Below are 72,089 nucleotides of genomic sequence, written 5' to 3' on the forward strand. Positions count from 1 at the left end.
TGAAATAGTGTACATGAAAGTACAAGGGGACAAAAGTAGGAAGAAGACGAAGAAAATAAGGAAGAACAACAAGAACGAATGGACGACAGTAAAAAAAAAAGCGAAGTGAAAGAAAGGGGAAGGAAAGGAAAGGGGCGGGAAAAAAGGGGAAGGGAAAGAAAGGGTAAAAGAAAGAAATCGAGAATAAAATTAACAAGATCGACAAGAAGTAGAAGAAGAAGTATGAGAAGAAGAAAAGATGAAAAAGAAGGAAATAAAATAGTATTTTCATTATGTGAGATGTGACCTTATGTTCGACAGCAATGGCAACCTCAATAACAGAATTGTCAAAGGCATAATAGATGACTCTTTTCATGGCGTTGGCGACATGAAATCCGCACGATCGACATCTCAGCCGTTCGTCAATTTAAAGTTTCATTTTCTTACAATTCGATTTATCTTTTTCATTTCCTTATCTCTGCTTTCATCTTCAAGAGGAAGAAGTTTTTGGAACAATATAAAAGTTTAAGGGTGGATGGACAGGTTAATAGATCCGATAGTCCATTCGACAACTCGACATTCATATAAATAAGTTAAAGCAAATCAAGTCATATGCCCACTTATACACACACACATATATATATGCATATATATATATATATATATATATATATATATATATACTTAAATTTATACGTGTCTATATGTGTTTATATATGCACATTGTATAGTTATACTAGAATTGGTTATTGGATTTTATTGCATTGATGTTGCATCAGTATAAATATATATATATATATATATATATATATATATATATATATATTTATATTATAAAGATAATGTGTTATCTGTTTGAAACGGAAACTATGTTATGGGTGTTTAAATTTCACATGAGGCAATGTTTTATCTTTAAATTTATAATCTTACTTATTTTAAAACTTCATTAAAGATATATATATATATATATATATATATACATACATACATACATACATATGTATATATATATATATATATATATATATATATATATATATGGGCATTTAATAAGGTTGTATGCAATCTTATAAAATATCGTAAATAACATCCAAAATTGTGGTAAATATTTTTTTAATTTCTGTAGAAAATCTCGTTTTGAAAGTTAAGAAAACAGACATTCATCCTATTTACACAGAATAAACGTCAGAAGATGACTGTCATTCGTGTTATTTTAAAATAAAAGGCTTTAGTCCACTGAAATTACTTTACTTCCCTTCATTTAAAAAAATCTGCAAATATATTAGAATTATCCGATCTTACTTATATTTTAAATGTACATTAATAAATTAATGTTAATATAAAGTATTAACTTAGTAAAAAAACATCGTCGCTGGAAAGATAGATTGTGGGATCCTTCTACCGCTCCAGAAGATATCTCACTACTGATGCAATTCTCTATCTGTATGAAAGCCAAGTACGTCCAAGGATGGAATACTGCTGCCATATCTGGGTAGAAGCTGCTAAGAACAGCCTATCCTGCCTTGACAGAGTACAAAATCGATTTCGTGGCTTGGTGGGGAATGCACTTTTATCTTCCCTACAGCCTCTCTCCCACACATGGACACAAAAACATGGACACAAAAAAACATGGACACGAAAAACATGAACACAAAAAAAGAAAAAAACAAAAAAACATGGACACCAAAAAACATAAACAAAAACAGAAAAAACATGGACACAAAAAAAGAAAAAAACATGGACACAAAAAACATGGACACAAAAAAACATGGACAAAAAAAAAATATGGACACAAAAAACATGGACACAAAAAACATGGACACAACAAAAAACATGGACACAAAAAACATGGACACAAAAAAGAAAAAACATGACACCAAAAAGAAAAAAAACATCCAAGACAAAGTGATTTGTACAATTGTCTATACATTCAAAATTCAGTGGTTTCTACAATTGTCTGCATATTCAAAATTAAGTGATTTGTAAAATTATCAGTATACTCAAAATTTAGTGGTTTGTAAAATTGCGTGTATTTCCAAGATAAAGTGATTTCTATAATTGTTTGTATGTTTAAAATTCACTTCTTTCCCCCTTTTGTATAATATTTTAAAATAGTTCTATGTATTCGCTTATTATGTGGTCTACTTTTTGTCTTGTTGTCTATATTGTCTAAATTTAATGCGTTATGACGTCATGTTTTCTTTTTATTGTGTGGTTTGTTCTAATTGCATTGATTAGTGTGGCTTTCAGTAGAAATTTAGCTGTTAATCTATCTTTCCATGCAGATATCAATTTTAGTGTATTTAATAATAATAAGAAGAAGAAGATGAAGAAGAAGAAGAACAACAACAACAACAAAATTAATGTTGTTTTACATACTGCTCAGAGTTTTCAGTAAAAAAGAACTAAAACAAATGCAGGAATGTAAAGATAGAAGAAAACTCGTCCAGAATGGGTGAAATTAATGATCCTAACAACATATTATCACGATTTTTATGCCTCTTTACTAGAATGAAAATCTATATATATATACAGACACGAAACTTGATTTTGTAGTATTTTTATTTCATTTAGAATCTGTTACATGATTTTGAATCTAGGAAGTGTGTGGAAATTATGTCTTAAGAAGAAATTTAAACTCGTTTTTAAATATTTCTGTACCTATATTATAGAAAAACTAAGAAAAAGTTATAATACACCAAGGAATATGGAATTTAGGGAATGTGTCTTATATATATTGTTAAAATCTTACAACAATGTGAATTTTAATGAAAAGCATATATTCTCTTTGCTCATGAATATAAATTAAACTAAATATAGCTCATATAACCATATATTTTTTTTGCTTTATGCCAACTGATGAAGATAACATTTATACCTTGATTTGTTAAATTTACACACAAAACGTACCAACGCCTATCGTGATTCTGTGTATTTTCTGATATTATAACACATCCAAGAATTATGTTAAATATCGTCTCATGCTATTTTACTGATCCTTTTTCATCTTCAACTCACTTTATTTTTTTCCAAGTCATTCGATATTTCGATGAATGTAGTTTGTACAAGGTTGTTTAATATTCTTTATTGAAACTCCAAGCATTCATCCTCCCTAGCGATAACAATTACTCATTTTAGAATCAGCTATCCGTAGCTTAACTTATAAGACTCAAATCTGATAGTGTCAAAAATCATTGGCATTCAATCACGTCGGACCCAAGATCATTCTATAATTTATATTTCTACTCTCTTCTAAAGAAGATACTTCTTGCTTAAATGTAGCCAGAAATCGAAATCTGCAGTTTCAGATTTCCACAATAGTTAGTGCGCTGATTTGGTTTCATTGTCTAAGTTTCGTATTTTGATCTAATTTCTTATCAGAGGATGTGTTCTAATATTTTCATTATGCGTTGTTAGAGATAAATTTATCTGCAAAACAAGACATTAGCAGGATCTTAAGATGTCCAGGTGTTATGATGTATTCTGTCATGAATATGGCGTATTCATAACAATTTCAATATTGGTCAAACGACTTGTTTCTCACAGCCAATCATCTGAATAACTTAGTAATGATCAAGTCAAATATTGAAACAACTTTGCTTTATCATTAATATTATTCTTTTTTCTTTTCATGTATTAAAACAATTAAAATAATAAACGCTTTTTGAAACTATTAAACTATTTTTTATAGTAAACTATATTTTATGTTTATTTTTCCACCCTAATAAAAATATGTAAACTTTTTATCAATTGATTTTTTAATCGCATATCTTTTCAAATAACTATGTTTATTTAAGTTAATATTTTATAGATTTTTGTCAAGCTGTTTAGATATTTTTAAAAATATATTTATTTACAGAAACATGAAAGAAAACAATAAATGAATTATATTTTACAGTTTTATTGGTTTCACACAGGTAAATGTCCAACAGAAAAGAGTTAAACAGTTTTAAAATGTGAATATTTCACATATGTTTTTACAAAACGTTAAATTCAAACAACATAATAAGTAGGAATCCTGTAGATGATATTGCCGAAACATTTATTTTTAAATTAGCGACTATCGTAATAGATTGCACGGATTTAAATAAAGTATATTCAAATAAAATATGTTTAAATATAGTACATTTAAAAAAAAACGTAACTATATTTGAAAAAAACAAAATAAAAACAAAACCAATATATGTTTGAAAAAATATATTAACAACACATATCTTAATATTTTGCCCAAAATATATAAGTAAGCAGTTTTACAGAATTACAGAATAAGCAGTTTTACAGAATTACAGAATAAGCAGTTTTACAGAATTGCGGGAGTATTTTCTCCATTTTGTGCTTCCATACCTCAATTGACAGACCTGGTTGAAAGTTAGGGTCCGGTTTTATGCACAATTATCGATTTTATACACTAATTACCTACGCTATAGTTTTAACGTAAACTTCATTACATAGGAAAACAATATTTGTTAGATAATTGTGTTTTCATCAATTTTGAATTTTTTGGAGTATTTTATTTTTTCCGGGATTGATCTTGAGATTGCGCACACGTTAACTTTGTTTGGGGGGGATTTGTTAATTAGGTCGATTAGGAGATATAAAGACCTGTATTATGCACTGTAATTCACTGGCTGCCAGGTTTGACGTACGCGCGATAAACAAATCTACTTCGCTCTTACTGACACTGCTACCCCCACTTATTTTTTAGCATTTGCGGGTGGGTATGCTGACAACGATTATCACGGTTAAATTTCAGGGAATTATTTTTCCACCATCACCCAAAAAAAGTTGTCCACTCCGAAATCCGTTCTTTATATGAGGATGTTGGGGGTGTCTATTCCGAACACCGTTCTTAACATGGAGAGGTTGATGGTGTCTATTCTGAAATCTGTTCTTAGCATGACAATACTCAAAAAAGTGAAATGAAAAAAGTCGTAATCGTTTTGTTTTACACGTTAAAAACTGTAATTGCACTTAATACTATTGGTTGAAGAGTTGAAAAGAAGAGAAAGACTTGAACAACAAACGGAAACAACTAGGACCTCTACCATTCTTTTCGATTACTCTAAACAGTTCATATATAGTGAGAATCCCTAACTTCTAAAATTCTCTTTATACTTTCCATTATTATTCTAGTTTCGTAATTTTATGAAATCATACTGATTTATCCATTCCCTTAATTGCTATTTTTAATTCAAACGGTACTTGCATGTTATCGTCCCAGACCAGCCCTTATTGCCAGTGAAAGCCATGGCAGTCAATGTTCGCAATTGTTCAGAGACGACAGCAACCGCAGTTTACTTTTTTGCGATGAGGTGGGGCAGGCTTCCACCGGGCAACGAGTCCTGCCAGTATATAATGTCCAATTTCGTATTTATGGTATAAAGAATGCACTGTATGGGCGACATTGGGGTCACACTTTTAAAAGAATTTGAACTTGTTGAGCATGAACCAAGTATTGCAGTGATATAGAGAATGGTGAATAAAAATAAAATATAATGAAATTTTCAAAATATAACTGATATAGAAAACTAATTAAATTTTGTTCGTTTGCTGAAATTATGATTCAATCATATATAAATAATCAAATACATAAGTGTTGTGGGGCACAAATCACCCCTATTTGAGAACTAAGTGGAATCATCCACCGCATGCTACGAACACGTTCCTCTCATACCACTTTAGTGGTTCCTGTATTCTTTATGATAAATACATATTATATTTATACACTTTACACTACTTGTGGTTTCTTTCATTTTTAACCCCAAGCACGGGTCTACAAAAACTGACTGACAGAGGTGATACAAGAAATTCCCGGATCAATCTTTTACAACAACTGGATGACGAATATTAGTGCAAAGACTCACTCTAAAAAGAATAGTCATTGGAAAACAACATTTGACGACCAAAATGATTCAAGAAAAAAGAATACACGTGGAAATTTGAAATATTTTTTCCATACGCTCGGGAGAAATTCGAAACTTCAAAGTATTTCTTTTCAAAGGTTTGGTGAAGAACGGGAAAACTACTTGCCAACGTTTGGGGAAAAAGCAGCACTCGATCATAAAAATCCATAAACACGGGATAAAAAAGCCTTCGAAAAAGAAGGACAACTATTTTTGCCGGAAAGGATTTTACAAAGACGTTGTCAAAAGCTTTATCTTGCTGTAAAAAAAAAAACTACAACAAGCGTAACTACGAGTTAAAACAGAACCCATAAAACAATTGCGCTGGGAATTATTACTACTGATACAAAGTTTTCAGTAAGTAAAAAAAAATTTTTTTCATCTCTATAAATACAAATAATGTTGAAAACAATTTGTCGTTCTAAAAGCGTGTCTCGCTAATACTTCTTATGGTTAAAATCATTAGCTTTGGAAAAAGAAAAATCTCACGCAAATACAGCAAGTAAATTATAGTATATTTTACAACAGAGAACATAAGGAAATATGTTACGGTGAGAATCAGAAATAGAGAAGTGAAACTGCAACTCGATTCAGGGTTGGATTTATCGATTATAAATTTTCACACGTGGAAGAGAATAGGAAACCCCACGATGACAAAGACGAATAATGTTGCAAGATCGGTAACTAGTGAAAAAATAAGTTTTGAGGGTGAGGTAGTTATTAATGTGTCACTAAAAAGAACAACAAAAAAGCTAAACGTGTTCGTTCTAAGGAACGCAGCGGATTTATTCGGGACTGATTGGATTCAGGAATTTGAATTATGGGACTCGCCAATGAGTGATTTTTGTCAGGAAGCCGACCAAATCAAAAAAGATCACAAAAAATATTTCTCAAGGGTTTTTTTCTTAAAAGCTTGGATGCTACGCATCAATAAAAGCGAGATTCGAATTGCTGGATGAAGCAAACCCAATATTCAGAAATCCACGAAACGTATCGTTCTTTAGCCTAGGGAAAAAGTGAAGAAAAATTAGAAAGACTAGCTATCACTGGGATTTTAACCCATATTAACTATAGTGAGTGGGCAGCCCCCATCGTATATGTGAAAAAATCTAAAGAGATTAGAGTATGCGCGGATTTCTCTACCAGATTAAATACAGCGCTCAAGGACCATCACTATCCGTTACCAAACCCAGATAAAGTATTCACCAAGTTAAATGGCGGAATTTTTTTCCAAAATAGACTTAAGCGAGGCGTACCTACAAATACCAGTCGATAAAGATTGCTCGAAACTTCTGTGTATCGCAACGCACAAATTTAAATTCAATAGATTAGTATTTGGTATAAAAGTAGCATCTGCAATTTTCAAACAGGTAATCGATACTTTGCTAAGCGGTTTGGTTTTCTCAATCAGCTATCTGGACGATATCTGTATGTGTAGTCAAAATGTTGAACAACACAGACATCCTGTATTTCAAGTGTTTTACAGAATAAAAGAATAAGACTTCCTCATTGAAGGAAGCAAAATGTGAATTTTTTTTAACAATTAAATACCTGGGTCATATATTATAAAAGATAAAGACGGTAGGATAGGTCCACAGATATGCCAGAGCCTAATTATGTAACTACATTGCTGTTTTTAGGGCTTGCGAATTATTATCAAACGTTCATTAAGAACATGCATGAATTGTGCCCGCCATTTAATATTCTATTAACAAAGGACAAAAAATGGGACTCGACGCCTGAGTGCTAGTCAACGTTTAAGAAATTAAAAGATGTAGTAACGTCAGATTTATCCCTGACTCACTTCAATCCGAAACAAGAAATTGTTGTCGTTACCAACTTATCATCCCCGGTCAAACTCGGATCGGGGCATGCATTCTACACAAAATGCCGGATGGGTTCACTATGCAGATCGCCCATGCGTCGAGAACTTTACTGCTTGCCGAGAAGAATTACTGCCAAATCCACCGATTTTTACACGGTCGTAAATTGAAATTGCAAACTGACCATTAGCCGCTTATAACCATCTTTGTCTCTAAAAAACGTTTGCCAACTTACACGGCCAACAGGCTGTAATGATGGGGGACCATTCTACTGAATTACGATTTCAGTATGGAATTTATTACATCTGTGAAGTTAAGTCAGGCAGACTGATTGTCGCAATTAATCCCGACATCAAGGGAACCGCTGGAAGACACAGTAATATCGTCACTACAAATTGAAAAGGACTATACACAAATACTATGTAATACGATCAAGGAACCCAGTCACTTTGGAAAATATAATAAGGGAGGCTTAAGAAAATAGCTTCATCAAAGAAACGAAACAAAAAAATCTAGTCAGATGAATCGGTGGCGGAAGTTTATTCTATGTGCAATGAGGTACTGTTGTACCGAGAAAGGGTAGTAAATCCAATTAAACTACAAAAGAAAATCCTAAAGGATTTCCATACCGGGATCCTTGGGACAACTCGAATGAAGAGCCTTATGAGGTCCTACGTTTACTGGAAGTTCATGGACACTGATATAGAAGGCACGGTAAAGTCGTGTAAGGAATGCGTATTGGCTGCAAAAGCGCCCCAATACAATTTAGTCCGTGGATTAAAGCGGACCACCCATGGTCAAGGATACATGTAGATTATGCAGGCCCACTGAATGGAAACTATTATTTTATAGTGGTAGACAATTTTTCAAAATGGCGTAAGGTATTCCGATGTAAAAGTCCAACGACGTATTTTACAATCAGTGCTCTTCATGAATTGTACACTAGGTTTGGTGTGGTCGATTATCTAGTGTCAGACAATGGCACACAATTCACTTCAGCAGATTTTTAAAGTTTCTGTAAGGATTTCCCGGTTAACCACATAGCGACGCCAACCTATCATCCCCGGTCAAACGGTCAGGCAGAGATATTTGTAGACACGCTGAAAAGAGCTCTGAAGAAGGCTAAAGGAACACCCTCAGAAAGTGGCTACAGCAGTTTTTACAAGTTAACCGAATTACATCATATGAAAGCGCTCCATCGAAGATGTCGCCGGCAGAGTTAATGTTCGGGAGAAAAACTGGGCCGGTCTTAAGAAACTTTTGCTAAAACAGTTGAAACCGCAGAATACAACAGTTTATAAATACAGGTACTTACCTGGTTAAAAGGTATTTTCCAGGTAACCAAAAATAATAGCACGATGTGGTTACTAGGAAAAGTCCAGAAAAGGATCGGGCGTTTACATTATCGAAGGTCCAAGATTTACTCACAAGAAACATTTGAACCAAATTCGGAAAAGTATCACAGATGACGAAAGACAACCTCCTGCTGAACAAGAAGAGGTAAGGGACCATATATACATATATATATATATATATATATATATATATATATATATATATATATATGACACGTTCGACCTGGATACACCACACACAGCAGGACAACGGTGGTTTCCAGAAAAAGGAAAATGATCGACCCGATAGAGATCAATCCCAGGAAAAGAGCTATACGATCATCCTAGGGGAATTAAAAGCTCGGAAGGGGGGTACCAATCACCCCTATGGAATCAACCAGTGCTAGGAATACCACTGATTTCAGAGACTAGATAGAGACATTCCTACCATGTTTAACCGCATGCTACGAACACGTTCCTCTCATACCACTTTAGTGGCTCCTGTATTCTTTATGATAAATACATATTATATTTTATACACTTTACACTACTTGTGGTTTCTTTCATTTGTGACCCCTAGCACGGGTTTACAACAATAAGTAAATATTCCCACATAATTCTGGCAGAACTTTGAAGAGACTTTACAAATAACAATTTTTGTCCTATCTTTAATTTAATTAATAATCGAAGAAATTTTAGTCGACTTTAACATTAGATGAAATAAAAACTGTTAAAAGAAACAAAACTGTTTAACCATCGTCTAATCGGTACAGGAACAATTTGAGAAAAGAATATTTTATTTAATGCGTATATCGAAGCTCTTCGTTTTTATTAGAACTGACTTTGTTATCTCCTATATATAGATGCACCATAAAATATCTCGCATTCATTGACTCAACATGTCGAAAGGGTCTTTAGTGTAATGTTACGTAGGTTAAGATATGGTATCACAAATATCGAATAGCGTGTCATATTTAATAACGTAAGGAATACAGACGACAAATCTATTTAATATTGGAATAGAATTCTTAATAGTTTGTCTTTTACTCGATGGAATCGAGGGTTATCTAATCAGTGATCTCAGTCATGTCTTACCAAACCAGGTTTTATTTCCTGATTGATAACGTTCCATGCTGTGTGTAAACAAGACATTATGTCCTGAGGTGGGAAACCTTTGTAAATGTTGGTGTCAAATTGAGTGTCCGTTTATGGAACTGAGTTTTCAATGCGTATATATTGATTGTTCTCGGTTTTAGTCAGCTTAGGTTGAAGCATAAAAACTGCGCTTATAAATTGAATTATTTTATTTGCGTTCTTGTTTTGAAATAAGTGTATATAATTTGTACACACATTCATTGATATCGTTTCCACAAACAGTAGAGAAAGTACATGTGCAGAAAAAATATACTCTCCTTTTGCGTGTGGTAAAAGTATAAGTTTATATGTGTACAAATTGTACATATTTATTTTAAAATGATCTTCTAATACGCAATGATCGTTCCATATATATGCAGCTATTAAGATTGTGCCCTCTATTTGTAGGCGTCTTTTTTTATTCGTGTGTTTCTCATAGGCGGCTTTACTCTTGAGCAGAAATTGATTTTGAGAATTTCTTTCTCGATAAATCTTCTTGGAGTTTACAAATTAGATCTATTGATCTTTCTAATTCTTGTAAAGTTGGCTTTCTTTGTTGAACTAAACACTTTCTCACACCAGGGGTTATTCTCTATCTCTACAAACCGAATATCAGAACATACATAGTGTATTGTCGACATATTTTAGTTGGTGAACTTTTGTCTTGAAAAAGTGCAGAAGCGTGTCTGTAATTCTATTATCTCATCCGCTATTTCTGCTTCTCTGCTTCCTCTTTTACACAGACATAATGCTTCTAGTCTCAGTCTTTTCAATAAATACAATTATGGTATATTTTTTCAGAACTGTATAATCTGTTCTCTGTTTCATTAGTTCAAGCTTTTTGATTTCCCCTAATTTGATGCATTGTTGCTTCATTGCACTACAGTTTCCTATTTCAGTTGTTTATTTGCAACAAATGCAGGTTTGTGGAACTCTTCCTATTGACAAATTTTTCAAACTCAAGATTAGGGCCAATAATCATGTCCTGTGTTTGCAATAATTATTTTTCGTTTTTGTTAGCTCCTTACATTAAATGGCTTCACGCCTTGTCTGAAGAGATTTCAGTAGAAGAAAATCTATTCTCCATGTTATCATATCAGTTTGGTTTTCCTTCGTTTCATTTCCATGCTGTAAGATGATAAATGCTCAATTAGTTGCATCAAACAGGCTAAATATGTTGCATCTTATAAATATTCCATAATCATTCAATCATTTAAAGCAATAGTCCCACTAAAAAAGAAATACAAGATGCTTAATCCATGACTGTATCTGGTTACATGTTGAGTTTCCAGATCGAAATAAAACGATCAGCGCAAATATCTCATGAAATCGAGCCACCAATATTGAAACTTTTACGAAATTTCCACGAATATTGCAAGCTTATAAACATATGACATTTAGTATAGAATTAAGTTTTAACTAAAATACTAAAAGTCACAAATGTCAAAATATAATTAATTTTGAAGTTTCTAGCTTCTCTAGTTACTTCATCTTGGTTGTTTCTTTAACCTGTTTCTTACAATAATATAAATATGAACCCACGAACATTAGAAATAATATTAGTGCTATAGACTGGTGCTAGGGATCACAAATGAAAGAAATCACAATCAGTGTAAAGTGTATAAAATATAATATGTATTTATCATAAAGAATACAGGAGCCACTAAAGTTGCATGAGAGGAATGTGTTCGTAGCATGCGGTTAAACATGGTATGAATGTATCCATTTAGTCTCTGAAACCAGTTGTATTCGTAGGATTGGTTGATTCCACTTATTTCTCAAATAGGGGTGATTTGTACCCCACAGCACCCCCTCTCGAGCTTTTCACCCCCTAGTATGATCGTATAGCTGTTTTTCCTGGGGTTGACCTCTATCGGGTCGGTCATTTTTCTTTTCCTGGAAGACAGGCGTTGTCCGGCTGCTTGTGGTGTTACCATGTCGAGCGTGTTATATATCTGGTCCGTTACTTCTTGTTCAGCAGGAGGTTATCTTTCGTCATCTGCTATACGTTGCCAAATTTGGTTCAAACGCTTCTTGTGCGTAAATCTTGGACCTTCGATAATGTAGATCATCCTCCGGATCCTTGTGCCCTGCTCGCTTGCATAGGACACATGTTATTTTCCTTTAGTACTGACATGCATTGTACCCCTGAAGTCCTCCACAGTTGCTACCAGAGGTCCTAGGATTTTGTCTATCCTCATAATTTTGTGAAGGGTTCTTTTTGCCTCCTCGTTGGTATGGCGGGTGGGTGTCCTTTATTTTTTAAGCGTATTTTTTTTTAATGTGAGCGATACCTGCTTCCTCTATGTTTCGGGAACCTTGCTTCATTGCAACGAACCGCTGACAATTTTCAGACAATTTCTGCTTATTAACTATAGACGCAAAAGTCGTATAGCCCTGACTCGCTTTACGTGTAAAATTCATGCATTTCGATCTTTTATGAAAAAAGCTTCTTTTTGGGCAGTATAACTCTATTAACCCTTTGACTGCCTCGTTGATGTTTCTTGGTAAAATATAGTACACGAATTTATTATGTTCGGATGTACCTAACTTCCGTAGCAATAAACGGCCCTTCTTTTCATCAGTCCATGCATTGCAATCAATTTTAAAAAGGTCTTCAAATCTTCTGAAATATTCCTCAAACGTTAGGTCTTCATCAGGAGCATAGTGAAATGTATCAATAGCTTACCAGATTGCATTTTTGGAAAAAGCCGTGTTGGTTTCTTTTCCGCTGTCCTTATTCACTAAAACTTGCGTTAATCAAATTCATTTATCTAACTGGTTTTGTTGCTCTAAATGTAATTTTTTCAATTCCAATATTCGTTCGTTCATTTCTTTCTTTTCTCTTTCCTGTTTTTCCTCGAAGTATTTAATTAAATTTAACTGCTTTTCCAATATTTGTTCGTTCATTTTTTCTTTTCTCTTCCTTGATTTTTTTTAGATATTTCATTAAATTTAACTGTTTCTCTTCCATATGTCTTTTATTGTCAGTTGCATTTCGTTGTTTTGTTTCTGCATTACTAATTGTTCTTCTCTGAACCTTTTTTAGGGTTATAATTGTTAACTTTGTTGGAATTGTTGTAGGGTGATCCAGGGAGTTCTTAAATCAGCCTCGTCAGCCAGTTGTTGTAGACCCGTGCTAGGGGTCACAAATGAAAGAAACCACAAGTAGTGTAAAGTGTATAAAACATAATATGTATTTATCATAAAGAATACAGGAGCCACTACAGTGGTATGAGAGGAACATGTTCGTAGCACGCGGTTAAACATGGTATGAATGTCTCCCTTTAGTCTCTGAAACCAGTCGTCTTTGTAGGACTGGTTGATTCCACTTAGTTCTCAAATCGGGGTGATTTTTACCCCACAACAATTAGTAACACCGATATCTCATCTCAGAAAAATCGTGTTAAGCGATCAATCTAAAAAGTCTCCGCTCTGTTTATGGACAATGCATGTCACTTGCAAACACATTTCCATGTGATTTTCCTCATTATATGGCTGCTACCTTTCGTAAATAATTTCATTAAGTGTTATTTCTTCCTATATCGATTTGTTCAGTCAATAAATCGCGATTAAATTTTATATAACTTCATATTATCCAATCAGTCGAGTTCGAATTTAAATAAACCTTATGCGAGTTGTATTAAAAAATGATAAGTACATCGATGCATCGAGAAATAAATAAAAGTCCATCTAATTGTATTGAGTTGGAAAGTATTTCAGTAGCATATAATGGTTCATACATGCGCAGTAAGACGGACGCGTGTGTGTGAAATACCAAATGTGTAAAGCATTTTTGATAATCTTGTCACGAATAGCACAATTACATAAAATCCTCAATAATTCCTATAAAAATGTTTAGATGCAAAGAAAACACAAACCTAAGATGAAGAAACTGTCAATATAATTTTTATTAATGAGATTTTCCTAATTAACTGATAATTAAACAAGGTTTTTAAATTAATGGGAATAGTGCTATCAAAAAATTTAATTTTTCCCGGAAATAAAGCAAGCCTCTAAGGTTTTCCTTGAGTTTAGGAAATAACCAAAAGTCACAGGTCTAGACTATAGGGAGGATGAGGGACTGTCTGGGTGACCATTTTGGTCAAATAGTCTGTGACAAGGATAGAGTTGTGGACTGGTGCCTTACCTTGATGGAAATGTCACTGATCCTATTTGAAGACTGCTGTCTCTTCCGACAGAATCTCTTTTTCTGAACTCCCTTAAACCCTAAACATATTATTTCTTGTTGCCTGTCTTCTCTGTGAAAACTCGGTGCATATAAATCATGCCCGTGCTGTAAAAAAAAGGGATCATTGTCAGTTACTAGGTGGATTTGCTTTGTTTGGCCTTCATGGATCTAAGAGAGTCAGCATGCTTCCACTGCCTCTTGGTCTCTGGGTCATAGTAGTAGATTCAGCTTTTATCGCAGGCCACCAGAGCATCAAGAACTGTGGGATCTAAATTAATTAGTTCGACCATCTCCCTACTCTCATGACAACATCTTTCTTTCTGAATTTTGTCACCTTTGAGACAAACTACCCGCAAATCTATCGCATCTTCAGTTACTCGCGAATAATTGTATGTGCAGTTCACACAGTGATATCAAACTGTGCACTTATGGTATTTATAAATATACGACTGTCCTTATTTATAAAATTCTTCATTTGGCCAATCAATCCTGGTATTCTGACTTCTTTACTGCTCCCAAACCTTCCATCATCCCTCACAGACTCCCTGCCGTCATTAAATCTCTTATGTTACTCATCAAAGATTAATGTTCGACGTATGCAAGATTAATGTTCGACTTATGCAAGATTAATGTTCGACTTATGCAAGATTAATGTTCGACTTATGCAAGATTAATGTTCGACTTATGCAAGATTAATGTTCGACTTATGCAAGATGGTCTAAAAGCAGTCTTAAGTATTCTGTACGTTTCTGTTGCATTTTTCTAAGTTTAAAACAGAATCTTATTGTATATAATTTTTCTAAAATGTTTTCATATCAAAATTGCATTTTTGAAATTCACCAGTTGTGAGAATCAGGTTTATTAGGGTGTATTTCAATCTCTACTGTAACTGCTCATTTGAACCTGAAATCATAAAAACATGAGCCGTCAGCTTATAACATGAATAGCAATAACATAAATGCCTGTACAAAAAGTCTGGAAACTTATTAAAGGCACCTCGTATACAGTCTTTGAATGTTATGATACACGTGATCGTCATGTAGCGTATATAAAAACACCAATGTGTGCCTCATTAAATGTATCAATCAGATATGTGCGTGAGCGTGTGTGGGTGTTTTACACATCCGTATATAATTTTACACATCCGTATATAATTTTACACATCGGTATATATAGTATAAAACGACGAATAACATGCGTCTGCGTAGCACGCAAATCAAGGAACATGTCTCTTTAAGATTTCTGGTTCCTTTTGTTCGCCGGCAGTTGACACTCGACCCGAAGGCTGCAATAAAGATCTGCCATGCGAATAAACTCTCTAACTAATCCGGATTATACTATAAACATAGCTTAATTTCTAGTTCCGTAAAGCTCGAAGTCGCAGTGCTACTTAAATATATTTTACATCTTGGCTGTAACGCCGTAAAGTCGACGGTGTATCGTCAAGTGTACCTCTCGGTAACTTAAACTCAACTCCTCTTTCATCTGTCGTTAACCTAGATATAACAAAACTATTGCTCTGCTTCCAGGACCTGATTACGTCAGCTATTGTGTTTGCAGAATGTCAACTTTTTTATTGTAACTTATTTTTATCGTTTAGTTTCCGTTATTTCTTTAAACTGTTTTACATGTGAAATATTTCACTTGTAGCTATCTGCCGCAGCCCTGCAAAGTGTATGAATAAACTTGATAACGTACTCGATCTTCCCGTCGCAGGTTCACAATCTGTTATCGAGGCTGTGGACATAAACATAGGTTTGGAAGAATCTGGCAAATAACCGATGCAATTGGCGTGAACCCTGTTCAAATAGCTTGAGACAAGAAGTACACGCTGATAGAAGTCGCCTCAGAGCTATGTGTACGACCTGGGATAGGACACACATGCGATCTATACAAAAGAGACAGATAATAGTACATCAGCATCTATAGTCATAGATGTCGATTCTCCAACCAAATTAACAACTGGAATGCAAATCATGGTCAACCCTTACAAATGTAAGTGTTGACTATGTAGATGTCCTGTAAGGGTTGACCATGTAGATGTCCTACAGAAAATTTGATGAGGGTTGACCATGTAGATGTCCTACCGAAAATTCAAATTTTTAGTACGCGGCATATTTACTATTAACATTATTAATTAAGTATTACACATAATAATATAATTGTTTGCCTATTACAGCGTTTTAATTAATGGAACAATAACAAATATCATTGTGGAAAAACATAATTAAAACAAAAAAACTGTGTGAAGAAGCGGAAATTTTATTCATGTTTATAATTTTCCCAATAAAAGTTGGCATGAATGGAAATACCTACAAAAAACAAATTTGTAGCTTGTGTTGATCCGTGTTTTCATTTGTATTTTCTTTGATCTTCGTTTCGTCTAATTTATTGATCTGAAGAAAGAAAGAAAAAAACATAAATAATAAACAAGCATCTTTTTCGTAGATGGTTTATGATATCAACGCTTTCTAACATGCGCGAGGGAAGAAACGGATGTACATAAACCCAAGACAATGGCAGAATCGTTAGAAAATGACCTCCAGACACTATCGAAGTAGGGTCGCAAATTGATGGTAACATTTAATGCTAGTAAGACTAAGCTGCTCTCGTTTAACAATTGCAAAACGCCTCTCCAACTACTGATACCTATGCCAAATAACACTCTACCAGAAATTTCTTCTTTCAAACTCATCGGTCTAACATTTGCGGGCACTATGAACTGGAACAAATGCATTGAGTACATTACGAAAACTGCTGCAAAGAAGGTGGGTTCTCTATATCGAGCTAGAAGACTACTCACACCTGAGAATATCTTGTACCCTTACAAGGCCACCATCCACCCATGCATGGAGTATTCTTGCCACATATGGGCTGTTGCGTCTACCACGTACTTCTCCCTTTTGGATAGGGTCCACAATGAGTCTCCAATGTAATAGGTCCCACTTTGTCAACTAAGCTCTAACACCTGTCCCATCGCAGCAATATTGCATCTCTGTGTTTGTGTTACAAATATTTTAATGGAATATGCCCTGCAGAATTTGTTGCACGTGCGCCCCCATTGATATATGTATCCCCGACAAACCCGCTTAGAAACAAAATCCCATCCCTTCACTGTTGAGGTCCCCAAATGCCAGAAAGCTTTTTACTCTAATATTTTAAGTCCTCGAACAGCTAGGCTTTGGAAGTCTCTTCCTGCTATCTGCTTCCCTGACTGTACTGATGTACAGAAGTTTAAATGCAAATATTCTCCTTCTATAGCTCCTCTTGATTAAAGATTGTAAACATCTTTTTTCTCCTTTCGAACTTTAATTTACCTTCATTATAATGGATTGTTTAAAACTTACTATATTCGATTTAGACAATTTTGACCTCAGATTTAATAATTAATTAAAGTACGGATGACGATTTTATAAACAAATTTTGAACGACTGCATAGAGTTCTTCTGCCACAAAATGTCTGTGAAATTGCTGATGTATAAAACAAAACTTATTACTACTTTTACATTCTGATATTTTAATTGTAATTCTCCTTTTTATCCTTTGATATATAATTTGGAAGTTTCTATCAGACATTTGATATAACAGTCATATTTTTGATGATTTCGAATTTCATACAGGAATATGTTTGATTTTATAATCTTTTCAAATTTAATAATTGAACTACAACATTTTTATTACCAAAAACTCGTTTCACCTCAAATTGTTTCTTAAAAATTTAGATTAAAAGGAAACTCATGAATGTAGACTTTGATTTTGTTTTGCTTTCAGAAAATATAATAAATTTGTAAATATGTAACTGTATGTTTGCCTGTTTTCTGTCTTACTATATTTTACCAGCCCACTTCGAAAATAATATTAGCACATCCTTCCTGATGATTTTTTGGAAAGACAAAAAGCACCACCGCAGCCAGCTTCCATTTACACATGGATCCTTCGATTTACACATTAAAAAGATCATCAGAAAAGTTGAAAAAATAAAAAGGGTCATATTAAACGGAAGCTCTTTGTTGATCCTCTAAATATAATTGTGATTCTTTTAAAATGAATTCAAACTATTTGCGAGAATATTTAAATGTATTTATATAACTAAATTATGTTTCAACTCTTGTCATTGCGTCGTTAAATTAGCCCACTCCTAAATAACAACAAGATTATTCATCGATCCTGTCTTGGACGTGTCTTTGGTTTTAACCACTATCGGTGTACATGAGTCAAATGTAACTTTAGAACCTCGACATAGAGAAATTGAAGAGCATGTCTTCGCCTCATCAAATGTGACAAAAGGAAATCGAAATATGAAATGCGACAAGTATGAATTACATTTGAACTAATCAATGTCATTTCTTATTTCACTAGTAAAATAATGTCAACGAAATGACTCGTTCGAACGCAAACTTGCTGGTTCATTATCAAGTGTAGCTCATGTTTAGTTGTTTGCTGCATTATCTGATGAGGTTCAGCTCTAACGAACTATTTCTTACTTTGACACAAAACCATCTCCGTAATCTAGTGAGGGTATTTTCTCTTCTCTTCATCTACTTTTAGAATTAAGAAATATTGGCTGGCTATCTTTACTGTGAAAATATAGTCATGGTAAGGGCTCGACTCAGTTCCAATTTCTCGTCTTATATAAAACATTCTTAGCAAAAATCTGCCCAACATCAACCACAGAAAAAATGTCCCATTCTCTCTTTCCATTCCAAAAGCCAAGTGGAACTTCCGATAAAAATGAATCATTCCTGGAGTGTCTATTTTGTGTAAAAAAAGAAAATTACGCTGCTGCTTCTCAACCGACTACAACATGATTTCTTTCAAGTTTCTTCACATGTCACCGTTGTTTTTAATCATCAGATGGTAACGGCAATCGTCTAACCGACGATCTTTGATCTTTTCTATTGAATTGTCTCTTCATCATTTAGTAAAATAAAAAATTCAAATGAATTATTTATTCAATAATTCAAATGAATTATTTTATTGAAAGGAGAAACATATATATATATATACATATATATATGCGTGTGTGTGTGTGTGTGTGTGTGTGTGTGTGTGTGTGTGTGTGTGTGTGTGTGTGTGTGTGTGTGTGTGTGTGGAAGAGAGAATATATATTACCTATTTGTTCTGGAAGATTTTGAGCGAATTCATTGGATGGAAATCTTTTGTTGTTGCTGCGACCAAACCTGAAATGAGACGGAGGTAAAAATGAAGTTCGTCAAATGAAAAGGGATGAGATTTTTTCCAATTTCTGTTCGCCATGAACCAAGCACATTGCTACTAAAGTGTAAATAGCTAGTGTGAAAGACTTCAGATTGATAAGAGATAATCTTGCTGGGCAGAAAAATGTTTCTTTACGTGACATTTCAATTTTTGCATATTGGTCATCGGAGAAAAATCTCATAAAATTACTTGCAAAACAAGCACAAAAATGTAACACTGTGGCGATGCGACAACGGCTAAAAGAAATAAAAATTTATGGAAATGGCAAGTGAAAACGTAAATGTACTTCCTGTTAGTTAAATAGAACGTGGCCTCCCTAACCTTAATAATTATGTCAGAACAGGTTAGCATAAGAAAAAGCGTCCTGTGTCATTATTTGGAAAAATGTACAAAATTTCGGATATGTTTCCCATAAATAAACCGATTAGGCTATATATATATATATATATATATATATATATATATATATATATATATATATATATATATATATATATATATATATATGCATGTAAAAGAGATTTCGAAGGCTGTCACAATGCGAGGGATGAATTATAGTCGTTGTTGGTAAGAGGAGACGAGAACAAGTGGCGATTTACAAATCAATAAGTACATGCATATATATATATATATATATATATTTATTTTTTTTATATATATATTTATTCAGTTGTATGGTAAAATGTCTTACTTGTAAGCCTCTGCGACGTATTCCATTATTAATTTCGGAAAAATTTTCCCTTTTCAAATGGTGTGCGTAACAAGTCGATATATATATATATATATATATATTATTTTTAAAACAGTAATCTACGTAAGGCTTGTTTCAAGGTAACTACCTCTCATCAGCGTAGCTTGACTGTTTCTAAGAATCGAACTCCAGACCATGTTTACCACAGTAAAGATACGCTGATGAGAGGTAGTTAGCTTGAAACACGCGTGTATGTAGATTACAGTTTAAAAATAAATAAATAAAAATGTTATATACGTCTAAATAAATTATAGACGACTTCCTAAGTAAATAAAAATGAGCTTCGAGGTGAGGCTAATATTTAACCGTATTTATCCTTAAAAAAAAAACAACGACAACCAATATATATATATATATATAGATAGATAGATAGATAGATAGATAGATAGATAGATAGATAGACAGATAGATAGATAAGACCTTTTAAAGAATATTTTCTGGGAAGTATAAGCTAAAAGGCAGTTAACTAGACACACTTCATATATGGACATGAAAAAAGTGGTAAAAATATATTATTATTATTATTATTATTATTATTATTATTATTACTACTACTACTACTACTACTACTACTACTGACATTTGAGGGATGTGCTGGCGTCCTACGAAAAATTAAGTTTCTAGGGTTTATAAAATCAATATGCGATCTCCCAGTTGTATATATTTCCCGGTCAGAAGAAATAACACAGCGATTCATATTCCCAAATCATCATTGACTGAATTAACGAGAACGAGTTTGTCAACGTGATTATATTGCACTTGGATTATTGAAATCATGAGAGAGTGATTAATGCAATGATGATGAAACACACACACATACACACACACATACACACACACATACACACATAAATAAATATATATGTGTGTGTGTGTGTGTGTGTGTGTGTGTGTGTGTGTGTGTGTGTGTGTAGTTTGTGCATGGACGTGTGGATATATACGTACGCACACACACACTATATATATATGTGTGTGTGCGTGTGTGTGTTTTGAAAAGAAATTGACGAATAGTTTGATCGCAAATGTGAGAGCTAAAATACAGATTATTTATAACTATGTTACGTATTTCAGAAATATGCATACGCCATTAAATAAGGAAAACCAACAACGTCCGTTGTTAACAATTAAATTATTTTTAAATAATAATTAGTTAGAATTAGAATTAATTCCTCAAAAGGGATACTCTGAGAGATTTCTCCAGAACATATTACCGGTGATCGTTGCAGTCCATTCTTCGGTTTGTTTTTATTTCGTGAGTCGCTGATGATTTTAATGGATTCAAACAATCTAATCAGTAAAAGGTTAACTCATGTCAATAAAACTATGGTACAATTTTAAAATATGTAAGGTATCGTTATAATTGTCATCAGAAGATTACATGTACTACTCTATCACAGTTCTTCAGTTTTGTCCACATTCGATTGTTTTACGGTGCCGTTTTGCCAAGTTAGAATATCAACAGGCGGCGACAGTACCTTGATATTTACACAATCAATATCAAAATATGTATAGATAGTATTCTAGAAGAGATATTGAAAATGAAATGTATAATCAGATTAATATTGGATAATTTTTTATTCCTAGTTGTTACGTTTTAGGCAGTCATTTTTGGAGTGGTGTTCAATGATGTACTAAACATTGGATGTGCCAGAGGTAGTTGCAGTTTAGTGGCAATTATTAGAATCAAGTTTCGCTATATTTGTACTATTTAATTTTCTCGAGTCAAACCTGGCGTTTTCCCAAAATTATGAAGGTACGTGTTCATTTCTACTCTTGTTTCTGAACCTCAGATTATTTTTTTACGATTACAAATAAAGTAATATAAAGTACAATCGTTCATTTTCTTTTTGCTTGTGAAAATCGGGCAAAACCCATAACTCGTCGACTTAGTATTAGTGCTTTCAGATATATTGATGGTTAAATATGGTTAAATTTGTACTCATCTTTTTGCATTAAATCATTAATTTTTATTAATCCAAAACACTGCATCAAACAAATATCATAATACTCAGTTCGCTTTAGCTTATTATAACAAAAGCCATTAAAAAAAATTTAGCGAACTCGCCGTAATAATTTCCAAGAAAAGTGGAACAGACAGAGAGACAAACAGAGACACGGACAGACAGACTAAACAATATATATATATATATATAAATATATATATATATATATATATATATATATAAACTGTGCCGATCGCTTAGTTTGAGATTAGTAAAAATATCAATATTTCACTAAATATACGTCACACAAAAATGAAAATTGCATCATAAATGATTGTTTCCTAAAATTTTATTCAAATCGATGCAATAATCACGAAGTTATGACACTTTATTTATTATCAAGTAATTTATACTGTCGATAGCTTTATTGCAGGTCTTTTATAATGCCAATAAAAGGGCGATTAACAGTTATCGAAAAGGAAAAGGATTGTTGCTCGACTCGCAGAAGGATTGTTCATCAATGATTTAGCTATGGAGCTGGAAAGGGATTCAAGAACTTTGGGTTCATTCGTGAACAACCCGAACACCAACTCCAGACAGGATAAGGGCACCAGGAGAAACTTTTCACATCGTGATATTCGGAAAAACTCGTAGGGAAGTCAACCAAAACCCAAACAGCACCAGTGCTTTCATCTTTGCAAGAGCTGAAATCGCTCCAAGATCCAGACAGGCCCGATGTAATGTGTTGAATTAGATGGCAATGAACATCAAAACTATTCCAAGGCCTCCATTGAGCAAACAACATAGGGAAAAACGAAAGGCTTGGGCACAGAACTACATGAAAATGGATTTCTAACGTGTCCTATTTACAGATGAAACCGGATGGATGGGCCAAAGTTTGGAACTCGAACGGAACGCCAACCCCTTACAGAGTTCATCGCCAACGAGGAGGTAAAGTCATCATGTTTTGGGCGGGAATCATTTGGTTGGACCATTCCAAGTTCCAGGGGGCGTAAAACTTACCAGCAATGCGTACACGGCCTTTTTGGATAAACATTTGCCACCATGGCTAGATGACCTACCATTGTCACGTAGCCTTCAGATGATTTTTATGCATCACTATGCACCATCCCATTCTGTTAAGGCGACTGCAGCCTTCCTTGAATCTATGGGCTTCTTTGGAGAAACTCTCATGTTCTCCAGACCTTAACCCCATTGAATATCTCTGGTCAATATTAAAAAGAGGAGTTTATGAGGGAGGACAGCAATTTACTTCAAAAGATGCTTTGTGGAGAACATAGTTGATATTGCTAGAGCCATAACTAAATTGACTTCCCCGGGAGACAAAGTTTGTTTTAAGTTATTTAAAAAATGGTGGATATGTCGATAAATAATTCATTTATTTGAGGCTTAATACCTAGGATGAGCTTTTTCTCATTATTCTGTGACAGGAAAATATAATAAAAATAAAGTTCGCATGATAAGACATTGTATTTTTGCTCTAAAACAACATTTGATAGTTTACTAATCTGCAATAAAGCGACTGACGCAGTTTATATATATATATATATGTATGTATGTATGTATGTATTATACATACACACACACACACACACACACACACACACATATATATATATATATATATATTCAGTCTTTGAAGTTTTTCAACCTTTAAAACTATGTTTTAAAATAAAAAAACAGGTAATCCAAAATACTTTGTGAGGAAACTATTTTGCTTGTAAGTCAATTAATCTCTGGCAATCAATTTTTTATTTATATTGGTTAAATTCATTAAATTCCACGACAAAGGCAAGATTCAGAGAGTTTTTATGATATTTCAAGCAATAATTCAGAGAGTTTTTATGATATTTCAAGCAATAATTACCTTGGACGGCTAAGCGCATCTTGGTATTCGTTAAGGGCTTTTAGATAGTTATTGAGAGCTCCCGGGTTTTTCAAATTTCCAGGTAAATTGGGTGGAGCCAACATACCGTTCTGTCCAGACACATTTGCAGCTAACATGAGAGCAACAAAGAAAGCGGTTGAAATCACAGAAGTCTGCATGGCGTCTAAAGTAGCGGACCTGCAAAAAAAAGAACAGACTTGTTTCATTGGAATGGTTCGATTTATTCACACCATTTTCGTTATTATTCTGAATAACATTTTTTTAATAATTATTTTATTATTGGTTTTATTACTATTTTGATAACAACAAAATATCACTCATATCTGTATAAATAAAAATGTATCTGTTCATGTGTTACTAATCAAAAAACTACTTTACTGATTGCTTTGAATTTTTTCAATAATATTTTAACTGCATACGAGCGTGTTTTTACATATTTTCGAAGTTGATTTTCCTCGAGTAAGTCGAACTGTAAGGAACGTGGCACACTTCCGTTTGACGTTCATGCTTTGTTTTTTTTTTCTTCTTTTTTATTCTAAATAGCTAAAAACTCCGATAGCTTTTAAATTTTGCTTCAGCATTTTAAGCGCATATAAGCGTGTTTTCTATATCTTTACTTTACAAAAATATTACATTATTTGTAATATTTTTGTTTTCTTCATTATGAACAAATTTTAGGGAAAAATCTGATAAAACTGAAGGTGGTGTATGCCGTCTTCGGTTCAAGAGTGATCAGCCAGCCATAAACACTAGCGACCAAATTTCAGTGTATCAATTCTGATAGGTACATCCACTAATATTTATTCATATCGTGTTGAAATAACAGTTCTCGTAATACCATCGAAGTTGAGCAATGTTGAACCTTTTTATAATTTTTATTGATGTCTGTTTAGTATTCAATAGCTGAGGTTTTGAATGGAAGGTGGTTGTAAAGTCAATTCCCATAATAACATCGGGAAAAGTATAAACATTTCTTTCTTCTTCCTAGTTATGGGTAAAGCATTAGCATAGACTACATAACAAAAACTTAGTTGTGCAATTATTTGAAGAAAAAGGAAACTCCAAAATAATACCAGTCTTTCTCCAGTAATCTTTTCATTGTTTCCGGTAGTCTTAGAATTTTCTGTCGTAGATCAGATGATTTACCGTAAAATATACGTAACTATTGCTTCATTATATTGTAACGTGGCCGTTAAACTTTACTTTAGTAATTCATAAAAATAAAAATAAATAAATAAAAAAACAGGTCGGCAGTTTTTCTTTTTTAACTTTATTGCCGTTAATCTCCCGTTTCGACATCACTGCCACATGTCCGTCTAGCCTGATGGGCGTTTTTTCTTCCTCCACCACATGCCGGCCACAACCGGCCCATATTTGTCCTCGACTTTACATGTATATCTTCTTCGACGAAGACTCTCTTCTCCCGACCACGCGGTGTATTTTTCTCTTTCTTTTCCTTTTCTTCACGCGCCAACTCACGCACACTTCCTTATTTGCATATGCACGTTTGCACTCGTGAGCAAAAAATGGGCCAAACAAATTTTATACATTTTATTGCACTAAAAGCTATATTGAACAAAGAAAAATTGAAAAAGAAACTTAAACGAGACAAATAACACAGAACAAGACATTTACTTTAATAAATCCTTCAGATGGAATCGCAATCCCTTTTGATTTCTTTAAAAGATCAATCCTTTTAGACATACTCCTAACCAAAGTGGAACACTGTGAAGAGGAGATGCTATTTCGTTCGCTTTGCTCAGCTTCCCACAGTTTGTCATTGTTCGAAAAATTTCTTCCATCTAATACACGAGATATTATGCACCATGTATTCCCGATTGGGTTTAAATCTGGGCTTTCACCTGGCCAAAATATAACATCAATTAAATTATCAGAAAACCATTTTTGTGACTTTAGCAGTGTGTGCAGGGGGGATATTATCATGTTAAAAAATAATGTTCTGGGATATTCCCAGCTTTTGAATACTTTGTAACAGTCCTGTTTCTAATATTCGAATGTATTCCTTTGCATTGAGTGACTTCTCACATCTAATAAGTTCCCCAACTCCTGCTGCAGTAAAAGTTTCCCATGCCATTATCCCTCCATTCCCGTGTTTAACTGTTATTTTTATGCCACTTGTCGAAAATCTTTCTCCAGTTCTTCGATTGCACCGTTCGGGAGCATCAGGAGCATCACTAACAAGACAAAATCTTAATTAATCTAACCAGAAAACATTCCTGAACCAGTCTGTATCGTTCTTGCCATAACACGAAAAAAATCTCTTTCTATCATTGATGTTCTTCTTAGATAAAATAGCTTCTTTGCACACTTTTTAGAAGAAAATCCTATTTCTTTCATTCGTCTAGATATTGTATATCTAAAAAGAGAATTTCCAGCCGCTGTTTTGAATTCTTTGCTATGTTCAACATAAGTTTTCTTTCGGTCCTTCAAAACAGTTAATTTAAGCATGTGGTAGTCCTTCAAAGTGAATGCTCTAGGGCGACCAGATCCAGATTTCCCTTTTACTAAGCGTTCGACTTCGAACATTTGACCAATTCGCTTCACTACAGAAAGAGATGTTTTCACATTTTCTTGTCTTAAAATATAAAAAAAATCTGCTTGTAAGTCATTTTGGACTGCCTTAATCCTACTATTCGTTTTTTACATCCTTGCCAAGATGCGGTCTTACCATTTTTAGGATTCATTTTTTCACTTATTATTATATGTTGTAATAATAATGATCTGCAAAATAGAAATTTTCAGTTAAAATCAACAAAAAATTATGGAAAAATATTGAAAAATGGATTTCTTCCTTCTTTCACTCTTGGCCCATTTTTTTTTTTTTGCTTATGAGGGTATGCATATTGGTTGAAGAAAAAGTTCGTTCGTTTTTTTAAAAGGGTGACCCAAACATCAACTTCAGAAACATAACTGAGTTTATGCAATTAATTTTCTACGATCGATTTAAATAGATGTCAGTTATGCATTGCTTATCTTATTGTTCAAGGCCAGAAAAAACTCATCTGCTCGGAGGCTTTATTACACACTGACATCAATACACTCGTTGCACTAAATAAGGGATTTGAAGGCATATAAACCGGTCTTTAGTTTGCCAGAAAGATGACATAAAAAAGAATAAACTTTTTGGCCAACTAATAAAATCGCATTCACTCGAAAAACAAACATTTGTTTTACAGAAAAAAAAAATTAATGTAATTAATATTTGTATGTAATGTTAATAATGCATATTTCGGCCGATGAAGTTTTTATGCGTCTTTGATGTGTGAATGCAGTTTGGTGTTTGACTTAGTACTGAGGTAACGATATAAAAATTAGGAAATCGATGTAAACCTACTTTTGTTGACAAATTCGTAACCATAAATCAATAAGTTGTTATTAAAACGTTATTAATTATTTGAATACATCACGTGGACTTGATTAGCATTTTAGAATAAACGATTTTAGTTTTGGAAAGTTTACAAAAAAGAGTCATCTCTTACAAAAAAAATCACTAGAAACACTATGAGTTAAGTTAGGGAAATTTTGAGATGAGAATTGATAATTTGCATTTCGTAGATTATTCGAATTACTATTCTCACTTTAGATGTTATTCTCGTTATATTTCGGTTAATCAACTTTCTTCAAGTACATATTGTCAAACTCATGAATCTTTCTTTCACATTGTAGCGTAACGGATATAAGTGCTAAGTGATAATCAGTTCTATGTGATACTTTTTGAACATTGAATCTTCAATATTCAGTGAGAGTGATATTAAAAAAAGCATTATGAATCACTCCATATCAGGCCAAGGCTGATAGAACAGGTGAAAGCTACCTTCATTGATTAAAGTGTTCCGTTTGAAATTTCATACAGATTCCCGACTTCGACAAGACGAATCTGAGTAAGGCATGGAGATTACTTTGGCAACAATGTTGTGGAAATTAATTTCAAGTTGAGAACAGTAGAAAGAACAATTCAATTAATCCAAATTTGTGTCGTTTCTACTTAAGTATGCTGCAGTCCACTTACCACTTGTTATTTTAACAAAACTGATTTGAATAAATCAGCTATATCGGTTCATCTGTTCTAGTATTAAATCCTACGAAATTAGATAACTAGACAACGCCGACAATTCTGCTAATTTTATCATCTATTACTATGGTAAATGTTGAGTTACTCGACGTTTGGAACGTTGAATAACTAAGGCTATTTTTCTATATGCATTAATAACACAAATTCATGCGAAAATATACTTCCGAGATTGACTTATGGTTAAAAATATTTTACTTGTTCTAATTAGTCAGGATTTATAATTAAATGAAAAAACACCCAATCTTCTCTTAGTCTTACTTACTTTTTAAAATTTACATTTTTATTAAATTAGGCTGTTTATGCATGATCAAAATTATAAGACTAGGGACAAAAATTCTATTAAATTGTACAACACATGTATAAAAAGTGTATGAAAATATTCAACAATCAAACTTAATAATGAGTTCTGCCTCCACTGCTTTTGATGACTTAAAAATTTTATGAGGAATGCTAGAAATAAGGGTCTCCATTAGGATGCGGGGGATCCTGCTCCAGTTTCTGAAGATGCCTTCACGAAGTTCATTTTTTGTTGTATATTGCTTGCAAGTTCGATAAACCTCTCTTGTCATCCATCTCCAAACATTTTCAATTGGGTTTAAGTTTGGTGAGCATGCAGGATGTCCCAAGAGATGGACTCCGTTTTCTTGTAGAAAGCCCAAGGTCCGTCTTGCAGTGTGGATTGCAGTATTATCCTGTCGGAATAACCATCCATCCCCACACAAACGAGGACCCTCCATCATCAAAGATGCTTTTTGTAGCATGTTAATATAACCAGCTGCTGTCTGATGACCCTGCACCACCTGGAGCTCCATCGTACCCCTGTAAGAAAAGGCACCCCATTACGGACCCTCCACCACTATGACGAATGGAAAAAATTTCAAGAGGCATGTTTTTGTCATGCCAATATCGCTGGACGCCATCAGGACCATCTAAATCGAATTTTTTCTCATCTAAAACAGGACTTTCTCCACTTCTCAACGCCTCAGCGGTCCACTGTGACGTGGAAGCAATCGAGAAATTTGTTTACACTTTTTATTTACCATGCCTTTTTGTTGTAAGTGTCGTCTGCAATCAGCATCTGTAGCCGCCTTAATTTGACTAGAAGAAAGTTCTCTGCCATTCATAACAACCCGTCTGATTCTCCTACTCAATGTAGGAAAAATTGGGGGGGGGGCTACTAAAGGATTTTGCTTTTCCATAATTCTCAGTGTTGCAAATAACAGTTTATCTGCGATGTACCTTAGCTGCTATCGCTCACTGTGACAAACCTTGCTTACGGAATCCCAGAATTTCAAGAGCAACTTCGGTTAGTTTTCTTGCTTTAGGCATGGTAACACCTTTACACAGTGATTGCTAATCTCTAACTGAACTAAAAACATTAGAATTACCATAAATCTAACAATTTATACCCTTGGTCTTATAATTTTGATCATGTGTAAAACGCCTAGTTTAATAAAAATGCAAATTTTTAAATAAAATGTTTGCAATGTAGCTTTTCGTTTTCATAAACTTTTAGATTGTAGTATTAGTAACCTTAAGTTGGAAGAGTTTAAAATCTATCCTTAAAAAAGGTTTCTTTTTAAAGTCTTTTAAGTGGTCTTAAATTTTGGAAAGCAGTGTAATTTACATGCGTGTTTCTCCACACACATCAAGCACGTATACAAATTAGATCTCAAAATAATATTTTTTAGTTTCATGTAGAACATTATTATTATTATTATTATTATTATTATTATTATTATTATTATTATTATTATTATATAGAATTCGTTGTTGTTGGAATCCTAATAATAATAATAATAATAATAATAATAATAATAATAATAATAATATGAAAACATGTAAGCAATACAACTGAAACTGCAAATATTGAGAATTAACCACCACTACCCATTATAAAATATTAGTGATAACCTTGACCTGCTCCGTATCAAATGATTGTGAAGGGTCCGCGAGGATTGAAGGACAGTGGAGGAGAAACACTAGAAGAGTGCTCAGAACACTGAGACCTTGGAGATGGCTTTTTGCCACCCAAATTCCAGGAATTATAAATGGCCATTGTCAGAGGGAAATCAATCGTAAGCGGCTGTTGCGATACGCAAAGTCATGTTCTGTAATTATTGAAAGAGTCAGAGCATACGAGAAATATGGAAAGATTTGTTTTTTTCTCAGACTCAAGGTTGCCAGGTAGCGATCGTGACTGTGATGTGTAAGAATTCCTAGCGAGCAAATGATGATATCATAGAAGCAAATGATGCTATCATAGAAGTAAATGATGATAGCTCATAAGATATATCATGTTTTATGAATTTTCGAATTAAATCAAAATAGTATAAATAACGTTATGTTTAGTTATTGTTGAAAAGTTTTATTTTACATTCATGCACTGTAGAAACAACTGCACTCCCAGACGATTTGTCGTATTATTTATTTGTTAATAATTCTTATTTTTAAAATGGCGCGTTTCAATTATGACAAGATTCTGGGATATGAGTCGAAAATTTTGAAGGTAATTTTATGTTATTTCTTTTTGTCTGCCACATGTTTCAAATAGCATCTTCGTTTGTTATTCACATTTTAATCTGAAATAGCATTTTTTTTCGTTTTCTTTTACTTAAGTTTTGAATGTCATTTATATCATTTATATCATTTTGTCACACTGAAATAAAATCCGGATGGGTTATCTAGTTTAAGTTTCAGAGAACATTTTCGTCAAGTTGTCATGTTCAAGTCATTGAGAGAATAGACAGATATTTGGAATATTAATTCTTGCTTAAGTTACAAATTTGTTTTGTTTTTAACCAATAAAAATTCGAAATTGAAAACTGAAATTCACTTACCTGTTTCGTCGCAACTTGGAGATTTCTGGTAAGATCTCACAGGAATGGTTTCCCTTAGAATAACACCTTCTGACGATGACTTGTCGATATTTATAAGCATCTAATAGTTTATTGTCAGCTGCCATAGACATGTTTATTTTTAAAGCACATATATCTGCAGGTAGGTGTAATTCGACGCCGACTGATCCCGAAGCCATTGTTCGGATCAAACGAGTTGTGCTGCGATTTACATTTTTATGCCGAGGACAATTTGGGATTGATTTGAATTTGTTTCCGCTGTATTCACCCCTCAAGGTGAACAGATTTGGTCAACGAAAAGCAAAACACAGTAAAATACTTTCGCACTCGGAAGAATGGGAAAATTGCAGTGACTGGAATAATTGTTGCGGAACTCGGAAGAAAGAAAAGTCCATTTAATTATTTTATGTAAAACTTTGACAAGCGTTTCTGAATTTTTTAGATGAAGATTTATAATTGGTATTATTTGAATCATCTGGATTACTATTTCCATCTTGGATGTTATCCTCGATAACGTCGATGCAACCCTGGCTTTCTTCATGTGCATTTTGTCGAACTCGGGAATTTTTATGTTCAACTAGTAAATATGTATGGAATTTGGAACAGGCCGCTCAATTTAATAAATGGGAACACCTTCCTTTCGTTTCATGAGACATAACCGATTATAAGTTAGTATCGCAATTACCGAGGATTGTATTTTTAACCCTCAGAAAACTTTCACTTGAAATTGATTATTATTCAATACGTGGACCAATGGATATAAAAGCTCAATATAAAAACTTGTTAAAATTAAAGAGACACTTATTAAAAAAAGTATTAATAATGAATTTCAAATATAACATTTTCGTATCTTTAAGGAAACTTTAAAATACAAGAACAGTCCGTAAATTATCTACTTCCTTTCTATGGAGGATCGAATTTTGTAAACAAAATATCGGTTTCTCTCGCCATTATATGTAATTTTAATAAAGAGAAAATACAATCACCAATCATCACAAATAGAAAAAAGAGTCGATTAAATTTAATTTGAAAAGTTTTGCATTTTTTATTAATTAGTTTGTATTACTGACACTAAATGCCAAATGGTGAGTTCTTTAAATAAAATAAGTTTTTTGTGAATAACATGAAATCATGCCCGAGCATCATCACTTCACATCACTTCACATCACTTCACATCACTTCACATATTTCTTTGGCTAGTTCTTCTTCATGCACTGCTTGTTGTTTTCCGTTATATTTTATTTTATTTCCTTTAATCTCGACAATCTGTATGTGCGTATTTTTATTACGTTTTGTTTCATAAAAAAGACCAGCTTGCAGTAAGGCAAGTTTGTATCCTGATTAGTATATTATTGGTTATTTCAGATTTCTTCGTCGAAACATTTGGAAGTAATAGTCCGGAGACAGAAGTTTACTCATGCCAAAACCTAATTAAATGACCTTTGATGTATTCTTGCTAAACATAATTATAATGTCCAAACCAGGGGTAAATAGAGTAATCAAGAGAAAGGAGTAGCGATCTCCCCCATATATTGGTGTAGTAACAAACAGAAAAGAGTTTTTCTTGATTGCTGTTGATTCATTTCATTTAATTTCTTTGAAATGTTCGACATTAATTTGCAACACGGCGTTTTTATTTGTTTTTTTATATTTTGGAAAACTTGAAAATTGATAGAAAGCAATTCTGAACTTTGAAGTAAAGACATATATACATAAATAACACGAAAATCGATACATGCCGTTGATCAGAATTCAAGCAAAATACAATCACAGTTAAATATACGTAGAAATGTATTAAAGAAAAAGTCGCAGGTAAAAATAAATTAGACAAATAATTTTAGCATTATTCTTTTGTTTTTATTAATAAAAATTTTAATACTAAAAAAAGTAAGAAACTTTTTGGGGTTAATTTCGATCAAAAATTTGAATTTGAATTCTTTTCATATTTTTTACTCTGATCAAATTATTGCCTTCAATTGCGTTGTTTTCGTTTGACTACCAAGTCTTTGCTCTGAACTAAAATTATAATATTGGTCAGGTGCTTTTTTCCGCAATCAAAATTCAAACAAACGTTTTGTATAATTTTCCTCTTGTAACTGTCTGAACGGTCATAGTTTATTCATATCCAAAAAAAAAAATGGAGGGTGTTTAAATAGCTTATGCTATTTATTTTTTTCAAAGGGGAGTTTAGACATAATGTTGTTTTTGGAATGTTTTTCTCAACCACTCTAGCAGTATGGATTAAGGAATTAAAGGAAAATAAAACTGAATATAAATTAAGATAATCAATAATTGATAAGGGGGAAAATATAAACCTAGCAAATCGAAAAGATGCAACCTATGTATATTAGAATCTTACCATATACTGATATCAAAAGAAAAAATATTAAACAAACGGCTAGATGTAATCCACGGGTGTTTGCACAAAAACAGATATTTAATTTCACGCACTAGAGCAGATTAGGAAAAAAATGTAAGGGAGGTAATCCTAGATATAAAAAATGATACCACGAGGGTGACCTCCCCTGTATCGGGTAATATAATACGAATTCAAACACCAAGTAAAAAAAACAATATTAAAATAAACACGCATAAATATAGCAATAAAATTATATAAAATTTAAAAAAAGTCTTTTGGGACGCTGATATTAAAACTAAAAGTCTTCTCAAATCAGTTTGCACTCTGGAGACGAATGCGTGTTCGAGATAAGTGTATTTTAATTTTTATGTTTAATTTCTAATATTAATAACTACATTCTATTTCAGTACTTAATTTATATTTTTATCTCCTGATTGTTTTATTTAATGATAGCGTTTTTTCGTCATAAATGTTTATTATATCTACCATGTTGATCTTAAGGATAGCATACTCAACCATTTTATATTTCTTTCAGATCCCCCCTCAATTTCTGTTTTTTTTTTTCATTTTATGTTGAATTTACTTATAACGGCACTAGTTGAATTTCAGAGGACCCCACCCCTCGCTGTTCTCTTATATCGCAATTTCTTAAACGTCACTTGCAAAAATTCAGAAAGCGATCACGTTTTTGTTTTAACGGTTAATTAAAAAAAAAAGTCTTTTGGGACGCTGATATTAAAGCTAAAAGTCTTCTCAAATCAGTTTGCACTCTGGAGACGAATGGGTGTTCGAGATAAGTGTATTTTAATTTTATGTTTAATTTCTAATATTAATAACTACATTCTATTTCAGTACTTAATTTATATTTTTATCTCCTAATTGTTTTATTTAATGATAGCGTTTTCTCGTCATAAATGTTTATTATATCTACCATGTTGATTGCATGAACAGATTAGGAAATTGTATTCATTGTTAATTCATGAGAGGTGAATCTATCACCATACGTTCCCTTTAAAAAAACACGCCAGTTTGACTTTTATTAAGTACAATACTTAATAGATTTTTTTTTAAAGGAGAGTAGATAACGTTTTGTGGAAGCGTTGTCGGCAGCTCCCATTACTCTCGCTTCTCTTTATTTGTCACTCAGTCCTCATTTTTTAATGAGTGATTTTTCTGACAAAGGGAGAAGAAAAAGCTGTATTCTAGGTTGGCAGTATTTTGCGTGAACAGTCGACAGAGATGGCGGAAATTTTCTGTTCCATGTCTATCCTTGTAGCCATGTCACTAGTAAGGGTGCTGGAGGTAAACGTTTTATCTGGGCTGACGTTATCCACTTGATAGTCAGGAACCCGAACCTTGGATTAACCACTAAGGAGGCTGTCCTATCAGCAGGCGCAAAGTACTGGGGCTGCTGTATTGCCATTTGGTGAATGGATTCTGGACCATGCAGTAGTCTCTGGTGGGGCCTCTCGATGCCATACTAGTGGGTAATTGTTACGGCTTTACCTTATCATGTGCTACAAAAAAAATTCTTCGTTACTTTTCTCTCTTTGTTTCCCCCTCTCTGTCCTGCTCTAAGCAAGTCTGACGACCTAGTCCACAAACTCCAAAATTCCATCATGACAAGTTTCAATAAAAAATACACGATTAAACCCGGATCTGAAACTTCCAACGTAGACCCCCACATCCATGTCTCCTTCTCCAACATCAGGGGTCTACGTTCTAACCTTCTAGAGGTTGAAGCCCAATTACAGGAGACTAAACCAGACCTTTTATTTTTAAGCGAAACTGGAATTGGACGTATTATTTCCCTAAATGAGTTCGTGATTAAAGGATACTTTAACCTAACTTCCAAATCTGACCCCCAAGATCGCCATGGGCATGGAATATGTGCTTATATAAAAGATGGCTTTCCATGTGGTAGGGACATCTCCAGAGAAGATCTTAACTTACCCTATATGTGCTTCCGAGTAGCACTAGCGCACACTAAGGCATTTATATTTACTCTCTATCGCCCCCATAACAGCGGAGTTACTATCTTTAAAAGCATATCTGAGAAAATTGACCAAGTTCTATCAGCATATCCTTCAGCTAACATTCACGTATGTGGAGACTTCAATGTTAACAATGTGGAATGGTTGACCCACTCAAACAAGACCGATGATGAGGGGAGATTCTGTCATGATTTCTCCATTGCTTATGACCTCACTCAGATTGTTCACGAACCCACCCGTGTGCCCGACAATGACGACCAGTATGCAAGTCTCCTAGACCTTTTTCTCACAACTTGCCCTGAACTATGTTCAGTTTCCGTTCTGTCTCCTCTTGGATCTTCCGACCACTCAGTTGTATCAATTAAGATAAAAATGAAATGTAATAAGTCCTCAGACGTACCTCTCCATCGTACAGTATATCGATACACTATGGCTGACTGGGATAGTTTCCGTACATTTATATCGGATCTTCCTCTGCGTTCCATGTTTAAAAAGGATGTGTCGTCTATAGTATCAGACCTGACGGAATGGTTAATTGTAGGTATAGACAATTTCATACCCTCGAAAAAGTTTCAGCAAAAACCTAACAGCCAGCCATGGTTTTCTCCAGAATGTGCTGCTGCTATTGCGCACAGAAATCACTTTTTCCACTGCTTCCAACGTAATAAATGTATGGAAACTAAAGCCGCTTTCATGACTGCCAGCAACCATTGTAAGAAAGTAATAAAGAACGCAAGAGAGTTGTATGCTCAGTCCGTCAAGTCCAAAGTAGCTGAGCAGCGGCTTGGTTCCCACCAGTTTTGGCAAATTGCAAACAGAATCCTGAACAGAAGTGGGTGCTCTATCCCAACGATCATCAATGGACATCTCGTCAGCATCAGACAAAGCTAAACTCTTTGCCAAGAACTTTGCAGCCAATTCTAGCCTTTGCGACCAAGGCTGCCAACCCCCAATATTTCCTCCTGTATCAGAAAACACACTATGTGATATGCAAATATCTGTATGTGATATTGCCAAGCTAATCAAAAATCTTGATTCCAGTAAAGCAACCGGTCCTGACGGTATTCCAATTATAGTACTCAAAAAACTTCAACCAGAACTAGCACCCATACTTACAAAACTGTTTAAACGGTGTCTTAAGGAGAATTGCTTCCCATCACCCTGGAAAATCTCATCAGTATGCCCTGTATTTAAGAATTCAGGTGATCGTTCATCCTCCTCTCAGTACAGGCCAATAAGTCTCCTGTGCGTCATGAGTAAGTTGCTGGAATCTGTGTTAAATAGAGAAGTAATCAACCATCTCAGCAAAAATAACCTTCTTAGTGACACACTATATGGTTTCCGTTCTACTAGATCTACAGCAGATGTGCTTACAGTTATATCTCATAGGATTAGCAAATCTCTCGACAGAGGCAACCTTTCTAGGGCAATTGCTCTTGACATATCAAAGGCCTTTGATAGGGTAGGGCATAAAGGTTTACTTCACAAGATCTCCAGCTATGGTATAGCTGGAAATGTCTTCTCAATTATTAAATCATTTCTCTCTGATAGGTTCATAAGAGTAGTAGTTGATGGGCAAAAATCAGAGGCTCACAGTATAAATGCTGGAGTCCCTCAGGGGCCCATCCTGGGCCCAACTCTTTTCCTGATCTACATTAATGATCTTCCAAATCACATCCTTACATCATTCGTAGACATTTTTGCTGACGACACTACTATCTATGGTAGCACATCTAAGACAGTAAACGACCAAGTTCTCTCCGATTCTCTCTCCTCTGATCTATATCACGTTGTACAATGGGGAAAGGAGTGGCTGGTTACTTTTAATGCATCTAAAATCAAGCTTCTCTCTTTACATCATCAACGTTCTGATCCCCATCTGGCATCAATTAAAATGAATGGCTCTCGTCTTAGGGAGGCCTCAAGTTTTGACAGGCTTCTGGGCTTGACCTTTACTCCTGATCTTAAATAGAATACGTACATCAAATCTGTTGCCAAGCCGCTGGAAAAATGGTCGGATCCTTCTATAGATCCAGTAGATATCTCACTGCTGATGCAATTCTCTATCTATATAAGAGCCAGATACGTCCAAGGATGGAATACTGTTGCCACATATGGGCAGGAGCTGCTAGAAAAGACTTGTCCTGCCTTGATAGGGTTCAAAATAGACTTCGTGGCCTGGTGGGAGATGTCCTTTTCTCTTCGCTTCAACCTCTATCTCACAGAAGAGATGTTGCGAGTTTGTCTCTGCTTTATCGTTATATTCATGGAAAGTGTTCGACTGAGCTTCAATCTATGGTCCCCCCTCGCCAAACTTTCACAAGAAACACTAGACTAGCTGAAAACATTATCAATAATTTTCCCTACTCTTTATCTGTGCCTAAACCTAAACATAGATTCCATGATCAAAGCTTCTTTCTTAGAACTGCACGCCTGTGGAATTGTCTTCCGTTTTCCTGCTTTCCAGCTGTCTATAATATGGTTGTCTTCAAGTCCAACGTGAACAAGTTTCTGATGAGCCGTTCCACTTAAGTTAACAAATTTACCGAACTTCCATTACTATTGATTACTATATTGTCCTTTTGACTACTCTACACTCTCTAACCCTTATCCTTGAGTGGCCCATCAGCCTTGATAAGTGGTGACGCCTATGTAAAAAAAAATGATAATTGGAAAAAACAAATAGGAAAAAAAGGAGAAATTAAAACAAAAATAAATAATTAATAAATAAAAAAATAAAAAATACGAAAGTACGGGTTAAAACGGAAACCTATCTTTACATAACACCAAAAGACGGAGGAAGTAAGGAAGCAGAGCTTTGGAAATCATTTTACTCGAATACGATGTCCAGCATGTTAAAAGTATACCTTTTGTTGCAAAAATCTAATGGATAAACATCTGAAGAAGTTGGTGGGGGCTGGATATTTTTATGGAAACATAAATCGTAAACTTGCCTACCCATTAATGAAACAGCTGTAATGTAAAAATCCAGGAAATAAACGAAGGTTATAAAAAGGAAAACGTGAGTCTTTGAATTTTCAACAAAATTTTACACTATATATGCTCTGTCTCTATTAAATAGACACATTGAGCTTAACTCAAAATTAACGGTGACTGGTTATAAAATAACAATCAAGACCCGTTAACGAAAACGGTATACATTGAAAGTAACGACATTTCAAAAACAAACTTTAAAAAATTGTATACACACACACATACACACACACACACACACATATATATATATATATATATATATATATATATATATATATATATATATATATATATAACGAGTGTAGGAGAGTAAGTTCAATTCTATAAGAGATTTATTGACATAATATAAAGCTCAAAAAGTTATAATGGAGCTTATATAGGAGGCAATAAGAGTGGAAAAAGAATTCACAAACACTATATATTGGAACATATAGAATGAATCATTTATTTAATAAGGATATACATAGTGTATATCCTTATTAGATAAATGACTCATTCTATATTTTCCAGTATATAGTGTTTGTGAATTCATTTTCCACTCCTATTGTCACATATACACATATATATGTGTGTGTGTGTGTATGTATGCATATAATTATTATTATTTAATGTATCCGCACATAATATTATAAGGAGACATAATATATTATGTATCGATGGTTAGTATTTATTCCAACAGTGCTCAATAAGTGAGTAGATGTAGTTAGTAAATTATGGAAATATATTCATGGTAATTAAGCTACACATAAGCGTCCACATTTTATCTCCGTAAGATTAAATTGTCATGCATAATGAAATATGAGATATTTCGATAGCAGAAGAATGTTATTGAAATAAGATAAATATTGGGGACAATAGCAGATTTTTTTTAAGTCGCAATAAAATATTATCGTATCAAATATTTTAAGCCAGATAAAGATTTGAAATTGAAGTCAGTAAAGCAGTAATAGTTACAAAACAATAAGAATGATTTGTAATTAAAAAAGACGTTACAATATATTTATGAAAAGCAAACGAGTAATTCAGTTAGAAAGTTGGTCAACGGATGAGGTACATTGGAGAATGGAGTTATTGGCTCGGAAGAGATTTTCTCTTTGCAGCCAATGGAAACATCCAGTGAATACAACTAGAAAATATAGAAACTAAAAGATTAACGTCTGCAAATCAGGAGGAAAGCGCAAACAAAATTATGTGTAAATTACTGCCTCATGAATTGTTCCCAGGAAAGTATCTTCAATTAAAGAAGATCACAACCAAAAAACAAAGAAAGAAAAACAACCGCCATATAAAAAGAACTACACAATAAGGTATGTCTGACTTGTTCGGTGGCAATCAGACAAAGATGTTTATTCGTCTCGTGGCGGAAGAACTAAGTTTAAAATCTATTGTCCTGTTTATGAACTTTGTAATTAAATATGTATATACACCCGTTATACATACAGTATTTGTTTATATGTTTTTAATTACAGCTGAATATTCACCCTCTTTCCTATATATATACATTACACGTTATTTAGATGCGAATAAAAATATACATGCGTATATAAAATATACACACAAGTATATAAAAATATACACACATAAGATATACGTTTAAGATTATACACGCATTACAGAGACACTATATATAAGTATATATATATATATATATATATATATATATATATATATACGTTTTATAAGTATATAAGATATACGTTTAAGATTATACACGCATTACAGAGACACTATATATATATATATATATATATATATATATATATATATATATATATATATATATATATATATATATATATACGTTTTATAGACAAATTTTATACGACAAATCGTTAAATTTAGATATTGCTATGTTACGCATAAACTGCGCTTCGAATTGTTTGCGCCTATTATCTAGATCTGGCCCCAGTGACTACTGGCTGTTTGTAAAACTTAAAATGATGCTGGAAGGAAAAAATATTTATATCGAAAACTGAGGTAAAAAAATAAACTGTTCTACAAAAGGTATCAAATTCTTATAATAGTGTTGATATTAGTCTATCACTTTCAATGGAAACGATGTTAAGAAATAAAATCGAGTTTTGTTTGAAAGCTGTTATTTTATTAGTTAGGTCCGAAACTTATTAAGTGATGTATCATTTATCTTCCTTTTTTTTTTATTCTATTGCATTTTTCTTGTTGGTCTCTTTTTCTATCTGTTTTAACGTTGTGATTGGTGCAATAATATTGTGTTTTCTTGACCCTTGGAGTAGATATAAGTTGACCAAGTCATCATATAAACTGAGTAAAATCTATTTCTCATCTTATAATGATTATGCGTGTGTGTGTGTGTGTTTGTGTGCATGTCTATGAGTGTATGTCTATGTGTGCACGTCTATGCGTGCATGTCTATCTGTGTATGTCTATGTGTGCATGTCTATGTGTGCATGTCTATGTGTGCATGTCTATGAGTGTATGTCTATGTGTGCATGTCTATGTGTGCATGTCTATGAGTGCATGTCTATGTGTGCATGTCTATGAGTGCATGTCTATGTGTGCATGTCTATGTGTGCATGTCTATGTGTGCATATCTATGTGTGCATGTCTATGAGTGCATGTCTATGAGTGTATGTCTATGTGTGCATGTCTATGAGTGTATGTCTATCTGTGTATGTCTATGAGTGTATGTCTATGAGTGTATGTCTATGAGTGCATGTCTATGAGTGTATGTCTATGTGTGCATGTCTATGAGTGTATGTCTATGTGTGCATGTCTATGAGTGTATGTCTATGTGTGTATGTCTATGTGTGCATGTCTATGAGTGCATGTCTATCTGTGTATGTCTATGTGTGCATGTCTATGAGTGTATGTCTATCTGTGTATGTCTATGTGTGTATGTCTATGAGTGTATGTCTATGAGTGCATGTCTATGAGTGTATGTCTATGTGTGCATGTCTATGAGTGTATGTCTATGTGTGCATGTCTATGAGTGTATGTCTATGTGTGCATGTCTATGTGTGCATGTCTATGTGTGCATGTCTATGTGTGTATGTCTACTATGTATTTGGTTGAAAGTTAACATTTGGACTAAAAGTTTTACTTGCTTATTTTTCATTTAAACTTATGCATTTTTATTATCACTAATTTGTAATAATAATTACGTACACGTTTTTTTTTTTTTTAGATAAGTGTGTAAACGATGGCCATCAAATGGTGTTTGAGATAGTGAATGATAATAATTACCGATTGGATTTAAGGTGGATGTTAAGACTGCCAGAACAGAAGTTAAAAAATATATACCTAAATCCTTACACAAGAGCACCAAGACGTTTGCTTATGCAGGTTATGAAGGTCAGGGAATTTGAAAGATTCGAAAAGTACTTATTTATTATAAAATAAACAGAACTTTATTGCTTACAATTTTTTGAATTACAGAAATGAGAAATAGATATCAGACTCCAAATTTGATATCAAGGGCACTATCAGAACATGGCAGTCATCTCAAATTATGCTATTTGAACAAGTGGCTTCCAAGGGGAAAAATGTTTATTAAATTTTAAAAACCTGATGAAAAAATGAACACCGCTGCCAACAAACCACAGGAACAATATGTATGAACACAATACAAATCACCGAAAATGTTTCCGCTGGCACAAATTTGCCGATTTTGATGGCATCACAATTCGGACCTTCTTCCGGGTCAAATCTCATAATACTGTTTCAGTAATAAAATATCTTATCCAAATGTCGGATAATATCAGCAAAGAGTTGAAAATCTTACAGATATTAACGCCTCCTTGTAGAAGTGAGTATTGCATGTTGTCTTGGATGCTCTAACTGGGGAATACGACGAGTCTGTTAACGACAATTTTTGCACTATTATAACTTGTTGGAGCTCCTTTTTCCTCAAATGAAATTGATCTTATGTCACATCCTGTTACCGTGTATTTTCTCCCGCTTATTTTTTTTATACTAGCAAAAGAATTTTTATCACATTATAATTCTAGGATCTACTTCGTAGGTGTCCAACTATTCTCCCAGACATTGACACCTCTTTTAAGAAAAAGAGAGAGTTATTGCTGGTTGTCTTTTTTATGATTCTAACAATTTAATTTGAGCTTAGTGAGTACCCCAAAGGGTGACATATTTCTAGTATACATGTCAACCTGTTTGGTACTTTAGAGAAACCATAAGTTGAAACGTTAGCATGCTCAATATATTTTTTTGAAAACCATATTTTCATTGTTTTATTTTTAAGATGCTTTATAGCACTTTTTTTAATCTTTAGTCCCAAGGATTTCGTTGGAAAATCCCTCTATTTTGCACCTGAGTCAATTTCTTGTAATTTCCGTATTATTTTGGCCAAAATTATATCACTAGTCTTCATATACAATTATAATCTCTCTCCTTCTCTCTCTCTCTCTCTATATATATATCCATATATATATATATATATATATATATATATATATATATACACAAAAAATTAACTTAATGGAATGAAACAAGCGCTTGCATTTCTATACTACTACTACTACTACTACTACTACTACTACTACTAAGTTCTATCCATAGGGTGAGAATTGTTGAAATTAATTGTACAAAAAGACTGCATTTGTATTATAAGTGTATATATAACAGTGATATTCGTGTGGGTAATTGACTTGTCATTAATCGTTTAAATGCTATTATTAATTAATACCTAATATATATATATATATATATATATATATATGTATATATATATATATATATATATATATATATATATATATATATATATATATATATATATATATGGGGGCACATATATATAATATTTTGCACAAGAACGGAACATCTTGATTTTAAATTAAATATTATTTCATTATTTTGTTTTTAATTTTTATTAATAACAAAACTCAGTCTGTGTTGACAGTGTGGGCGCAATTGTTTTACATGTTTACATGCTTTTCTTTTCATTGTTTTTTTTTTATTAAGTGTGTATCCTTTTTCTATTTGCAGTACGAGCTGGTAGTCTTTCGGTAATATCGCATTTTCAGACGAACAGAATAGCTCTTCGCAGGGGAGATAAACAGATGCTCGTGAACAAACGAAACGCAACGTCTTCTCATTTTCAATGCAGATAGATAATTAGAAATGAAATGTGCGTAAAATAAAATTCACGTTTTCTCTTTGTTATTAAAATAATCTGCGCTTCGCCAATAAGTACGAAATAATTCCGTCAATCAATCCGATGACCTGCCGCTTGTGACTTTTTTTTATTTTACACTTTGCGTTCTTTTGTTTAAAGGCTTTTATATGCTTGTGACAAAGACTTGCTTCTGGGAAAAATACATTGTATTGTGCGGAAAAATGTCTTCCTAATGAATTCAATAAAAAATTTTATTTCTGTTTTACGCTTGTAATTTATCAAAAATGTATTTATAAAAAGAAGATTACAACATGTTGTATTGGCCAATTCTTTCCTGGTACGTTTAACAGGTTGAAGAGAATGAAGTGGAGTTGACTGGATTCGAACTTGACTAAACGGAGCCAAGAATTTACGTCGACATTCAATTGTAGCAACTCCCACGCTTTTATTTCCATATATTTCAATTGTGCATTTGTGTATTAATGTGTATGTGTTTATAAAGGATAAATCCACTAATACTGGAATTAAAATGAATCCGTGTACCTTTCCCCCTAGCTAAGGATGAAATAATAGAATAGATAAGACTCTCAACTCTTGAGTAGACCAGCTAGCATGGAAGAATTTTTAAAAACTTGGAATAACATCTTGTTTGTCCATATTACTTGACAAAACTTTTACCCTTGAACCATTATCACTTGCCTAGTAGAAATATTGGATCGTGTGTATTGCCCGATTTAGTGAAAAAAAAATTGGATCGTGTGTATTGCCCGATTTAGTGTTAAAAAAAAGATTCATATTTCAAGTCGTCTCTTTGACTTTTTATTGAGGTGTTATTGCACCTGTCCTCTATTCGGCTAACGTTGTTTATCTCATCCCTCGGTGTTTCACATAGACGCTATATTTTTACTAGCAACTAGAATTATTAATCAGACACATATCAGGAAACATGACGATTATCAAACTTTATAACTTGCGTGCATTTACGGGAGTATTTGGAACCATTTCCTTAACTCGAGTTGATTCAAAAGAACGACCCGTTTCTTCGAATTTCTATAATTCAGCAACTCCGTTTCTATGTCTAAATTTTACTATTGCTTATTTTAAACTACCAACGAATCATATATCTACATTGTGGACGAATTTTACTATAAAGATGACTGTTAATTAAGGCAAATTGTCACTCGATTAAAAAGATTGATTAGGCGGTATGAATACAAGCAGAAATATGCGAAACGTGAAAATACTAATCAGTCATCATTAGAATAAACTACATTTTATTACTTTTGGGGGGGGGTCTGTGCCAGGAACTTGTTGAGATTGGATTTGAAGATGACCAAGAATTGTATTCAGCTGGGAAGTAGTTCCGCAGTAATATGTTCCACAGGCTGGAAGCTCTTGCAAAGGGGCCCTGTTCATCGAAATTTCACCTGATGCTAGCACATGCGGGAAGAAAAGAAGGTTGTTCTATTATTGTAGAGGGATGAGCTTTTGCCGTGTTTTGCGAGAATAAACGAAAGGTTGAAGTTCAGTTGAACACCTTCAATTAAAAAATTTAGTGAGTAAATATATTTTTAAGGACTGTGGAATGATCCAATTATTGACTATCAAAAATATCGTTTAATCAAAGTCTATTTGGCGGTAGAATCAGCTGCCTTACATTATTATCAATATCTAGCAGGACCCATTTGTAGGCTTTGCCCGAAGAGATATACAAAAGGTTTAGTAAAATATATCATTAAATATTCTTTTTTAATTGCTGTAACTTATGTACCAGCGTTATCTGCTGAAAATATAACACAAAACAGAACAGATTTGGTAAAAGAATTCCCCAGAAATTAAACTATGCATCATCGTAATGTAAAATAAGATCAACTGCCAAAATGTTTTGATAAACAAATAGAATTTATTCAGAAATGAAAGCCAAAATAAATGAATGGTTGAGAATTTAATTCTTGAAACATAAATGAAGTCAGGTTATCGACAGAATTGTTTTACCGAAACACCTGAAAATAAATGAACATATAATTGGTTGGTGCAAATAAACGTATGTAGTTTCGACGGAAAGCTATTCTTACTGGTAAAATTATTTTGTAGTTTAAGTGACAGAAATAGCACTTTTAAAATCTTTTTTAAATTTTAATATTGAAGCAGGGTTATTTAAACCATTTTTCACGTGTTTTTCAGATTTTTTTAACGTTCGTTTTTCTGAGGTTTTCATTAACACCCCCCAACTCCGCCCGACCATACACACAAAAAAATACCCGGGCAACGCCGGGACCCCCTTCCCGGGGTTATTTAAGCCATTTTCCCGTGTTTTTCTTTTGGTTTTTATTTTTCAGATTTTTTAAAGAGGTTTTAACGTTCGTTTTTCTGTTTTCTTTTTCGCATTTTCTTTTTTTTTGTTTTTCCCATTTTTACATTTAACATCGTTCGGTTGCCTTATGTTAGTTTTTTTTTTCGTGTTTTTTTTTTATATTTACTTCGCTTATTCTTATGTTTTGATTAACACCCCGACTGAGCACACACAACTCTAAACATCCAGGCAACGCCGGATACCCCTCCCCCCCCCCCGCTAGTATATCTATAAAAGTGAACGTGTCTGTATATCTGTCTGTGTGTCTGTCTGTCTGTGTGTGTGTACATTTCCCTACGCAATAACTCTCTCAATTTTAAGTCGAAATTTGATATACAGGATACTGAGATTTCGGAAAATCGATGTCATCGGTTTTCGGCCAGAAATTTGGCGATTAAGGGGTCAAAGTTCAACGATATAACCTTTGAGATATAGGTTCCTTTAACATGGATCTAACTTAATAACTTGTTTAGAGCCCTAAACAATAAATGTTAAGGGGTCATAATAGGGGTCAAAATTTTAAAAAAAATGACCGTTTTCTTTTTGTTTGTTTTTTGCTCAGCATACACCTCACCCCTGGGCAATGCCGGGCCGAAATTCTAGTATATCTATAAAAGTGAACGTATCTGCGTATCTGTCTGTGTGTGTGTCTGTGTGTGTACATTTCCCTACGCAATAACTCTGTAAATTTTTAGTCTACAGACTCGAAATTTGATATACAGGGTACTGAGATTTGGGAAAATCGTTACGATCCGTTTTCGGCCAGAAATTTGGCTGTTAAGGGTTTAAAGTTCAACGATTTGATATGTGAGAACTCTACAAAACTCCTCCGACAATTTTGGGTATAAACACTTGAAATTTTAGATATAAGTTTCTTGGACATGGATCTAACTTAATAACTTAATTTGAGCCCAAAACAATAAATGTGAAGGGGTCATAATAGGGGTCAAAGTTTTAAAAAATTGTCTCTACGGTCTCTACCAAATTACTCAGACAATTTCTGGTCTAAATATTTGAAATTTTACATAAAGGGTATTCAGAGATAGGGAAAGCTTTTTAATCGGTTTGAGTCGACAATTTTTAGTTACCAATGTATAAATGTATGTATGTCTGTTTGCATATCTGCCTAAAACTTTCGACAGAGGCGACGGATTTTTACAAGATCAGTATCATTTTAAAGTCCGACCTTTCAGACGACAAATATCGAAAAATTGGCTAAAAACATTAATATCTTCACCTTCAACTGGGCACTTTTCTACGGAAGGGATCGCTTTTTTCGCCGATATTTTTTAAAGTCATCCGCTCCTTTCGATTGTCTAGCCTTAATTTAAACCTACGTCACTTCCGGTTTAGCGGTGGTCGTAACAGCAAAGACGTCAGGGGTTTTTACCCCGTTCTTTTCCTCCTTAGTGATACGGGTTCGAGCCTGCCTTCCTACTACCACTTTTTTTTTTTTTGCTCAACATACACATCTAAACCCCCGGGCAACGCCGGGCTGAAATGCTTGTTTTATATAAATTTAATTTTTGTAAATAAAAAGGAAAAATAATGTCTATAAATGTATATGACTACACAAATATTTTTTGCAGAGATTTTTATGGAATCTGTGTGCTTAGAAATTTATCAATTTTTATGAAATTGTTTTTTGAAAGTACAGAATACTTAATAAATGCCGATGCCCTCCCTTATTTCAGAATGTCTTAGTAACGTTAGTACTTCATGATGATCAGTAAAGTGCAGTAGATTATTCACGAACACATTCTTAACATGTGACATGAAGCATGGGTAACTATTCTGCACGTTTCCGTAACTATTTATTAAATGAAGTAATAAATAAAAACTATTTATTAAATGAAGTAATAAATAAAAACTATTTATTAAATGAAGTAATAAATAAAAACTATTTATTAAATGAAGTAATAAATAAAAATGTAAAACATACGTGCTATATATGTAGATTTAAAACCAAATAGTTTATACTTTGAGTTAATGTTTGCAGTTTCTTCAATTAGATTACACTCTACATAACAGTACCGGAGCCAAGTTTGCAAATTCGCAAGTTCTTTTATAATTCAATTTTGCCTATATTGGTAACCATTAGTCTAGTTTTTAATATTATAATTCAATTAAATTTGGCAGCATAGAGTTTAATTTGTCTAAACTTAAAACACTCGTCATTATATGCCGTTTTTTTAGTTACGTTACTGATTTGTTTATATTTTCATGATTTCGGTGCTTCACTTACTGCAAAAACTCACATGTGTTCACACGAATCTGTTAGCATAATTACTTATGAGATATGCTTAATATTTTTTCCAACTTTTACATTCTGGTAGTTTTTTTGTTACTAGCCATATACATTCAACGTGGCCACTGTTTGTTTACATCTACAGTTATTTACACTTCTGTTTTTTTTTTTTGAACAGTTTTTATGTAATTGAAGCTAGATTTTACATGTTAATACTTTTAATTTATTATTAGTTTTTTGTTGAGTCAAATCTATTTACACTTATCGTTTATTAGTAGTTAAAATAATTAATGTAACACACCTATGATATATATTAATTTTACACTTTTCATCTGATTATGTTTATTATTAGTTAAATCATGCGTATTTATCATTAGATTCAAGTTATATACACTTTGATGAGCGTGATTTTTGTAATCAAACAACAACTTATTTTACAAATAGTAATGTGATAAGCAAGAGAGTCCAGGTCAGCATAGAGTTGGTGTATTGCTGCAGATATGACATTATCTTTACATACAGTGTACATTTGTTATTTTCTAATAATTACATTTTTTCTTCATTTTAAAGTTTCTTGTACATTGGAATCTACCTACAGTGTGCCTACAGTATACCATTCTATACAAGGATTACCACGACACCCGGATTCCATAAATCCATATCCTTTCATTGTATTTATTCTTATTTCATCTATTTTCTTTGTCTATGTCCTTTAAAACGATATAATTGATTTTTAAACATATTTTCTTTGTATAAATAGCAACATTATTTCGAATTAAATCTAATATTTGATAATGACTTTGCCTCTGAAGAAATGAGCTGACTTTGAAACTTCATGGGTTAAGAAAAAAATTCCAACAATAATTTTCTGTTCTGAAAAAATGATGTCTTTCTGAATCGAATTTGAACAAAAAAACTATAAATTCCATTTGCTCTATCAAGTATATTGAGATATTCTCTTTTTGGCTGGGTTTGTCATATATAAGATTACCTCCAAAAAATATATGTGAAACTCGATACCACACAATTAATTAATCTGTGTTCCTATCTATCTCAGGATTCTGATTTTTATTATATATATATATATATATATATATATATATATATATATATATATATATATATATATATATATATATATATATATATATATGAAGAATAAAATACGTAATGAATACGTTTGAAGCCAGAATTGCAAATCGAAATAAAACAAACAAGTGCTTATTTGTTAAAAAATATATTTCGGAGTAAAACTCCCTTGCCAATCTTTTGTATTTTGTTCTCTTTTTCTTCGCCATGATATCAAGTTGAAGAAAGTTGAATGAAGAGTCTGCGGTGTTTTTATAAAGTCGGATAGTAGTCAGCGGAACAGGTGGTAACGCTTAGTTCTAAGGATGGTCTTAGAGAAGATATAGTAGCAGAATTTTATCTCTCTTCAGTTTCCTTATTTTCTTCATTTTCCTTTGCTGTTTACAGCCGTCATCTTTTTAATAATAGTTGTCCATTTTATTAATAATGACAGTCCACAGTCATTTGAGGTGTAACAATTTTTGTGGGTTATCCTTTTCTTATATATATATATATATATATATATATATATATATATATATATATATATATATATATATATATATATATATTAAAGCAAATATTATTAAATGCAGCTTTGCTTTATGATCCTTTTTTTATTTTTTCGATTTTCCGTATAATTTTGATACAAACAAGTATCAAAATCAAAAATATTCATAATAGTTCCATAGTCGTAGCTGTCACGGGAGTTTTCGATTCGTCCACGAATCATCATTAGGTGTTTAAGTAAAAGTCCGAAGGAGCGAAAATGAGAATTAAATGGGAAAACTAAAATATACAGTAAACGGCGATAAGTTAAAATAATTGGTTTGTTCCTATATATATATATATATATATATATATATATATATATATATATATCATTACATAATACTTTCGCATACCCACAGACGGAAAGAGCAGCTGTCTCTAACAACTCTCATTCGAAATTCAAAAAACAAGACAAAGATGTTAACAGCTTATCTTCTATTATTTGTCACTAAATTTTCTTCCATGATACCACATGTCACTTTTGTTCTAATGTTCAACTTCTAAAGAAATTTTCCAGTTTATCTTTATTTTTCTACTTAATACTTTTACAGATATTAATTATATTTTATATTCTACACCTATACATTCATTTTTACTACTGAGAGTCGACTAAACTTATTAGATTGCTTGAATCAGATAAACATCAGTTAAGTATTAAAATATAATGACAAAATAAAAGCTAGTCTCTCTGTCATAGCTTATTCTCACTCCCTCTCTCTCTCTCTCTCTCTCTCTCTCTTTTATTCTGCAACTACCACTTATGATATTTTCTTTTGTTTATAATTAATTGTTTTACTTTTTATTTTCTTTCTGTATTATATTCTACTATTAATGCATAGAGGGTGACAAAAGCGATAGCTATAAGTGCTATGTAAATATGGACTGCGGAGTAAACACATATATTGAGATATGGTGAGATTGTAAGAAATCATGGAAAGGCTCATTTGTTGGATGAACTGAAAATTGCAGTTAATTAAGACAAAATGAAAGCTTGGAAATATAACACCATTTCTACACAACATTTTAACATTAAAAACAACAACCACAATATTTTGTCTGACTAAAACAGGAAAAAGAGTCAGGGTTATAAAGGTGATTAATCCATCTTTAATATAATTAAAGATTAGAAATTGTAATCAATAATTCATCAGAGGTATTCTATAAATATTTAGGAGTTCAAAAAAGCGTGTTAAAACCATCACACATTAAAGCGGAGAAGTTACAAAAAAAACGTCCATATGACATGGACCAGACATTATGATTAAGAGTGTATAATATTAAGGCCAGCATATTCCACGTATAAGTGGTTTATTATCCAGTTTTTAATCACGTGACGCAGAAAAAGTATGTGTTTATTAATAGTTGATGTAAAAATTGTATTGGTGTTTAGAGCGCCATAAAATTCTGGATAAGTATGTAGTAATATACGCTACCTCATCTACCATCTTTATGGGTTGCACACAGCAAAGTCTGTAACATTCTTCAAATGGTTGTGTGTGACGTTGTGTCAAAGAAACAATTATTTCTGTTGATTTTTTATCAAGAATGAACAAATATATTGCTTAGTTTTATTGCTAATGTCGACCTTAATGTCAACATTATCTATTAATCTAATAAAACTGATCCCAACAATCATTTCTCAGTTAAATCGCTGCTGGATAAAGCACATGACGTCCTCACAACCTGATAAATCATTACTCTCCTTGTTTTTCGATTGGTCTATCGTATTTGTGAAAAGTATTTTCTTTTTTTTACATATTTTCTTTAAACGACTAACTATCCAATTTCATAACTCACAAATTGTCAAAAAACTACAGTTGTGAAATTCAAAAACAACTAAGAAATACATTTCAATTTTAATTTAAATTTTGTTAGCTAATATTTGTAACAAACCGATACCGTCCGCATGACCGACTACTAGTTATAACCTTAGTAAATCATTAATACTACTGCTACTACTAGTAGTAGTTTCATAACCTTCCCACGGATAATTTCTCAACAAAACAAAATGAACGCAAATCATAATTTAAGTGAATGAAAGTTAATAAAATATGTTAGTTAACAAAATCTTTAACTCCTTCGCCATAAAAACAATCAAGAAAACGTATTCATTTTTGGCCAAGGGAAGATGGCGGATATTATTACGTAACACACATGTGTAAGAGACAACAATTACATATCAAATATTAAATTGAATAGCATAATTACATAATGAATAAACACAGACAATTGCCGAAATTCACATAACATTTAATAACAAGTTACATTAGTTTATATAATTGGTACTTGTTTATAATAACAGTTATTCGTTCTTGGGCACCAGTGTGAAGCAGGATAACTCTGTAAAAAGAAAATACAAAAAGAAATGATTAAATTATCAACAAACAACACCATAAAAACATGACAACTTAATATTTAAAAAATAATTTGCTATACTTTAATTAATTTAATTAACAATTTTTTAAAATTTCAAAACACTATATCTTTTAAATGTGATTCGAGTGCAATTAATTATATAAAAGTTGCTATTCCAGTGGAATTGATATTCCATCGTACCAATGGCATATATGTAAGTGGTTTCATAAATTCCCAAAACTTTTAATTATCATGTTACCTATATACATAACGTCATAGCAAATGTCGGCATATATATATATATATGTATATATATATATATATATATATATATATATATATATATATATATATATATATATATATATATATTAGACTGATTAGGGATTGGGTAAACATGGAAGTAAAGATTCTCTGGTGACGTGAAACACGTGTATATAGATAACTGTAAAGTAAATTAAATAATATATATTTATTTACGGCCAAAACATATGGGCGATATTTCTTAGGGAAATATACTTTTCCAATATCCTAAAAAGGAAATAATACCGAATTTAATTATCGTTGCAAAATTAACAACGAAAAAACGACATTACTTTAAAGCGATAAAAATTAGTCCAACTACGCAGATGAGCTGTAGTACGGCGAAACACTGGAACACGTATATATATATATATATATATATATATATATATATATATATATATATATATATATATATATATATATATATATATATATATATATATATATATGCATACATATATATATATATATAATTTAGCTTATATTTGCAGTTTTTTTTTTAAATTACAAGTGCGGACTTTCTTTTTGCTAGCACTATATATATATATATATATATATATATATATAATTTATTTTATCTAATTTTTCTTTCACTGATTGTGAATTATTTACTACCCGAAATAGATTAATATTGCTATAGAATTTTCTTTTCTGGTGGAAATTATTTATTTGAATTATAAGTAATTTACATATTTTAGATATAGTTTTATAGGTTTAGTCATGCACGTCTTTGAACCTGCAATAAATCTAGCACTAACTGGATTTTTTTACCTAAAAGGTATCAAGTACATACATGGAAGATTTATTGTTTTTTTCGTCTAACTTTAATCTTACATTTTCACTAATAATACTTTTAGTCAGAATAATGCTATCTAAATTACTATTACTTACTTTATATGTATCTGAAACGTTACCTGTAATTCCTACTTCTATCAATAAACGTTGTATATAATATTTTTGCATATAAAAGCTATATTGTTTGCCCCTTTATCAATAGGAACTATTACACACTTATCTTGAAGTATTTTAAGTTCCTCCAGTATTTCTGAATCTTTTAGAAGAGGATTAGTTTTTCTAGGGTGTTTAAATTTTTTTATATGTTAAACTTTTTCATTTACTCATTCAAGTATATTATTTTTCCATGCATCAAACGTAGACTGTGCTAATTTATATTTATTTACCATAGACATAAAACCTTATAGTGCTTTAGTTACTTCTTTAACGCATTTAGTGTAATTTAGACATTTAGGCTCTCTATAATTGGTACCTTTACTTAGGAGTTGTCTTAATTTAGTATTATTTACTATCTTTTAATCTCCTATAATTACATGTTTTACCTCATTATTACAGATAGAATAGGAATTACATTCACATTCTAGAATATTTATAATACTATCATTTATATTTATATGTTCTACCGCTTTTTTTTATAATTGAGAAATTATTAAGTATTGTTGGCCTAGTTTATATGTAACTATTGTTTTTTGATCTTTGGCCCGGAGCTCATTAGGTAGTAATTGTACTTTTTTTGTTTATTTAATAGTTTTGGTAAACTTATATCATCAAAATCTTTATTTTCATACAAAACTACACAAACATTTCTAGGTTTCTTTTTTATACCTTCCACAGGTGGCTTATATAATTTATTGTAGCTTATATCCAGAATATAATCGTGCCATTGAATGAAATAGTCTTTTCGTATATATCGTATCCGGTTGTAATAATATTTTCGATGCTATTTCTTTCAAAACCTACTTTTTTGTTTGATTAAACAGTTTTCTAATATAATTAAAAGACTCAGAAATTTGATTAAACATAATAGTTTTAATTTTACTAAAAAAAAATCTTCGCATGAAATAGCTGATTCTCTATTATTTTTATTATCATAGGTTCTATCTCTAATACCGAGCGAGGCAAAGCTGGATATAATCGACCTATATTTTGGACTCTTGTAGGCTATTTTTTTAACTTTAATATTCAAACCATATGGATAAATTACTCGTATTTTTTTTTATTATTTCGTCTTCCTTATCCTGACGCATCTTTAGGATATCGTTATCTACATTTCCTAAACAATTATATCCATTACTTTAAAATTTTTCAATAACGGAATGTACGGAAAAAGACGATTGACTACAGGTTTCTTTAAAATGTTTAACAACATGAATACATCCCTTAGTCCTATGCAAATTCATGCTTTTATTAAGAGGCATTACAATTTCCCCTACGTATTGTAAATTACAATTTCTACAGGACAACAGGTAGACTAAATTTTGGGACCTACATGACAACTCTTCTTTAGAATGATTTATAACTGAATAAATTTTTTGAGTCACATTTGACTTATATTCTTTGGATGTTATAAGAATGTTACAAGTTGTACATAAGGAATATATTTTATACATATATATATATATATACATATATATATGTATGTATTTATTTATACATATATGTATTTATACATATATGTGTGTTTATGCATATATATATATAAATATATATATATATATGCATATACATATATATATTTATACATATATGTATATATTCATACCAATTAAGGAATCTATGTAAATTATCGATACCAGTAAAATTAATTTGACCATCCTAGCAAATCAGCTGAAAGGGAAAGTTGCATGCAAGGAAAATGTGATATAATTGTTTCAACAAAAGGAAGGAATTTCAGACAATAATGAACAATAAAAAAAAAATTATTGCACGCTAGATTTCTTCTTTGTATGCATTTAAAAAAAAAAATTTTTATTATTTCTTCGGTTACTAAAGCTGTGTAACCGAAGAAAAAATAAATTAATAGACGAAACGAAACAATTGGTATTATTTTACTTTAAGGCCCGTCTCACGTCCGTATATAACAAAATATATATACATTTTTTGGTAGAGTTCGGTGTGCTAAAAACGAATCTGAAAACCGTTTCCGTCGCAATAAAAAGTTTTCATGATATGAAGAAATCACTTTTTCGAAAGTGGGTGATCACTTTTCCATTTAAATTTAACTTAAAATAAGTATCCACTTTCTGGACACCTGAGAGAGGGGGCATTTTTTGTGTGTTTATTGGCTAAAAAGTTTATTTGTTTGATTTCTTTTGCATGGTATTAACCCCTGAGCTCTGGGACTATTTTCCATTTCAAAGCCTAGCCTTCGTTTACGCTACGTGCGAGCATAAGCGAAGGCTATTAAATGTGCACTCGCGTACCAAACTGCCTTGTCACAGTGTAGTATTGGCGAAAAATTAAAATTAGACGAAAAACAAGTAGTTTTCCAAATATTAAACCATGTAATTCTATATGTTATCATGGGTGGCCATTTTGTACGTGCAAGGGCGCGCTCGTGGCCTACGCGCGCGTGACGTTTTTCGTCTAATTTTAAGTTTTCGCCAATACTACACTGTGACAAGGCAGTTTGGTGCGCGAGTGCACATTTAACAGCCTCCGTTTATGCTTGGGCGTAGCGTAAACGAAGGCTAGGCTGTGAAAAGAAAAATAGTCCCAGAGTTTAGGGGTTAATACCATCGCGCGCTTGCGCTTATAAAAATGGCCATCTGTGATAACATAGAATTACATGGCTTCATATTTGGAAAACTACTTGTTTTTCGTCTAATTTTAAATGTTCTCCAAACTACACTTTATTGAAAGATGAAAATAGAAAAAGGAATCGAAAAACTCTTTTAGCCAATAAACACTAAAATGCCTCCTCTCTCAGGTGGCCAGAAAGTGAGTACTCATTTTAAATCAAGTTTACATGAGAAAGTGATCACCCACTTTTCGAAAAAGTAATTTCTTCATAACATGAAAACTATTTTTTTTTTTTTTTGCGACGGAAACGGTTTTCGGATTCGTTTTAGCACACCGAAATCTACAAAAAAATATTTTGTCATATACGAACGTGATACGGGCCTCAATGTAAAATTTTACCAAACAATTTTTGTTTTTTGAATAGGAAGCAGACGTGTGAAGAATTTTTTTTTTTTTTAGAATTTGTTATTGCTTGACATTTTACGGCAATTGTTTAACTAAAAAAGTCAGTTGAAAAAATTCAAAAATGTATAAAATATATTAAATACAAGAGAAGTTCAAAATTAAAAAATAATATTTCTTGTGTACGTGTGTGCGTGTGTGCGTGTTGCCATAGCAATATGCCGGTTTCGTGCATGCGCATATAAGTGCGTGCGGGTGTGTCGCTATAGAAACCAGACGTACGATTTTGATGTAAATGGCAATTTTCGTATATACAATGTCTTTTGGGGGTAGTTTCGTATAATTTTATTTTTGTAAATGTTCAGTTAGAAAAAATTTAACACCCCCTCCCAATAGGAACCATCGTTTATGAGGAATTTTGATTATTAGATTAGCCAATCAAATCTGTTTCTAGTGTCCACACACATTTTTGCTTTTATAGATATATAGATAGATATAGTAACTGTACTCAAAAGCTTTAATATTATACGATCGTAAAGTTATAATCTGTAACTCCAGAGTAATTATAAATTGAAATACTACCAACAAAAACTCTTATATCAAGGAAATGTTTCTTTTATTCAAAATAACAGCTGTTTAAAAATATTTCTAGAGTTTTATTTTAATTTCATATCTTATAGGCATAATCGATCTTCCTAAAATCAATGATTGTATTTATAAAAGAGTTTTTACTGCGAATATCTACAGATACAGATATCTACAGATCTCTACTGTTTTGTGTGTGTGTCTATGTGTGTGTCTATATGTGTGTGTCTATGTGTGTGTGTGAAATATGCAAAAGTAATTCGTGTTTCTAATTTATTATTATATAAACTTTGTAAAAACCAATGTTTTAATTTCATAGTGATGACTCATAATTGTATAATTCACAAAATATACGTTTATACATACATACATACATACATACATACATATATATACATATATATACATATATATATATATTAGGTGTGTGTTTATATTTATTATGTCTGTATGTACGTATATATATATATATATATATATATATATATAATTTTACTTATTGTATTATTTGTATTTTTTTCAATATTGTTGTCGTGTCATCTTATAAGGCCCACGACAGACTTGTAGTAGTTCGATTTGTAATTTAGAAAGAGCTGCCATGCTATGATTAGCCGAACTTGTGTTCCGGATGGTTTCGCATTGCTTTGATTATCCGTAATTAAACTGTAGATGTCCAGATATGAATTTTATGTTTTGACAGAATAGATTTTTTGTACGTAAATAATGTTGACCTAACAACAAAATTACAGAAGACCTATCATTACTTTAAAATTAAATCAAAGTTGATTGTTTAAATGTGAAGCGTATAAAATATGAAATTCTTTAGTTGTCTTACCGTAAATAATAAAGGTTCTTCTATCGGTGATATTTGAAGAAAGAGACGGAACTCGTGCTTCGACCGAACCTAAAACGATTTAAGTAAAATAAAGAGAAACAACATTTAAAAATGACATTTAATAAATCAGGTGATAAAACTGAATTTGGTAGAGAGGTCATTATTTGTGAGCTTTATTTGATGTAGAGTCATCTCGTTGTTGTTATTGCTCTTAGTTTTTTTAATGGTTGTAATCTTATCTACGGCATAATCTCGTCAACACACCGGTTCTCGCCAGATTACTGAAGTTAACTAACAATATGTTTAGCCAGTACTAGATAGGTGACCGTTTGGGAAGGCTAGACGCTGTATGTACCACGCCGAGTTGTAGAAATGTCCAGGTTCGTATCTGGGAGCGCATTTAATTCACTAGGGTGGGGGAGATACATCCTCCGAATCAATACGGAAAGTAACAAGAAACTTCTAAGGTGTATGCTTTCATAAAAATCTTGACACTTCAAAAGCATGTGAACCTGATTTCATCCCGGCGGTGCTATTAAAAAAAGTGCTCCGCCGAATTAGCTCCAGTTCTCTCCAAACTTTACAACAAATGCCTCAATTAATCTTACTTTCCTGCCTGCTGGAAAACTGCTTCTGTAGTACCAGTTTTCAAGAATTCTGGTGAAAGAACTGGCCCAGTAAATTATCGCCCCATTAGCCTCCTCCTACTTTTCGCCAAAATATTTGAGTCCATAATTAACCAAGCTTCTAGTCCATCACCTTACAGATGCTAAACTTCTGACCGACCAACAATACGGATTTAGGCAAGCCCGTTCCACAGCAGATATCCTAACTGTAATCTCTGAGCGTATATACCATTCACTAGACAAAGCAGGGGAGAGTAGAGCGGTAGCTCTAGATATATCTAAGGCTTTTGACAGGGTATGGCAGTATGGTCTTCTTAGAAAAATCAGATCATACTGTATCACTGGAAGAATTTTTAACATTATTAAATCCTTCTTAGATAAGAGAAAAATCCAGTTTCTCCTCAACGGTCATACGTCTAAACAATATGATATAAATGCGGGAGTGCCCCAAGGTTCTATCCTTGGACCTCTATTATTCCTAATATTCATAAATGACGTCCCTGACAAAATTGTCTGTGAGATGGGTATACGAGGGCGTGCAATAAGTAATGCCCCTGACCCACTTCCCATAGCAGTAGAGCAACAAAACTTGGCACAGTTATTAGTCTTTCACTACATAGGAATCACTCAGAGTTGTGCATTTCTCCCATCGTTTGATGCAGCTTTGGAGACCGTTTTTGTAGAACACCCCAGCTTGGTCCTCCAACCACGACGTGACTTGAGAAATCAAGGCTGCATCATCTGGGAAATGCTTTCCTTTCAAAAACAACTTCATGGCTGGGAACAGGTGAAAATCAGAGGCTGCAAGGCCAGGAGAGTAGGGAGGATGGGGGAGGATTTCATAACTACACGCCCGTGCTTCTGATCTGACGACATGCGAGTTGTGGACCGGAGCGTTGTCCTGCAGGAGGACGGTACCATTACTGATCTTGCCCCGGCTCTTGAATTTGATAGCTTCCCTTAATTTCCTCAAAAGTGAAACATAATAGGCTCCTGTAATTGTGGTACCCTTTGCCAGGAAATCTGTCATCACTACTCCGTTCTGGTCTCAGAAGACTGTGAGTATGACCTTGCCAGCGGAGGGCTGTACCCTTGGCTGCTTTGGAGGTGGTGAGTCCAAGTGCTTTCACTGCATTGACTGGGCTTTGGTCTCTGGATCATAGTGATGGACCCAGATTTCATCCTGTGCAATCAGTCTTTTGGAAAACTTTGATTCATCTTCTTGGCACATCTCCAAATTCATCCTCGAGCACTCAATGTGTTTTCGCTTCTGGAATGGTGTGAGCAACCTAGGAATCCATCTGGCAAACACCTTATGCATATGCAAATGGTCATGAATGATAGTTTCCACATACCCTGTACTAATCTTGACATCTTGGGCTATTTGGCGAATAGTAATGCGCCGATCTTCCAAAATGGCAGCCTCAACTTTACGGACAGATGCCTAATCAATGGCAGAAGGGGGGCGACCAGATCTGGGAGCTGTTTCCACAGACTTCTGGCCATGTTTGAATTCACGATGCCAGAGTTTTACAAGATCATATGATGGGGCATTATCTCCATGAGTTTCTTTCGTTTCATCAAAGGTCTCCTGTGGTGTGCGTCCTTTCAAATACAAAAACCGAATCACTGCTCGACATTCAACAGGCTCCATTTCACACCTGACTCAGTTCAAACACCTGTAAAACAGAAACCACAATTAGTTCAGAGCTGTAATTTATCACATAACCCGTAGAGATATAATTAATTGCACATGCAAAATTTCAGCTAGATAAGACAACTGGAAGTGGGTCAGGGGCAGTACTTATTGCACGCACCTCGTATATGCTGATGACACCACGTTCTATAATATACACGACAGGAAAACAAATGAATACATATCTATGGAAATGGCAGAAACGAACACTAGAGGATGACCTCCAATCTGCAGTGGAATGGGGACAAAAATAGATGGTCACATTCAATGCTGCCAAGACTAAGTTTATTTCTTTCAATAATTACAAGAAACCTTCTCTACAACCAATAGACATGGCCAAAGACTCTTTATCTGAAAATAAATCTTTTAAACTCCTCGGCTTAATGTTCACAGGAAAGATGAGTGGGAATGATTACATTGAGAGCATTGCCAGAAAGCTACTAACGCCCGAAAGTATCCTGTACCTCTATATGGCCACCATTCGCTCACGTATGGAGTATTGTTGTCACATTTGGGCTGGTGCATCTGCTACTAGTCTCTCGCTCCTGAACCAATCCTATACTACAAGAAAACGCATGATATACCTGGAATCGTTAAAAACAGTTTTAAGTCAGGAGAGAAAATTCGAATAAATCATATTTTTATAAGCAAAAATACGTGTTCATAACAAGATAGCTTCAATGTGAATTTAAAACGTAAATATAAATCTATCCACTTTTAATTTTTGTTAATATTCTTTTCTCATTCAATACACAGAGCAAACAACATTCTAGTTCAAAGCAATTTGTTTTTAATAAAGGCTTATTTTAAAAAATAGCGGTGATAACCGATTAGAACCCCTCTACAATAAATGTGTTAAATTGACTTTGTAGAGTCTTGAGTCCGCATTGCACAGTTATACGCAACAAATAATTGTGTAGTTTAAAGCTGGGGCCGGGAATTTCTTAAGGTACTGCCGCGACACAGATAAGATTGTTATATTATATTATGCTATAATGATTATTATTATGTTATTAATTGTCTGTATTTTTGAGATGAGGAGTCTTCATTTATTGAGATTGTCGGACTGACTTCCTCATCTTGGTTGTTATAGTCACAACGTTTCGGCCGTTTTGCCCTCCGGCCTTCATTAGGTGTTTTGTATTGAACTGGGGAACCGTTTGTTAGGAGTCTCGAACCCAACCCTTTATTATTATTATTATTATTATTACTACTACTACTACAGGGGTGCCGTGTTCGGACTCCAGCTAGGCTCTGGGACATAGTTGCTGTTTCTCTGTTTTTGAATGTTACTTTTCACTGCCTTCGTTCAGGATTGAACTCAGCACATTTGGGTAAAAGTAAACTTTGATACAACGTCTAGGACCACTCGGCCATATGTCACTTGGACAATTCTTAGTTGGTTTTTGTTGATGTTAAACCTATGTTGTTATTCAAGGTTTTCTCTCTCTGTTAGAGGTGTCCAAATTGCATTCAGTTCTACGCTTGGTTTGCTCAGTAGGTTGTTATGTCCGAGCATGTGAGCTGTTTCTTTAAGTTTTCTCACTTTCCAGTGGGTCTCTCTGTTTATTATTTTTACTTCATCCCATAGGGGGCGATGGTCCTCCCTCTCCATCCAGACATGGTTGGCTATACCCGATTTTTCCGTCTCCCCTTTAGTTACCGCTTTTCGGTGTTCTTCCACTCTTACTTTAAGGGGGCGGCATGTTTCACCCTTGTAAACCTTTCTGCAACTGCATGGGATGGAGTATATGCAGTTCTTGGTCATGTTCTCCTCCATGCGGAGCTTCACTCGTACCAGGTGTCGTCTGAGTGTTGACTCGCTCTTGAATACCGTCCTGATGTTGTAGGGGGCACATATTCTCTGAATCTTTTCGGAGATGCCTCGTATGTATGGTAGGCAGAACGTTGGTGGTTTTTGGGTTTCATTCTCCTCTCTTATACTATTAACACGTCTGGTAGATGGTATGCTATCAGGGTAGTTGTTACGACGGAGGGTATTCTTCAACCTGACCATTTCTTGGTGGTATGTAATGGTGTCGCTACTTATTGTCTCTGCTCGATGTTGTAGGCAGCGTGCGATTCCATGTTTGATACTGTATGGGTGATGGGAGTTGAAGTTAAGATAACCCTAACCCTTTCAAACAAGCCTTTATTAATTAAAGTCTTATCAATAGTCGCTCAGATTTGGAAATTAGAAAATTGCTAAAAAAAAAAGTTATTTTGTTAAAGTTTTTTGCTTGGTTGTCTCCCCGTGGCGTTGCCAAGTCTCTAATATATATATATATATTATGTGTGTGTGTGTGATAAAGTTTGAAAATAATATGGCAATTAAGCTATACACTATTTTCCACGTTTCATCCTCGTGAGAATTCGTCAGATAATTGCATAGAATCGATGTTGCTTCCTGTTTTTATATATTCCGGTGATACTGGGTTTGCTAGTTAATCAATCAGATATTTGCTATTCACACACTCATTTATATTAGCCACTAAGCGCGCGTTTAGCAAGCGAAGGTGCGCGTGGCCTAATTTTATGCCTTTTTTGGGGGGTCCTTCGTTTTCTCTTTTCTTTGTGTTGTTAAGTGACCTAATTTTAGTACGAATTTTAGGAGCCTTAAAGTTATTTTTATTTCCAGTAAATATCACTATTTGTAACTAACTATTACTATAGATATCTATCTCTATACGTATTACTCGTATATATTAATGTTTTTTTTTACTTATTACTTGTATATATTGTATTGTATATATTACTTGTATATATTGTATTGTATATATTATTGGTTATAAATAATGGTTCCCATATCGTATTGAATTTTAAACTGGGTCTACTTAGCAGTTGGTTATTCCCCATCACATGTGGTGCTTCTTTCAGTCGTCTTACTCTTCACTTTTCCTCGCTGTCATAATCTTTACTTCGTCCCATAATGGTATATGGATTTCTTTTTCTTTCCAGATATAGTCAGCTATAACTGACTTTTCAGTCGCTCCACGTACTAGAATTGTCCGCACTGTGGTGCAGTGGTTTGAGTACTGAGAAAAAATTTTTAAAAAATCTCCTGAAGGTTGAAGGTTCAATCCTCAGTGTGCGTCACCGAAAAATACAATTGCAAATTACTAAAGACCTCTATCCTGTCATGACTGACGGAACAAGGGCACGCTACCACCATGACATAAATAAATGGTTCCGCTCGAAATTTCGTCCAAATTCGACAAAAACATTCCCGAAATTTCGTCCAAGTTCGGCAAAAACATTCCCGGGTTCGACAAGATACACCTGAAGACGGTCGGAGGTTACATCGACCGAAACGTTGTGAAAATCACACTCAAGATGAGAATAGTAGTCCGATGAATAATAATACAAGAAATAAGGTATTTCTACAGTATAGTACACATATGAAACAGCAAATTCTTACCCGTGAGTATCTAGATGAGTGAAATGTCGAAATTAGTAAAACCATAGTGGTCTTGCGTAGTTCTTTTAAACCAACGCATTTTGAGTGAGAACATTATTACCTACTTAGAAATCATCTTAAAGTTAGTATAAACTCCAACGTATTTTAGATAAACATATTATTACCTACTTAAGTGTCATGCCGAAATAAGTAAAATAATAGGGTGCTTTTGTTGATTGGAGATTTTTAAACCAACGTATTTCATGTACAAACATTATTACTTATTGTCATGTTGAAATTAATATAAATTCCAACACAATTCACTGAAAACATTATTACCTTCTTAAGTGTATTTCGAAATTAGTCAAACTAGTGTTCTTGTGTAGATATTTTAAACCAACGTATTTCGGGTGAGAACATAATTAACTACTTACATATCATGTCGAAATTAGCATAAATTCCAACGCATTTCAGATTATTACCTACTTAATGTCATGTCGAAATTAGTATAAATTCGAAAAAATATTTAAAATGAGTCAACAGAAAAATAATCATTGAAAAACCGTAGGGTGCTTGAATTGATAAGGGATAATTTAATCCAACTCATTTCCGGTGAGAACATTATTACCTACTTGCGTAGCATGTCGAAATTAGTATAAATTACAAAAATTAAGGAAAATTTACGAATTAAAATTGAAAGAAATAAGTAGGGTGATTTTACAGATTGGTGATATTTTAAACGGAGGCATTTCAAGTGAAAACACTATTAACTACTTACGTTCCCTGTCGAAATTAATAGGAATTCCAAAAATTATGAAAAACGAATAAATAGAAACATATGCCTTCTGAGTTTTTTTTTTCACTGCTAATTTTACAAAATTCAATTCTCAGTTTTATTAGTCCATGTGAGGCCGCCTTGCTTTTATTAAGTGCTTACAGTAATGTTAAGGAAGCTTCCTAAGTTTTATTTTATTCAGTATGCACACAAAAGAATAATTTTCCTTTAGTGAAGTGGTAGAAGCTTGCTATTTGTAGTGCTCTGGAGGCCCCTTACTTTTATTTTTTGCACGGGAGGCATTCTAAATTTTATTCCTTTGGGTGCTCACTTTAAAAATAGCTTCTTCACTAGGGGGGCCTGGTTTTAGTAGTGCTTTGGATATCTCAATTCATGACTTCAGTAGTGCTCTGGGGTCCTGATATTTTCACTTCTCACTTATGTAATTGTTTTTGTTTTATTCATTGTATTTTACTTAAAGTGCTTCATAAACATGTTTAAAAAAGAAGAGTTCCAATATAAAGATAATGAGGGATAAACAAATTAGTTTTAAAAGAAATATGTTTAGCATACTTTTTAATAGTTTTTTTTTGTAGACGACCACATTCAATAATATGAAAAGAACTCTAGAGCAATAAATCATTAATAAAGTAGGATACTCGATAAATAATATATGCTACATAAAATAGTGCTTAACTTCATAGATGTATCAGGTGCGTGAAACAATGCAAATATACTCGATACTCTAAATACAGCTGTCATGTGTTATAATATAATTTTCCTCTTAACCCTCGTGTTGAATTGAACAGAGTTCAATAACCTATATATATATATATATATATATATATATATATATATATATATATATATATATAAGGGCTGAGAAAGAGAGAGAGTATAACAAAATAAATATATAAAGAAGAAAGGGAAGTAAAGAAGAAATATAGTAAGACAAAAGATTAAACTTAATTGTTTATAGTATTATTTTTACTTATGTTTTATATAATATATTTTATAACAAAAATTGTACTCTCTCACCCAAACAGAACATTAAAACGAAAAATAATTTCAATTTGTTGAAGGGATGCAAAAGAATTTTCAGGGTTTTTTTTATTTAAATTGAAAATTGAAGTAAAATATAATATTTAAAATACGATACAAGTTAGAAAAAGAATGTTTTTGTTACAAATTTTAAAATAAATATACAGAATTTAATATAAAATTCATCAATTTTCAATGGGCACTTTTATAAACAAAGTAAAATATAAAAATTTAATTTAAATTGAATCTAAAAATTACTATTGATTTAATTTTGTGTTATGTACATTTTGTTGCACGTTTAAAAAATTTTTAGTTGAGAATTATATATGTATATAATTATTTACTAAATGATAGATAAATTTCATTTTATCTATACTTAAAGTACATTAGACACTGTTTTCATAGAAATGTTAATAAACTCTTATTTTCTGTGGGTTTTCTGTCGAAAAAACTGAATTGTTGCGCTATCCAGAAAATGGTTAGCTTTATCAAAACATAATTGTTGATTAAAAATATTTCTCATTCCGTGGAATTTCCAGAGGTCTTGCTAGTTTATTATCATTATGAATATCATTTGTTGTTGTTATTATTATTTGGTAACTTTGTATGTGTGCGTGTGTGTGTGTTTTATCCTGACGTAAAGTTTATTTTGTGTATACATACGTTTGCTATTTTACTCACGCTGTTTAATAAATTATCGGGTTCTTTAAAGTTTGGGATAGCTCATTCAAACTTAGTCTTTACGGGTTGTCTAAGTTTCTACATGTATTGGCCTAATGCACTATTTTCCACTCTACTATCGGCGATTGTCCACTTTCAGTAATGGTTCGCTAATATTTATATTCGGCGTTTTTCGCCTTTGACTATACTTCTGTGGCCGTAATATACGAAATCCATAGAAATCCTTCCTGCGTAATATTTTTGTTATTCAGATTTTCTTTAGCAAATATTGTGGCCTGAAAAACGATACTTTTCATCAGGCATTTGTTTGGGAGCGTTCTGCAGTTACAATTGTTTTGCTCGTTGCTAGTGGTTTTATTTCTCTTACGATTTGCGTTATTACTATTTCTAATAATTGTCTATTTGTTCTTTGTGTTTTACTACCATTCTGATTTACTCCTATATATGTACTTTTAAAATTCCTTAATTATTTCTTAACATATTACCCCATTCCTTCATTCTCATTTCATCTCTAAGTGTTATAAATCTTGTTTTTATTTATATTTGCTTTTTGTATAATTCTGGCCCTTCTCTTTTTTGATGAGAAGCATTTAGTTCCAAAATGGCATGGCCTAAAAGTTTTTTATTTCCCCCTTTTAATTTTCCTTATCCTTATTGTTCTGATTGTATAATAACTTTATTCCACATCTTCCATTATATATATATATATATATAAAAACATGTATATATATATATGTATATATATAAACATGTATATATATATATGTTTATTTACATATACATTTACATATATACGCTCACATGAGCATCGTATCTATCTATGTATATCTTTCTCTTTTCCCCTGTTTATATATATGCATATATATATACATATATATATATGTGTGTGTGTGTGCGTGTGTGTGTGTGTGTATGTTCTTATGTGTACGCATGTGTGTTAGCGAAAAGAAGGAGCAAGCAATTATAAATACACAAGTAATTGAGAGATAATTACTGGAAAAGATTTCGTTCCAGAGATCATCGATTTCATATAAATAATGTTTTGTGTCAAAGACTTATTGTTCCTTGCATTGAATTGCATATCCCGTCTTTTCTTATGCAAACCGTTTTCAAATGAGATGCAGTGATTCGGCGTTTATTGTTTAACCACTCCGACAGGTGTTACAATAAGTGAAATCAAATCGCTACGTTAAATCCGACGCGATTACAAAGGCTAAAAGATTCCTGAATATTCAATAATCCAACATACATAAAATAGGGAAAAAAATTAACCCGGATAAAAAATATAAAATTAAATGAAAAAAAAAACAGTGAAAGAAAAAAAATGCAAATCCAAAAACGTAACAAAGTATGGAAAACATGACAAATAAGAAATTAAATAAGTCGATTTGGTTTGTGTGTTCAACGGTAAAGTAACTTTTTTCGGCTTATTTTATTCTTAAACGCAATACTTATTGTTAATTATTTGTTCGGGATTGACATGTTGACATTAAATAACCTATGGATCCTTGTAGATCATGGCTTATCTACATCCCATAAGATTCTAAAGTTATACTAACCAAATGGATTGAATGACAGACCATTCATTTTATTTATCACTAGTGGATCCGTGTACCGGCGTTGCCCGGGAAATTTGAAAAAACAAGCAATGATAACCCCAGTGGTAAATTAACTGGTCAGAATGGGAAACACTCTTTACTTTAAATGCTAAGCCTTTTTTTTCGAGAATATAAAATATATTTTATGATAGAATTTCTAAAGAATAATAAAAACAATCATTCAGTTAAAAAAAAATGAAAATTACAAATTATTAAGATGTCCTCTGTAAATCAATATGCAAATTAGTTTAATATTATCATCCATAACTATATTATGTTTTTTTTTTTCTCTTTTTCATCCCAAATAAGGCATGTTGACGTTTGGACATAAAGGACTACTATTGGGGGATCATGTCTAACAGGGGACTGTGGGGAGTTGAGCCGAGTGATGTCTGTTCACACACACACACACACACACACACATATATATATATATATATATATATATATATAATTAAACTTCTACAGGTTAGTATAATAAGGGAAGCAGGAAATAAAGATATAACCCCATAGTTTCGTAGTCTAATGGAAAAAACTGTTAGAGTAGAGAGCTTTCCGGCATCTAGGGACCTCAAGATTGCAGATGTGGGAGTTTTCTGCTTGTCGTGTTAGTCTGGAGTATGTATGACGATGGGGGACAAGTGCTAGGAATCCGTTAAAGTATTTTTAAAACAGGGACATGGCTGTGACATTACTGCGATAGTTACAAGGGTAGGTTCTGATTTCATCTTAAGTAAGGTGTGGCATTTAATTTGTTTGATATACCGAACCTTTAAGTATAACTTAATCATAAAATGATACAACAAGAAAAACTTCAAATATTGATCCCAAAAGAACAAGTTATTACATCGGGAAAAGTCAACATTTTTGTTTCACTTTACTTCAGTCGAAATTCGAAAAAATCAAGAACCTCTTAATAGAGATAATCTCACCTGATCTTTATAAGAGATACATAGATATTCAAATGTTCCATTAAAGCTCTCCGTTACCAAACGTTGAGTTAAGAAATGGAAGAATATTATTTTCCTCTCACTAATTAACCATTTAACTATCTTATACCTTTCGCTTGGTGTCTTTGTCTTACCAAATTCTATGTGAAAAATTAATCTAGTTTGATGGAGTATTCAGCATAGTGATGTTACTGTATGCACCATCGCTTAGAGAAAGTACACTATTCATCGTATAAGCAGTGTATGGTACTCGTACCTTATTTGAGCTATAAAGATCAACCGAATGTATTTGTTATTTTTATGGAAAAAGAAAATACAAAATAATTATTGTTGATTTTCAATATTGTGTTCGAATGCATTTATTCCTATTAAATATTAATTGGCTATTATTACATTAATTATTACATTAATTATGACTACAATGCAACAAAGAAGTAAAACGAGATGAAAGGAAGATGTAAAACGAGATGAATGAGATAGAGAAAGTGATTTAAAAATGAAGGAAACAGTGGAAGAAATAAATATAGAATAGAGAAAAGAAAGGATTAAGTAAACAAAAGATACACAAATGGCGTAAATAAAAAGAAGGGATCGAATAATAAAAGTAATCTGAAATGAAAAGAATGAACACTGGAAATCCAATAAGTGGGCTTAAATGAAAAATGAGAATGGACAACTGATAAGACGAAAGGTTAAAAAACTGAAAAGACAAAAGATTAAAAACTGAAAAGACGAAAGATTAAAAACTGAAAAGACGAAAGATTAAAAACTGAAAAGACGAAAGATTAAAAACTGAAAAGACGAAAGATTAAAAACTGAAAAGACGAAAGATTAAAAACTGAAAAGACGAAAGGTTTAAAAAAATAGAAAGAAGAAAGGTTTAAAAAAATGAAAAGACGAAAGGTTAAAAAAACTTAAAAAACGAAAGGTTAAAAAATCAGATAAGACGGAAGGTTAAGAAAAAAACAAATAGAAACGAGAAAGTAATTAAGATAGAAAACTATTGAAGAACCGTGAGAGAATAAAAGAACTGAAGACGAAAAGTTAATTTAAAATAAATGCAATGAAAGAATAATTGAATGAAAGACTTACAGAATGAAATAATAATCGAATGAAAGAATAAAGAAATGAAAGAATAAGAAGAATGTAGAATAACGGTATGAAAGATTACAAGTATAACTATGGATAGAATATCTAGAAAACGCTAAAAATTGAAATAACCTCTATATAGTTAGTCATAAAAACTAATAAAATGAACCATATATGAATAATACAGTAACTCGTATGCAAAGAACAAAGAATTATATAAAAAGAACAAAATAAAATCAGAAGAAAAATAACACATAAAATATATAACAAATATAAAGCAATATATAAAACTAAATTAAGTAATATAAGACTAAAACGTGAGCTTTATAAAAGAAGTCATATAAACAATTCATTAATATAAGACTATATTACGTAGTAAAATTACATTGAGTCATACATAAAAATGGCGAATAATGCCCAGGCATCTTAATGATAATAAGGAGGAAGGAAACACTTACCTGGGTCGACCGACGATGGCGTAATATTCGCTGAGTGCTTTCAAGTAATCTTTGATTTCTTCTGGGATTTTTTGTGATGCCGACTTCTCTTCTTCGCATCGGACACACATGAACGCCACCAGCAACACCAATAGAAGAGAAACTGGTACCTTTTGCATTCTGGCTATTTTCAAAAATGTCTTCGTGAAAGAAGAACAAAAACATCAAGAATATGAGAAAAGTATAAAACAAGAAATACAATTGTCATTAAGAAAAAAAATCTCAGGTGAAAATGAAAAAATATTTCAGGTGATTTTTTTACTATCATACCGCCATAGGAAAAAGCGTAATCTTATTGTTTTATGTGGTGGTCGTGGCTCTAACGAGGATGTAATTAAGAACAAAGCTCGAGAAAAAGATCAAACAACTTTGCTCGAGTATTTTACGAAAAACCAATTGGTAATCATTTTGAATTATCATGGATAATATATTACTTATTAAATACTTTAAAATAGTTTTGTTTTAACTAGTAAGAGGCTGTAGTGTTAATTAGTATAAATATAATTTAAAATAATTTGACAAAAAAAAAACAAAGAAAAAAAGAATTGAAAGTGGACCTTGAGTTTACTTTCACTAGCCTCGGTACCGTCGCTTTCCTTATTTTTGTCCTTTACTTCTCACATTCCATGAGCAATGTTTCTTACAAAGAGATGAAAAATTGCTGTTTACTGAATCGACATCTATCTAGCTAACGCTTATCATTAGATAGGTTTGATCTTGAATTACTATTTTTTTAGTTTCTTACATCAAGTGGCGTCATGCCTTTTCTGGGACGAATTTCATAAGGAATTTCATGAAAAGTATTTCAGTATAAAGAAAATCGCAGTACAAAATGTCTTTAACTTTTGTATTAATAAATGAAAATATGTTTTTATAAAAGTCGATCAAGACACGAAGACACTTCATGTAAAGAACTAAAAAGAATGAAAGACGATTATGAGAAAAACGGGAAATATCTATTGACATTAGTTTTGAAAAACCAAAGCTATAAATAAGATGAAAACAGCTAGCAAGCAGAGCGTTCAGAAACTTGCAGCTTTGGGGGGGGGATAATTTGTTGAAGCATGAATCCGCATTATAACGCGGTATCAAATCAGTGAATTGATAATGTCCACTAGACCAACGAGTCGAATTATTTGGCTAAAATATAGTAAATAAACTGAAAAAATCTCAAGAACACATGCAATAATTATATTTATAGAAAATACTTAGACAATCAGCATCATGTATGCTAGAGAGCGATACAAATAAAAAGAAATAGTTGGGCAAATTAAATAAGGGATAAGCTTCTGAACTCTCAAACGTGACATGGATTGATCACCTCAGTTATAACAACATGGATTGATCACCTCAGTTATAACAACATGGATTGATCACCTCAGTATAACAACATGGATTGATCACCTCAGTTATAACAACATGGATTGATCACCTCAGTTATAACAACATGGATTGATCACCTCAGCTATAACAACATGGATTGATCACCTCAGTTATAACAACATGGATTGATCACCTCAGTTATAACAACATGGATTGATCACCTCAGTTATAACAACGTGGATTGATCACCTCAGTTATAACAACATGGATTGATCACCTCAGCTATAACAACATGGATTGATCACCTCAGTTATAACAACATGGATTGATCACCTCAGTTATAACAACATGGATTGATCACCTCAGTTATAACAACATGGATTGATCACCTCAGTTATAACAACATGGATTGATCACCTCAGTTATAACAACGTGGATTGATCACCTCAGTTATAACAACGTGGATTGATCACCTCAGTTATAACAACAGTACTCCATACAAAGTTTGATAATTGACTTTTAGAGATAGAAAATAACATCAGGTGTGGGAAAGTGTTTACATCTGTAAAGAAAACT

General features: G+C 32.7%; 2 protein-coding genes across 3 annotated transcripts in view; both read right to left on the reverse strand.

Annotated features, from left to right (window-relative positions):
- Positions 1-16,611: 16,611 nt before the first annotated feature.
- Positions 16,612-31,330, reverse strand: LOC145258260 (uncharacterized). Its single transcript, XM_080116243.1, has 4 exons — positions 31,119-31,330; positions 24,165-24,362; positions 19,478-19,545; positions 16,612-16,761 (listed from the first exon to the last, which is right to left on the reverse strand). The coding sequence occupies exons 1-4, from the start codon at positions 31,313-31,315 to the stop codon at positions 16,754-16,756; spliced, it is 471 nt and encodes a 156-aa protein (XP_079972369.1). The 5' UTR covers positions 31,316-31,330; the 3' UTR covers positions 16,612-16,753.
- A 20,724-nt stretch (positions 31,331-52,054) lies between these two features.
- Positions 52,055-72,089, reverse strand: part of LOC145258019 (pro-neuropeptide Y-like) — a 22,774-nt gene continuing 2,739 nt past the window's right edge. For both annotated transcript variants that reach the window (XM_080115743.1, XM_080115744.1), the window contains exons 2-4: positions 70,152-70,330; positions 57,841-57,909; positions 52,055-52,160 (exon numbers count right to left, since the gene is read on the reverse strand). In XM_080115743.1, coding sequence (XP_079971869.1) covers positions 57,861-57,909; positions 70,152-70,330 — 228 coding nt within the window. In that variant the 3' untranslated portion in view covers positions 52,055-52,160; positions 57,841-57,860. The remainder of the gene's footprint in view (positions 52,161-57,840; positions 57,910-70,151; positions 70,331-72,089) is intronic.

This window comes from Euprymna scolopes, chromosome 33 (assembly GCF_053919585.1).
Source record: "Euprymna scolopes isolate OS-2025 chromosome 33, ASM5391958v1, whole genome shotgun sequence".
Classification (NCBI taxonomy): domain Eukaryota; kingdom Metazoa; phylum Mollusca; class Cephalopoda; order Sepiida; family Sepiolidae; genus Euprymna; species Euprymna scolopes.

Bases quoted from the DNA above. Each gene is read 5' to 3' on its own strand.
- LOC145258260 (XM_080116243.1), bottom strand. From the start codon at position 31,315: ATGGCTTCGGGATCAGTCGGCGTCGAATTACACCTACCTGCAGATATA. The intron at 24,363-31,118 runs GTAAGTGAATTT...TTTTTTTTGCAG, and splicing joins TCCAAGTTGCGACGAAACAG to GTCCGCTACTTTAGACGCCA. The intron at 19,546-24,164 runs GTAATTATTGCT...GTCTCATTTCAG, and splicing joins GATGCGCTTAGCCGTCCAAG to GTTTGGTCGCAGCAACAACA.